The 60948-nt window shown below is 34.4% G+C and overlaps 3 protein-coding genes across 7 annotated transcripts in view; 1 reads left to right on the top strand and 2 right to left on the bottom strand.

The window, feature by feature from the left end:
- The first annotated feature begins 3368 nt into the window (after positions 1 to 3368).
- On the top strand, positions 3369 to 10239 carry LOC106059537 (uncharacterized). Its single transcript, XM_056031258.1, has 3 exons — positions 3369 to 3600; positions 6873 to 7212; positions 8205 to 10239. The coding sequence occupies exons 2-3, from the start codon at positions 6889 to 6891 to the stop codon at positions 8706 to 8708; spliced, it is 828 nt and encodes a 275-aa protein (XP_055887233.1). The 5' UTR covers positions 3369 to 3600; positions 6873 to 6888; the 3' UTR covers positions 8709 to 10239.
- A 1407-nt stretch (positions 10240 to 11646) lies between these two features.
- LOC129926172 (uncharacterized) lies at positions 11647 to 45777 on the bottom strand. The gene is made up of 9 exons (XM_056028517.1): positions 45526 to 45777; positions 43861 to 43992; positions 43548 to 43724; positions 42244 to 42435; positions 40585 to 40797; positions 36182 to 36412; positions 34760 to 34891; positions 31377 to 31490; positions 11647 to 11693 (listed from the first exon to the last, which is right to left on the bottom strand). The coding sequence occupies exons 1-9, from the start codon at positions 45614 to 45616 to the stop codon at positions 11647 to 11649; spliced, it is 1329 nt and encodes a 442-aa protein (XP_055884492.1). The 5' UTR covers positions 45617 to 45777.
- Positions 45778 to 59931: 14154 nt separating this feature from the next.
- LOC106072290 (multiple epidermal growth factor-like domains protein 10) overlaps positions 59932 to 60948 on the bottom strand; it is a 154860-nt gene continuing 153843 nt past the window's right edge. For all 5 annotated transcript variants that reach the window (XR_008778230.1, XR_008778229.1, XR_008778231.1 and 2 more), the window contains one exon: positions 59932 to 60948. This exon is cut by the window's right edge. The gene's annotated coding sequence lies outside the window, so the exon portion shown is untranslated.

Raw genomic sequence — 60948 nt, 5'->3', positions numbered from 1 at the left:
CTCAAGAAAAAGCAAGTGCCTATACGGTTTGGGAAAAGCGGCGTCCTAGACTCTGCCAGGGTATAACACTGTGTGCTTAAACTGCTTAAGTGTTGCCGGCTCCTAATTTTCCTAAGAGTTGACTCCCGAATCCTTTCCCATGTTTAGGTATAACTTCAAGAATATAAGCACTCCACTACTCTTAAATTTAATAAAAAAAAAATACATCCCAGGTCGGAGAATCGAACCTCCAACCATCGACTCTAAACTCCGATGCTGAACGACTGAGCTAACAAGCAGATACAATTTGTGGTAGATAAGGATTTAAAATAATTACTTTTAAAATTTTTTAAAATTATCAAAGAAAATTATCGATTATTATCAATATTACAAAAAAATATTTACAGATTTAACAGTCCGTCCGTCCCGCTTATATCTCGTTAACTAGAAAAGATAGTGAAAATCCGACATCATAATATTTTAGTCCATACAAAGTGCTGATGCAACGGCTAATTTTTTTTTTCTAAAAGCGAAAAATCTATTTTTTTAAAATCACTTATCCAAACAGTTTTTTCCTAAAAATACACAACATAAAATACATTTTATTGCTAAGTTATGTAAATTCTGTTATACTAACTACTACATTTACAAAAAAAACTTGTTTTACTTTTTTTAAAAAAGGAAATGTCTATTTAGTATGCATATAAGTTGGACATAATTAAAAACAACAATTAATTGGTACATTTTCATATTATCGCGTGAACTGCAATGCCACAACATAAGAAACACATGGGCGTGGCCAGGATTTTTTTTCGGGGGGGAGGGTTGGGGGGGATTTCCCCCCCCCCCCCGCGCGGAAAACAATTATATATATATTTATATATATATATATATATATGTAAGTGTGTGTGCGTACATAATTAATCTTTATTACATTCTGACCCTTTCGGAAGACGTTTATTTTGCCATAGAATAGATTCTTTCTGGAATTAGTGGAAAACTTGTAGACTCCCCGCCCTTGCTAGCAAGGGTGTCTGGGGGGGCTCGCAGCGCTCCACCATCGCGGGGCGAAGCCCCGCCGCCGAGCACTATTTCTGGTATTGAAAGCCAACAAAATGCATATTCTGAGGTATCTACAGTGCATTATCTTGCTATTAAAAATTTTTATTTCAAAAACCTATTGTGCTATTCTTACTGACTTAGACCCTCTCGCGCCGCTCGGCGCATTTTCCGACAAGCTGTTTCCGCAACTTTTATTTTGCGTAATTCATTTTTTCGGAGAACATGTCCCGCAAAACCTCATGCGACGCTCTGTCACAACCTTACTTAGGGTTCGACTCACAGTTCGGCATATGATTTCTTTGATTGAGACCCGATCTCTATAACTGACTCCTAAAATCTGTCTTAGCCATCTTTGTTGAGCCACATTTAGTGTTTTTCAATTTTGGCAGAAGACTATTCGCACTTTATTAATGGAGCCCAAGCCACTGTTAGAAATTTGTAACCTTTCTTGACTACGCTCTTGGAATTACATGCCTGTATTTCGCTTTAGATTTTATATCGAAAAGAAAGTTTTTTCGTCAAAATCATCTGTTGAGGGGTTTTAAACTAAAAAATCTCTGGAGTTTTTTTTTTTTTTTTTAAATTCAAAACCCCATTTAGCTACGATCATAGAATTTGGTGACTGTAGTTTGCTTTAAAATAATATTGAAGAGAGAGGTTTTCAACTCTAAACGCTCTGTAGGGGAATTTTAAACTCAAAACCATCTGGAGGGGTTTTAAACTTTAAAGAAAAAGCCATCTGGAAGAGGGGGATTTAATCTGATAACCCCCCTCATAGCATTTTTAGTGCGTAATTTGCTTTTTTTTTTAATATTGAAGAAGTAGTTTTCAGCTTCAAATCCCGCTGGAAGGGGGGTTTTAAACTCAAAATCCCTTTGGCTACGCTCATAGATTTTATAGTGTGTTATTTGCTTTTTTTTATATTGAATAGGTACTTTTTAGCTTCAAACCCCAACTGGAAGGGGGGGGGGTTAAACTCAAAACCCCTTTGGCTACGCTCATAGAATTTTGAGTGTGTAATTTGCTTTTTTTTTTATATTGGAGAGGGGGTTTATCGTAAATTTTGGAGGGGGTTTTAAAATCAAAATCTTCCTTAACTGTGCAAATGGAATTTGGGGATTGTTGTTTGCATTTTTTTTGTTTTGTTTTATAGAAGAGGGGGATTTAACTGCAAAACCTCTGGTAGGGGGTTTAAAACTGTAAGGGGTTTTAAAATCAAAGCCCCTGGTAGGGGGTTTTAAATTCAAAACCCCCTGGTAGAGGGATTTGTATCTCAAAACCCCGTAATAGGGTTTTTTTAATCTCAAAAAACCCTCGTAGGGGTTTTAAACTCAAAACCCCCTGGTAGGGGATTTGTATCTCAAAACCCCCTGATAGGGCTTTTTTAAATCTCAAAACCCCCTGGTAGGGGGTTTTAAACTCAAAACCCCCTGGTAGGGTTTTTTTAACTCAAAACCCTCTCGGCTGTGCTGTGGTAAGTGATGATTTAATATTAAAATCTCACCTAAAATAAACAAAATTAATCAAAAATCAGCCTGCGGGGGGGGGGGGGGGAATTTCATTTCGGGGGGGGGGGGGTTGAACCCCCCCACCCCCCCTGGTTAGGCCATGATAAGACATCAGTTAGGCCAGGTTCACATTCACTTTCACCTATCTTTTGGTCTGCTGGACTGCTGGTGCACCACACAAGATTTATCAACCTTCTTTCTCTATTCTTCCCAGTCATTTTGTCTTTGATAGAATTTCATTCTGATGTTCTTATTGAAAATATTGAAACCTGCCTTTTTACTTGCCTGGGTATGCCACATCGGGTGCCGAATTTGAGTTTGTGTTTCCACACAAACTGTTTTTGTAACCTTTTTTTTTTTTTTTGTTTGTTTTTAATTGCGAGTAGGAGTTGCATTTTTCATATTGAATGACACCCCAAAAGGACAATGTGGTCTGTTTTTAAGGAGATTTGCATACATTTTCAGAAGATTTTAATAATTTAAGGAGTTTCTGATTTAGATTAGCAATTTCAGGTAAATGTCAGGAACCCTTTAACAATAAGTTAAAATGGTTTAACTTAATAATTTCCATCTAGAATTCGCGCGGGGCCTATGAAAGTGCGGGGCCCACTGCGGCCGCATAGGTTGTAGTGGCCTAAGACCGGCCCTGGCCATAAGAAACTCTCTGAATACACTGAATAATTCCAAGCCAGTCCGCTCGGCTGGGTCCATATCGAAGGTGCCGGCTGGGTTGAACTTGAGGAAAAAAAATCATTAAAAAAAACAACAACACAAAATAACAACAAAAAAAAACACAAGTTTTGTCGCATGCAGCGCCCCCCTAGCCCGAGCAAGTCAGAAAAAAAAGTTGCAGCGGAAATGGTCATCTCTAGATAGATTTAATCAAGTCTGTTTCGCCTAGTTAGCAGGCATTGTGGTTGTCATGTCCGACGTGACATATTAGATTATTAGATCTACATTTTTAAATTATAGTGCTGATTTAGAATCTATATAGATCTTGATCTATATTTTTTTTCGTATGACCTAAGTCGGTCTTTTCAAGCATTTTGTTGTAAGTATTTTAAGTATTTACTCAATTTAGATCTAATCTAGACTCTAGATCTAGATCTTAGTAATTTATAACTTTTTTTTAAAATCCGGACATTACATGAATTTGGACAGTCGCTGTTTTTGTGGTCATTAAATATCTTTATTTTGATATTTAATATGAAACTAGCGATCTTTATTTTGATATTTAATATGAAACTAGTGCGCTGTATAATGTGCTTGTTCATTTTCCAGTGATTCTAACCCAATTTCCTTCCATTTACTGATTTAGCCATCTTATTATTATTATCATTTTATGTAAAAGAAAAATTTTAAAGAATTTCAAATTTGTAATTTATTTCGGAGTTTTGGACATCAATGTTAATGATCTTATATTATATTTGTTTGTTTGTTGTTATTTTTTAAAGAGAGAATAAATGGGCAAATGTTTGGAGTGACTCAGTGACTCACTGTGTGAGCTTGGTACATTGAATGTAGTTAAATGCCTACATCTAGATCTAGAGATTCTAGACCTACTAGATAGATCTAGAATAATCTAGATTTATATAGTCTATAGGACTATAGGGTACTATAGTCTACTATAGAGAGAATATAGTCTAATATATAGAGGATTCAGCTATTTAGGCAAGAATGGCTATCCTAACATCTACTATACTCTATACTACAAAAGATCATCTGTATTAGAAATTTATTAAACGAATAAACAAAAAAACACAAACATTCAACACACATCTAATCAATCCCAGTGACCTAATTTTGGTAGAATAAGTGTGTTCATTTTTTTTTTTTTGAGTTCGTATTTATGCATAATTTTAAAACATCCTTAGAATGATTTTATGAAATTTATGTGAGGGGCTATGCCTGGAGATCTTAAAATTTAGTTTATGTTAATATAGAATTAAAATCTGAGTTTATTGATGTCTAAATATAGAGACTGTCTGAAATAAATTTGGTGTTCGGAATCCAATAATGTAGGTCAAATTTGTCTGAATTAAATAAAACACATGGCCTCTTTGACCATAAATATAATAACAAATTATAGGTTAGGGGTACAAATATAAGTAGTCATCCTTATTCTCCTGAAACTAAAAAAGATTTTGATACTTCATTTTCTTTTCTATGTCAAACCATTATCAAATAATACGCTGTCATAGTCAAACTTTGAAATTTTGACCTATATGTGTCCGAATAGCATTTAAACTTCTCTAGAATCTAGAGTAATTTATAAGCTATTCAAACACATACTTTGATTTTGTCTTTTTATACGTAACATAGTCATAGATCTAGAATCTAGAGTAGTTTAATTAATCCGGACATTAGGTAAATTTGAACACTCGCTGTTTGTGGTCATTAAATCATTGTGATATTTAACATGAAACTAGTGTGCTGTATAATAACTAATGTGTTTGTCCATTTTCCATTGATTCTGACCCAATTTCCTTCCATTTATAAATCTAGTAGATTCTTATATAAGGCACACCATATTCAGGTACTAGGTCAAATTTTTATTTTATTTTTTTATTTGGTGACAGTTTAACTAACAAAAAAAAACTGAAAGCAGATTCTTATTCTGCAACTAAGGGACTATAAAAAATATCTGTGTTTCTTTGAATTACCACTCATAGTCAAGATTTTATTTTAAAATGAATTAGGTCACTTCATGCTCCTATACTGAATGCAGTTTTTGTGCTTTCTCCTTCAATGCACACTGAGTACCGTCAGTAAACACCACTATGTTATTGCTAATAAATTATACCTGTATTATTATTTAGATTGTATTAAAAGAAGTAGATTCATTTCTGCAATATGTATTTTTAGTATATTGCCTCTCTCTCTCTATTATATATATATATATTTATTTATATAGGCCTACCTATATAATCTATGTGTAGAAACAGACAGAAATAAATCTATATAATAATATAATCTATATATCACTATAATTTAATAAACATGATATTTTCAACCAGGCTACATGTATTCTCTTTCTTTTAATTCCCATCCAAGGACCCTCTACTTCTTTTCATAATTTGGATGTTCGTTTTGTTACACCTTAACATCCCCTCCCTCCCATAGATGCTTATAATTCTTTTCATGACTTCCCTCCCCCCCCACCCCCTTTCCCTCCTCTGCCTGTCTGATAGGTTGTGACACTACACGCTTAGTAAAGTGTATACATCTCCTCACCGCCACCTCACCTGGTTGATCACCTGCAGTGGGCATGGTCTCTAGCTTCAAATTAGCAGCCCGCAATTTTTCTTTCATTCATAAATTATATATTCTAGATATCTCGATCTATGTCATCTATTAGATCTCTAATGACTAGAATCTATTTAAATACGCTTCAGCTTCATCTAAGGTTTAAGATATAAACAGGGTGTATTTGATGTTCCTGCAGTTAATCAATTATTGTTTGCAGCACATGAATTGATTAAAACCATTTAATATTGAACTAACACTCTCATCAGATTTCCTTAATAGAAATTAAACACCACCATGTGACTCAGAAAAAATTAGAAACATTGCATAGATGCTTTTGGCAAAAAAAAGTTTAACATCATTTTAAAATACTGCAACTTTCAAGTGCAGATATTGAAACCCACCTTCTTACTTTATCCTGTTCAAATGCAGACTGACAGTTGTTAGCTGCATCTCTTTTCTCTCTTTTCTTTTTTTTTTTTTTGATACTCAAAGTTGTTGATATCACTTTATCAGAAAACAGGGATGTGCGTTTCAACCGCTAACACATTGTTAAACCAAAAGTTTTTAGCTTTTTAGTTAACTTTTGCCCATCACTAGAACTTGGCTTGGCTTCACTTGACTACCTGATCATGATAAAGATTCCAACATCTTATTCTTTAAAAGAATATTTTCTCATTTTTTTCTTTGGAATCTTGCCTAAAGTTTATATTAGTTCACATTTAGTAATTTAATAAATATCAGATCACACATTTATTTTACAATATATTCGAATATTGATTTTAAATTTTATTTTGTTATTTATCGGTCTAGAATTCTAGATGTTTTTTGGTGATGCATTTCCAGTTAGCTAAGTTGGTTAGTTCGTCATACCAATTATGCGAATGTCGTTAATTTGATCCATTGCAGGCCTTTTTTTTTAATTCTATTTTATTTTTAGATATAAATAGTGTACAAATGTTTACCTTACTATTTTTTAAACAAACTAATAAGAGTTTTTAAAAATGTCACTTGTTTTTATTTAACTTTCTTAGGAACAATGCAGTAAAATCTGTTGTTGTTTTTTTTCTTTTTCAGCTAAAAGCATTTCTAAATGGCAATTTGTGTAAGTAATCCTGCTGATCCTTACTTAAGAAATGTAACACCGCTTTTGGAGAATTACTGCAAAATGATACAAGAAATAACAGACCAACCATTAAATCTTCAGCTTCAAGAACGTGTCTTGCACGTTGAGATATCTTTTGGAACTGATTTTGTTAAAGTTGAAACATTTAATGCTATATCAAGGACACAGAGACCATCTTTCAGTTCTACTTCCACAACACAAGCTTTGTCTATACTGGAAATAGCAGCGATCTATACAGAGAAATTGGGAAATGTTCTAGAAAAATATTTCAAATTTCAAAGTGATTCGAACGTAAGTTTAAAAAAAAAATGTGTTTGTGTGTGTTCAATTGTAAATAAACAACATGGTTGCTGAGTGGTTAAGCGCTTGAAGTGAAGACTTGCGATTTTAAATTTCAGAATATTTTAGATGCCCTTAAGTCCATATAACTCAAATGAATATCTGTTTCTAGTTTGGGATAGTAAAGACGGTTGGTCATTGTGCTGGCCACATGACAGCCTGCTCTTTAGCCAAAGAAACATATAACATAATCTGCCATTTAGATTGCAAGGTCTGATAGTGGAACTTTACTATTTTACTATTACTACTATACTATTTTACTATCACTACTTTACTATTACTACTTTACTATTTTACTATTACTACTTTACTATTTTACTATTACTACTTTACTATTTTACTATTACTACTATACTATTTTACTATTACTACTTTACTATTTTACTATTACTACTATACTATTTTACTATCACTATTTTACTATTACTACTTAACTATTTTACTATTACTACTTTACTATTTTACTATTACTACTTTACTATTTTACTATTACTACTTTACTATTTTACTATTACTACTTTACTATTTTACTATTACTACTTAACTATTTTACTATTACTACTTTACTATTTTACTATTACTACTTAACTATTTTACTATTACTACTTTACTATTTTACTATTACTACTTTACTATTTTACTATTACTACTTTACTATTTGTTCCCAGGACACATATACAGCTCATACTAAATAAATAAAATGAAGACCCAATATGCTAATTTTGGCTATTAAATTCATGGTCATGTTTTTTTTTGACATAGGCTTCTGTCATTAAACTTAATATTACTACTAGTAGTTTGTCCACCTAGCTAAGAAATTTAAAATCTATTAAATCTTGTCGAATTTTTTTTTTATGTTCTTTAGTTACCGGTACGTCTTCTTTAAAATGTTAAGAAAAAAGCAAAAGCTTATTGTACTACTAAAATATTTATTGCTTTTTCAGAACACAGAGCTGTCAAGGAAAATTAAAAAGCTTAAAGAATTGAGTGATGGAATTAATGTTTTTTTAGAACTAATTGAAAAAATAATTGAGCATTACAACCTTATGTCTGTAGGATATTCTGTAAATGCAGAAGCACTCCCAAGTTTGGATGACCTTAAGAATAAAAAAGAACAGGTTTGTTCGATAAAGAAAAAGCTTGAGATAACAGAACTTCACCAAATATTTTCAGATTATAAAGATGACTTTATCGTATCAGATGCCACAATTTTATGCTCGCTTTTGAGTTTGCACAAGGACTATCATATTTTTCTTGACACTCTGAAAGATGAAAAAGAAGAGCATTGTGATGATTTTACTTTCATATTGATGCGTTTAAAAGCACGAGAACAGGATATAGAATATGATCCTACAGATAAAGGCTTTGTGGGATTGTGTACAAATTTAATCAGTCTAGGATTCACCCAAATGTGTGCTGAGGCTATAGCAAAAAAACATACCCCCTGAGTTGATTGACCTTCAGATGCCTTCATATTGGGCAGAGAGATTTTTGAAAAATGTATTAGTGTATCATCCGCTTTTATTTAATAATTCAAGATATCCCTATTCAGAAAATAGAAAGGATGAATGGTTCCAAGAAGAAATTTCAACAGACAAACGAGATGAACCCAACGAGGACATCCTGTCATTCCAAATTAAAATGCTTAATTGCACCTCAGGAAATAAAAAATTGGTCGAAGATTTTCTGAAAAACGTCAAAGACGAGGACAAAGATAGTTTATTATTATTTCATGGAACAACACATGCTGAAGCTGAGTCTATTCTGACATCAGGTATCATACTCTCAGCAGGCAAAAAAGGTCAAGACTTCTCAAGTGGGGATGGATTCTATTTGTCAGAGAACCTCGAAGATGCTGACAAATGGAGTGGAGCAGCCAGGGGAGAGCACAAAGCTGTTGTTGCATTTAAAGTTAAAAAGGAATTGCTGGATCCAAGTAAAGAACATGGACTGGACCTTACAGGAGATCAAGAAACGTGGCAGAGTGTCGTCAAGCTTTGTCGAAATCATTATAACGACAAGAAAGCAAAAGCAAAGCTCTTAAAAAATGTCTCATTTATCAGAGGTCATACGTGCTTGAATCCAATTGATTTTGCTCAAGGTAGTAAAAGCAATGCTGAGGGTTTTGGTCGAAGTGAAATACAGATCTGTATCAGAAGTGAAGATTACTCTGTTAAATTTGCAAGTTTAAAAAATATCTCTTGTGTGATTTTTTATTAGAATGATTTTCTAAATATATAAACATGCTGAAACCTTTGCTCATAGACTATATACCTATCACTAATTAGTTCACTTGTAGTTGGAATGTTACCAAAATGTATCTTAAAAAAAAAATTGTGATGTCTCATTTTCAGGATGGAAACATTATGTATACTTTTAAAAATCTATTTTTGCACTTCGTCCTTAGAACGTTGAGAAACAAATGTATGCTAAGTAATATTTTTAATCAGCGGGCAGAGATGTAATTAATGGGAAGATATAGCTCTAGTCCGTTGTATGGAGAAATAAGAGGTAACGATAGTATATATTGAAAACTATAGATGAAGATGATACAAATAAAAGGCGCTTCCAGGTTTGAAATAATATCATGCATATTTTTTTTTATCTTGTTATAAATGTATTACCGGTACTAATTTTGGATTTTTACATATATTAACAGTAAAGTAATTAATAATAATCATTAGTCTCTCAACTATTTTTTTACATATTTTGAAATGCTATACAAATATTATATTGTGATCTTAACGAGACGAATGCACCATATTTTAAAGTACATAATTGACCTTTCTTATTATTAGTAAAATGAACAACTTTAATGAACATATTCAGAGAAATTATTTTTTTTAGAAATCTTATATATGTAAATGAAATAGATCATCTTGTTTATTCATATGCTAACAACCAAATACTAAATAAATAAACAAATTGTCATGTGTAGTTTTGATCAAATGAATCAATAAAATATTTCCAAACAAATTACATATTTAATGACTGCTTTACAATTTTTAATCAATACAAATTTATTTTTTTAGTCTAGTTCAGTGTTTTCCTGTGTTCCTCAAACTACTGAAATATATAACAAATAGCCCCATAAACATGCTCATTATGGCCCTGCACCGATATTTGATTAGGGTTATCCCCCATTGCCCTAATTGCAGCCCTTAATATGTGGGCCCTAATGGGCGAAGTTATTCTTTTCACATTGGTCATGTAACAAAACTACCTTATCAAGCTGTGTTAATAATAAAAAAAAAATCTAACCATTAAGCATCAGAAGACCTTACATTCCTGTATGTGGACATTTTATTTTACAGTGTTATTTACAGCCATTGGGCTAATATAGGAAATGATACTAAAAAAATTAGGTTCCTTCTAAAGCCTGTTAAGCAACAACAAAATTAATGATATTTTAAAATTTTCCTTAAATCTTTTCCTTAAAGTAGATGTTGCAATCAAATTGGTGTCAGCAAATGTGGCAATGGTAATTGACTATGCATAAAAGTGCAATTGCAGACTAGATCTAGCTAGTCTTCACTACATTCAATGTTATATTTTGTCCAATTTATCTTTATTAATTTTAACACAGGCTATACAACTATATTGTAATTATTGTTGAAATGATAATTTAAAAAATATAAGTTGGCTGAAAAGTTATTCTACAGTTAAAATAAATGATAACTGTGAAACAAAAATAAACAACAAAAAAAACTGAAGACAATGGGCTCACGACCAGTGTTTCAAAATTAGGGTAACATTTATTTTTTTACCGGTACATTTAATTAATTCTATCTCATTAAAGCTTTTCTTTCGGGTTGCTGATCAGTAATCTAAAAGCAGAATTTAATTCTTATCGTCTTGAGCAGGCTTCTTCATAAAAAAGATGTTAAACAGCATCTGTAGTGCATACATAGATCATTCTTAATCTATAAATTTTTATGTCAATTGCCCTTTAAGAAAAATGTGATGATCTGTAAAAAAAACAAACTAAAAAATATTTTTAAAGAATTCTAACAAAATAATATTACAATAGAGGCAAAAACACAAAATGTTTATGATTGGTCTACAGGAAAGATTGTTTCTATATAATGACAGGACAAAACAATTGTATACCTTTTCATTGTATAAATGTTCATAATAATTTTTTTTTATGCAAATTAATAGAACTCAGATCTCAGTGAAAAAAAAGCTGAAGATATTGGATCAAATTTTTTTTTTTTTTTTTTAACATTTGATTAATTTGATATATATAAATCAAATTCTATTTTTTTTTTGGGGGGGGGGGGTCTTTGATCATAGAAAAATTTATTCCTCATACCTTTTTGAGCAGGTGAACATGCTTCCTCAAGAAAAGATGTTGAACATCTGTAGTGCATACTCAGATCATTCTTAATCTCTAAGATTAATGTCAGCAGCCCTTGAAGAAAACTGACATTCTATAACAAAAAGAAAAACAACTAAAAAATACAGACAAAATAAAATAACAATAAAGACAAACCATAGAATGTTTAAAGTCAAGTATACAAGAAAAACTGTTGCTATAATGATGAGACCCTTTAATTTTTCTATATCAGTATCTACACAATGAAATTTAAAAAAAAAAAACAAGTATTATACATTTTTTTATAAATATAGCATTGACATATCTTTTACAATAGCTTTCTATAATTAGTACAAATAAAAAAAAACCACCTACCAACATTATTTCCTTTGTCAGGATGATTTGCATGTACATATCTTACTTTAAGCAACTTCCTTAGAATTGGGTTGAAAATTTACTATTGACTTTTCTGTTTACTAAAAAAGATTAAGGAAATTAAAACACTCTACAGGCAGAATTAGTGATTATACTAAAAAAGTCAACAAAAAAAAAAGAAAAATAGTAAATAGAAATATTTTGTGCACATTCAGCTACCCTATACTGCTTTTAAAAATGAGGTCTAAATTTTTATAATTTTAAGATTTGGGGGAACTTAGAAGTCTTAAAATGTAGCTCATTGAAGTTAAAATCTGAGTCAGAACTTAAATGAAATTTAAAAAAAAAGCTGTTATATAACTACAACTTTAGAGCCATATTTAAAATGAATTACATTTTTGGGTGCTTTATATTAAATTAGTATGGAAATTGTTGTATTCAAAGTCATCATGGATCCAGGGTTTATTTAATTATTTACCGTCAAGGAGCGCATGCGTAGTTAGCGCAACCTAATTTACCTATATCCTAGATTCCGACCAGCAAAATGATTAGGCCAAACACAACCTCGAAAACATGAAAGCAGTGTTGAAGTCCAAGCCGCTCATAGGGCCTACATAGCAAAAAGTACGGTCTAACGTCTTGCAAATAAAAATATCAGTGGCGTAGCTAGGCATGTGCGAGTGGTGCGGGCCAAACGGGGCATTAAGCTAAGGATAAATTTTCAATAAAATCAACGCATTGTACATACATGAACAAAGACTAACTACTGAAATTGAAATGCTTACTAAAAATTAATTTACTTAATTAATTAATAAATCTCCTATGTTCTTTCTTAAATTAAACGTAAGCTGTTAACCAGGTTAAATCAAATTGACTAGATTGGTTTAAATGCCTGAAGGCAACGCACTTTTACACGCATCACGCACATTGTATTACTCCACTGTTCAGTTCGCTAGTTTCATCTAGATCTAGAGCTTATAACTTAATGGGCATCGCGAACAAGTTTAAGAAGATTGACCTAGTCAAAATCTAGGTCATTTCTAAGGGTTTGTGAAATAGCTATTCAAGTACGATCCACTCCTGAGAGAACATTTTCTTCGAACTAAAGTTCCAGACCAAACACGTACAAGTCTCCACAAAAACAAAACGAACCTATTTTAATATTGGCTGATAATGAGCCAGATATTTATCGATTTTTCAAACAATTCACCTTACATCACAAAAACTGAATCAATTTTTCCAAATATTGAGGTTACGTTGTCATGGATAATGACGGGGTACAAGTTCTGTAGTATTTTATCGACATCAATGAAATTCATTATCTGCAATACCAGGAAAAAGAGGCAGACAGAAAAATCAATGGTAAGACAACATAAACCAATGGACGGGACTGTCAAATGAAATATCAAGACGAGACGGATAGGAAAGGAGAAAGATGGTCAACGGATCTTGTGTGGTGCCCCAATGGTCCAACAGATTAAACTCAGCTTTTTTTAAAAAAGGGAGATACATCTTCTTTGTTTGTTAATGCAATTACATTTTTTGTCCCCATTCAAAGGTAAAAGCAAAAGAACTGTTTATTTTCTGATTTTAAGGGATAGTTGAATGCGAACAATTAACGAAACAAATTCATAAATATCATATTTAAGAAGAACTGGGGTGGCTGAGTGGTAAAGCGCTTGGCTTACGAAACGAGGGGTCCCGTGTTTAAGACTGGAATTTTTCATTTGGGATCTCAAGACGCCTTTGAGTCCACCCAACTTAAATTGGTACCTGACACTAGTTAGAGTAAGGAAAGCGGTTGTGCTAGCAACATGACACCCTCGTTAACCGTCGGCCATAGAAACAGATGACATATAGGGCTAAATCTGCCGTATAGGTCGCAAAACCTGAAGGGGGTCATCTACTTAACTTTGAGTTGAGCCATTGGACAATATTAGAAAGAATATGAAAAGGGCATTGTTGAATGTGTTATGTAATTGTGATATGTGATTGTAATATGAGGGTGATTGTGATATGTGGATGATTGTGAAATGTGTATGTTATATGTGGATGAAATGTAATTACAAAAAGCAATCACATATATGTGATTGTGATTTTAATATATCGTATGTGATTGTGAAACGTGGTGATTGTGATATGTGGGTGATCGTGATATGTGGATGATTGTAATTGTGATATGTGGTTCTGATTTGTGATATGTGCATGTTATATGTGATTGTGATATGTAATGTGATAGTTATTTTGGTATGTAATACGTGATGTGTCATTGTGAAATGTGGGAGATTGTGATGTGTGATTATGATATGTGGATGATCGTGATTTGTGGGTGATTGTGAAATGTGGGTGATTGTGATATGTGAGAGATTGTGATGTGTGATTATGATATGTGGATGATCGTGATTTGTGGGTGATTGTGAAATGTGGGTGATTGTGATATGTGAGAGATTGTGATGTGTGATTATGATATGTGGATGATCGTGATTTGTGGGTGATTGTGACATGTGGGTGATTGTGATATGTGAGAGATTGTGATGTGTGATTATGATATGTATATGATCGTGATATGTGGGTGATTGTGATTGTAATATGTTGTTCTGATTTATGACTGTGATATGTGGATGATTATGATATGAGGGTGATTGTGATATTTATGTGATTGTGATATGTAATTTTGAAATATGATTGTGATATGTGAGAGATTGTGATGTGTGATTATGATATGTGGATGATCGTGATTTGTGGGTGATTGTGATATGTGGGTGATTGTGATTGTAATATGTTGTTCTGATTTATGACTGTGATATGTGGATGATTGTGATATGTGGATGATTGTGATATTTATGTGATTGTGATATGTAATTTTGAAATATGATTGTGATATGTAATGTGACATTTGATTGTGAAATATGATTGTGATATATAACATGATTGTGATATGTAATTGTGATATGTGGTTGATTGTGAAATGTGGGGTGGGTGATGTGATATGCAGGTGATTGTGATATGTGGGATTGATATGTGGTTGATTTTGATATGTGGGTGATTGTGATATGAAGTGATTGTGATATGTGAGTGATTGTGATATGTGATTGTGATATGTAGTTTATTGTGATACGTGGGTGATTGCGATATGAAGGTGATTGATATTTGGGTGATTGTGATATGTGGGTGATTGTGATATGTTTGTGATTTTAGTATGTGAGTGATTGTGATATGTGAGTTATTGTGATATGAGGGTGATTGTGATATGTCGGTGATTGTGATATGAGGGTGATTGTGATATGTGGGTAATTGTGATATGAGGGTGATTGTGATATGTGAGAGATTGTGATGTGTGATTATGATATGTGGATGATCGTGATTTGTGGGTGATTGTGAAATGTGAGTGATTGTGATATGTGAGAGATTGTGATGTGTGATTATGATATGTGGAAGATCGTGATTTGTGGGTGATTGTGATATGTGGGTGAATGTGATTGTAATATGTTGTTCTGATTTATGACTGTGATATGTGGATGATTATGATATGAGGGTGATTGTGATATGTGGATGATTATTATTAAGATATGTGGATGATTGAAATATATGGATGATTGTGATATGTGGATGATTGTTATATTTATGTGATTGTGATATGTAATGTGGCATTTGATTGTGAAATATGATTGTGATATATAACATGATTGTGATATGTAATTGTGATATGTGGTTGATTGTGAAATGTGGGGTGGGTGATGTGATATGCAGGTGATTGTAATATGTGGGATTGATATGTGGTTGATTGTGATATGCAGGTGATTGTGATATGTGGATGATTGTTATATTTATGTGATTGTGATATGTAATTTTGAAATATGATTGTGATATGTAATGTGGCATTTGATTGTGAAATATGATTGTGATATATAACATGATTGTGATATGTAATTGTGATATGTGGTTGATTGTGAAATGTGGGGTGGGTGATGTGATATGCAGGTGATTGTGATATGTGGGATTGATATGTGGTTGATTGTGATATGCAGGTGATTGTGATATGTGGATGATTGTTATATTTATGTGATTGTGATATGTAATTTTGAAATATGATTGTGATATGTAATGTGGCATTTGATTGTGAAATATGATTGTGATATATAACATGATTGTGATATGTAATTGTGATATGTGGTTGATTGTGAAATGTGGGGTGGGTGATGTGATATGCAGGTGATTGTGATATATGGGATTGATATGTGGTTGATTGTGATATGCAGGTGATTGTGATATGTGGGTAATTGTGATATGAAGTGATTGTGATATGTGAGTGATTGTGATATGTGGGTTATTGTGATATGTGATTGTGATATGTAGTTTATTGTGATACATGGGTGATTGCGATATGAAGGTGATTGATATTTGGGTGATTGTGATATGTGGGTGATTGTGATATGTGTGTGATTGTGATATGTCTGTGATTTTAATATGTGAGTGATTGTGATATGTGAGTTATTGTGATATGAGGGTGTTTGTGATATGTCGGGGATTGTGATATGAGGGTGATTGTGATATGTGGGTAATTGTGATATGAGGGTGATTGTGATATGTGGGTGATTGTTATATGTGTAGCACTGTGTACTGCAAGATGCCAGCTTCTCAGAGTTAACTCACGAAGCCTATGCCATGATGTTGCATCAAGTAGTTTCCGTATGAGGGATCTTCAAAATAAAATGCATATTCCTCATCCCATATGCTAGGACAAATTGGTACAAATGCTCCTTTTTCCATAGTGCTTTTAAATCATGGAATGGGTTGCTTGAGCCAGCCAGGAAAATAAACGACTTGGCAGAATTGAAGTCATTGGTTAATACGCATGACTTGATGCCTGTTGCTTAGGACGTAATTGTCTTATTATTTAAAGTAACGTCTGTATTTTATAAGATAAGATAGATAATGGAAATGTCTCAGTTTTTGGAAACAAGAACGTTACCGGTATATGTGAAGCGGTTTTCGTTTTCCAGTGATATGTGTTATTTTTAAATTAATATTAAAAACAATGCAAAATGATGTAATTAAGTAATCAATTTAAATTAATTAAGGTGTAGTCATCATTATCATCATCTTCGAACTACATTTGAGTGAGGGCGTGAGTGGTTCTGCATAAATGTCACCATACAGGCTCCAGCAAAACTGGTCGCTCCGACCCCGTTACGTGGATGTGATAAAAAGGGATTTAAAATCAGTGAACATTGATACTAACCATTGGGAAGACATAGCCTTAAACCGAACTAGTTGGAGAGAGACGGTGACCTAGAAAGCTATGGACAGTGACCAAACATGGGCCTTAACTCTGGAAGAAAAGCGTGCCATACGAAAAATAGGCGGCTCCTGTACCACCAAAGCGAAAGCCACCTTAACCTGCGATATATGTGTCTATCGAACGTAGGGCTCTACAGTCGCATGAAAAATTGTTCGAGATGAACCATAGTCGTTCTACGACTGAAGGAGGCCAACAGGTCTACAATTTGTGGTTTTCCAGACCTGTCGAGACGGAGATCAGTGGGGGTACCATGAGTCAAAGTTTGGCCATAATATGAGCCAACAGGACAGTGATCTGTCCTGCACTGTGCTATACTAACTTGATTATGCCTGGACCGCCTTCACCACGGGGATCTGCGGTCTGGACGCCTCATATCGCTCCCAGACTTTGGGATCTGTGCTGTCCATCGTTTGTACCCATTTAGATTTTCAATAGCTTACCAGCCAAGCAACATGTTACGTAAACCTAGGCATTCACATGTTAAGTTTTCGGTACATTGTCAAACTAAAATTAGTATATAAGGTCCAGTAGACTAGGAATGGGTGACTATCATTTGTGACAAAATGTGTGGGCCGGATAGTTTAGACCTACTAATGCCGGGCCTTATTTCATCACCCAGTCCTCCCCTGCACAGTCTCAGATACACAGACCCTACCAGTTCACACAAAACACTAACACACACATCTAGCCCATTCAGCTCACAATTCTACAAATAACTAGCTTCCGTTGTTGTTTTTTTTACTGGCCGTGTTCAGATTGGTCAAAATGATGACATGATTGTATGTGTATATATATGTGTGTGTGTGTGTGTGTGAAAAACCAACGTGATTTATGGACACATGTGGTGTGTAGTTTTTTTTTAAAGATTTGTTGAACTGTGGGACATCTTTTTGATTTGGATTAGTGGAATAATAGAAGCAGATGCAGGTCTATTCATCATCGATTTTATTGTATTTTCTGAATTTTAGGGATTAGAGTGTTTTTGGTTCATTATTTCATTGGATTATCATTTCATCTATGTTCCTCTATTCTATTGGATTGAAAAAGGATATAAAGAGCTTTGCGTCCTTCGAAGGTGGTTTCTACTTGAGATAGTACTTAGTAGCGAATGAATAATTGGTGAGTTCATTTTATTATTATTATTATTATTATTGAATATATTATATATATATGGATTCCCAGTCATTTCATCCATTGGTCATTTCATCCCCGGTCACTTCATCCCTGGTCACTTCATCCCTGGTCATTTCATCCCCGGTCATTTCATCCATTGGTCATTTCATCCCCGGTCTATTCAACTCCTGGTCATTTCATCCCTTGGACATTTCATCCATTGGTCAATTCATCATCTAATCCATCAAACAATAATTGTAAAAAGTATGAACTAACAATGTTTCATTTATTTATTTTCATTTACATGACAAAAAAGAATGACAAGATAAATAATGTCATTAAAAATATTAAAATTTAACATCTATTGATGTACAGTTAATGCAAAAATTGCTAAATTGTAATCAATAAGATAGACAGGTACAAGAAGACATTGATGGTACCTCGTTTATACTTTCTTGGCTGCATATTTCTTGCAGTCAGCGTTTGCTAGAATCAATATCAGGGTTTGAAATGACATGTTCGTATTCAAGAAAGAACGATTATCAGCGGCGGGATCATAAGTATTCTAATCGTTCTCATCTCTCAAAAGATTTCCACTACTTCCACCACACCTTGGCCTTTGATCTTTACGTCATGAAATATGCGCAGGACAATAGTGACCTTCCTTACAGTAAATAGTAAGAAATATAACTAAATACACACACAAAAAACCATCTATATTTCGATTTTGAACCATTTATTATCTGCTTGTAGAGATTTAAGACTAATTAACATGCAAGACAAGATTAACACACGGAAACGCGTGGGACGTAATTATCTTCTATTTTTTTAAAGAAGCATCTGCAACTTCTAAGATAAGACCGGTACAGTCCGAAAAAGATATAGACCCGCAGTGTAACGTTACCGCACAATATTTTAACCTCTGCAAGCTCAGTAAATGAGGTATCTATTGTGGTATACCTGTATTCATAGACCTCTCGAATATTCGTTCATATAAGTAGACATAGTATACAATAATAATAATAATAATAACCCTGGATACTCATATAATGAACCCAAGAGTTGGAAAACTACTGAAAGTCTGTATGGATAATTGGAAGAAAAGTCTATACCTTAATGGTGATAAACTGGGTTCTGTGCACATACGAAGGGGTAGGCCTATATACCAGGGTGACTATCTCCGCTCTGATTCTGCCTAGCTATTAACCCACTATCTAAATTACTCCGTGGCACTACAAACGGTTTTAGGGTTGGCACTAAATGTATAAAAAGTGTGACCCACTTATTATATATGGATAATTGAAAGCTATATGCAGAGACGGAGCAAAAGTTACACACCTTAATTAAAACGATAAAATGCTTTAGTGACGATATCTGTCTTTTGGCCTGGATAAGTGTGGCATCATAAGCATTAAAAAGGGCTAGGCAGCCAACACCAACATTGCATTTGAAGGCATCGAGGAATTGAACTCTGCCTCTCTTTATAAATATTTTGGAATAAACCAGAATGACAAGATAAACTTAAAAAATTAAAAGAGGACTTTCTTGATAAATACAAGCAAAGAGTTGATAAATTCCTCAACAACAAACTGTCTGGCAGTAACCTCATCACTGGAATAAACAGCTGGGCCGTCCCAGTGCTCCTTTACGCGTTCGGTGTGATCAAATGGACTGACACCGACCTACATGACATTGATAGACTCACGAGAAAACTACTAACCAAATTTCGATATTTACAAGTCCTCCACCATAAGGTTATACCTGACTAGGAAAGATGGTGGTCGTAGATTGCAAAACATTTTCAAATTTTGTAAGATGCAAGTTAGAAAAATACGATCAAAGCTGCACGCCTCCAGCAATGAACTTGTTTCCTTCCAATGCAAATACGACTCGGAAGCAACCCCTCTGAACCTAAACAATGCTGATGTTAATGTCACATGACACCCTGCTCGTAAAGCGTTGACCAATGCAACAGAAGACCTTAACATCATCTGACCTATAGATCGCAAGGTCTGAAATTCGGAAATTCTTACTAGACCTTAACGAATTGACCAGAGGTATTGTAACAAATTTACGAAAAAAAAATGTATAACAAAGCGTTACTTTGTACAATGAAAAAGATTAACTCAATATTTGTCTATCGTGTCGTAAGTAGACGCCTGTGAATCGAATTTTGACGACGAAAATCTTTTACCATATCCTGTGTCTGTATCTGTTTTTCGAAAAAAAAAAAGAAAGAAGTTTAGAGTTAGCATTTAAACCCCTAATTTGTTTTTTTGTTTTTTACCAACACCTCTTAATTAAATAACATGACATGTACAATTAAAATAAGGACTAATTAAGCTCCACCCTGACGGTATTGAATGGTAACGAGACCAATAGATATAGAAGGCCTGAACACTGACCTACAACGTCACAACCTGTGGGTAGTTTATACTGATAGCTCGTTGACACGTCACAGGTCTGTTCGGGCTGTTGGTCTAAGCTGCCCACATGTAGTGACGTTGCGCTCTGTGTTCAGGCCCTTTATAATGAATAGTTTCGGTGGTAGTAAGAATGAAAAAAAAATCTTCCACCTATCAAGCCACAATGTGCTTGTTTTAATTTAAATTTGTGATTTCAAACGATTCAATCGGAATCTCAGAGCAGTGGACATAGATGTTGACCAGTGGGAAGACATAGCCCTGGACCGCACTGTGTGGGAAAATATGGTGACGAAGGAAGTTAAGGAAAGCGAAATGGGAAAAGTTTTTACCAGACAGACAGATTGAAATAGAAGCTCCAAAGGAACGAAACGAAACGCTATCGTTTGGTGTCAGAGGCGGATCTGCTAGAATTTAGCACTGCTAACTAACAAAGGGTTAAAGACTTTGGAATTCTCCCCAGGGTTGACTCCCATAGTCTATTAGACCTACATGTTTGGGGTCTTTAACCAGAGCGATCTATCTCTTAAGAGGGCAACCAATCAATGCTTAAGAGCCTCTCCCGCATGAAAACATGAAACGTATGCTTTAATCGTTGTGCTGTTAACACATCACCCTCCTAGAATATTTACATGATTATATATTAATTACAATTGAGAAGAAAGAAATGGAAAAAAAAAAAGAAAAAACTGTCATGCCGGTTACTTTGTAATCGTGTCGATATTCATTACTCGGATTCAATTCATTGTAATTTTGAAGTTCTTTCCCTTGACTTTGAAGTTGCGTTTCTTTATTTAGTCTTCTATTCTGTCCATTGAGTTGTGTCCCTTGGTTTGGAGCTCTCTCTTGTCTTGTGTTTGACGTTGTGCTATAATGTCTGGCTCTATATATCAACATCAACACAACCAGGATCAGAACAATGACGCCAGCACCTATAGCAATGCCTATACCAATACCAGCCTCAAATGTCATAGAGCTGGATTCACGTTCTTTTAGCGCTGTAAATAATGATGGTAATAGTATAGTACTAAGTGTCTACTTACTAGTAGAACATCTCAAAATTCATGTCTCCACCGACACCGACTAATAATATAACGAAATCTAGCTCACTACAATAACACAGCCTTTCAGTCTCACGTTCTGGAGTTGTCTGTCCTAACTCAGACCAAATGACGACAATGAAATCTATATTGCATCATTCTTATCTTATAAAATACAGACGTTACTTCAAAAAAGGAAGATGGTTACGTCCTACGCGTCATGCATGTTAACCAATGACTAAAATTCTGCCAAATTTTGTTTTTCTGGCTGGCTCAGGCAACCCATTCCAAGCTCTAATAGCACTAGGGAAGGAAAAGCATTTGTACAAATTTGTATTTGCAATTTATCATGTGTCTCCCTTGTGTCTTTCTGAGAATTTTATTAAATATTGTTTTTGTATTTGAAGATTATGGTTCAGTGCTTTATGTATAATTGCTACTTTACTTCTAAGTCCTCTCTCCTGAAGGCATTCACAACCTCTTCCCAACGTCACCATAGAAACACACCCACACAAACATATACACACACATACACACCATAACACCGACCCATTTCTATAAGCACAAGACAGCATCGGATGGGTATGTGGCTAGTGTTGAACCATCGTTACTACACCATACAGTGATTTTCTCCATCGACACTGTCAGGGGAGACTACAATGAATTGTGTTCCCCTCTAATGAAACTTAAGGACCGATTATCTGCTCTTAATAAATGATGGCTGATAGATAAATTTACCGCACTCACCCCTTTCATATTCTCATATTCTCCCACCGCTGCACAAGTAAAAACTTAAAGTTATGCGAATGTATTAATCTACTCGATGTTTATAAACCAGTCCTACGGTTATTGTATCCGGACTGGACAAGGAGATCTTCTATCACTACAAAAAATGTCTTGAAAAACTTGTTGTTTTTGTAAAGTAATTGTAAGAAGTAAGGTTGTTTTTTTAACTCTAACCTATGTAACATATAATTTAATGTTTAGATCTAGATCTAGTAATTGAAAATTGTTTGATATATATAAAAACAAAATCAATCTAGTTAAACGTACATTAGACGACTAAAATCAATAGACGTGTATTATTTCGATTTAGGATTTCGAAATAGTTTCTTACAGGAAACTGACAGGAAATGGTTTTAATTAATGAATTTGCCTGAATATATAGTGCTGTGATTAATACATAAGGCATTAGTGAGGAACGTAGCCCCAGCTGTGACCTACATACCTTGCCACATCCAGGACAAGCATAACCATTGTCCGCAGGTGGTCGACCCAGACTCTCTCTCCGCCGGCCGCGTCTGCCCTCGGCAGCAGATTTCCCCCTGGTCTCGAATGTGTATCCCGCGACCTCGTGAGCGACCAGCTCCGATGCCGCACGCAGCCACATAACAATAACATAACAATCTATATATATAGGTCTGTGAGTTGATTAATTGCGGATTAGGAATTAGTTTCCGTTTTCCAGTCTAGATATAATATATATACCATAGACATATATATATAGACTGGACGATAAAGAACAAATTATTATCGGAAATATTTGGGAAAAGATAAGTGTGTAGATCCACATCACAAACCTATATATATTTGCCTATGTCTATGATTATAAAACAAAGACAAAATATTGGGAGTATGGCAGTTTTGCACTTTTCAAAACTAAACATCAAAGGTATATATTGGCTGAAATGTTAGTCCTAAAATTTATAGCTCAATCGCCGCCATTTTTTTTCACATAGATATAGTACATAAAACATATTGACTCCCCCCAAATAAAAATAACTTCCTACTTCCAGTCTATATTTATTTATGTCTATGATATATACATAGGTCTGTGGTTTATAACATGCTAATGATGTGCCTACAGATCCAGACTAAGAGGACAGTGCGCAAAATGTTCCTGAAATTTACTAATTTATTCGTAAATGAATTGGGCCCTCATGCGGAAATAGCCGCTGATGTATATCTGATCCAGATGAAGATTGTCTACACCATAGACATAAATAGATATAGACTGGCCGATAATAGAGTTTTATGAAACGAAAATTTGTGACTTGCATTTCTGTGTACTTTATTTATGTCTAGGAGTTTTGTTTAATCTCTAAGACTGAAGATCATGCAATTTTTCAATTTTTCAGAATTCGGAAATCCGAGATATACATGTTTTCAAGTTACATGAAGTTATTTCCTTTTTCCAGTCCATATTTATTTATGTCTATGGTCTAGACCTAAAGCCAAATTTAATTTACTCTTTATTAAATTTGAATAATTATAACGATAAAACTATAGTTTTCCCAAGTGTGGCCAATTAGTTAGTAATTCTTTTCCCAAAGATAAACACCAACAGTCAAATTTCTAAAAAAAAATCATTGAAACCGTTTTCAAGAACCTATACCTTCTGTTAAAGGGCAGGGCTGATTCTCGTGACAGTATGGAATTAAAGTTTGCATTCTTGTAAGCTGGTTGAAAAAAATCCACAGAAAACCGACTTCTTCTACCCAAATTTAACTTAATTGGACATGATATCTGTACAATTAAACCTACCAATGGTACATTCTGGTGGATTACTGTCACCACCTCAAAGTTGGTGCCATAGAGTAGAAACCCTAATTCTGTATTGTGTATGTTAATTCCATATTGTGAATCTTATTCACAACCCATGTGGCACTAAGGTGAACACTTTTGACCTTAGGCGAACCAGAGAGTTAAAGGCAGTCAGTCCACATAGAGATCTTGTAGCAAGCACTTGTATTGAGTCACTTAAGATATAAGCAGTAGAGTTAGATGTTTAAAGTAGTTGGTTATAGAATAAGTACTAAGTTGTGATATTCGTATATTACTGTTGGATTAATACTGACCATTCCTGGGTCGAATTGTATGGTGTATTCACTATGTGGTGTTATATTAAACTTATTGTGTCTGCTACACCCAGCGTCATTTCATTATTCAGTGATTTGTAACAAGAACCCAATGTCACCACCACGCCTACATTGATAACCACAGCCACATTCATAACATATAAAATAAACACGGTGACATTTATTGGTGTCAGAAGTGTCCAAAGTGCAAGTCATTTATTGTCAGAAAATGACATTTTTGGTGTCAGAAGCGGCCGAAAACGACATTTATGACAGCATTGTTCAAAGTCACTTTAACATGATATGCTGAGACAACCTGCGTGGACGAAACTAGACAACCCTGATCTTACAACCTGTGTGGGTGAAACTAGACAACCCTGATCTTACAACCTGTGTGGGTGAAACTAGACAACCGTGATACTACAACCGGTGTGGGTGAAAATCTAGTACTACAAGTCGTTTGAAGACAGCTGATATATGGTCAGTCGAAGTAGCTGACATATTCAAGAATCATCTACATCGAGTGCTCGTCATAATTCTAATGACACACTCCTATTGTCGCTGTCTAACAGCACATTTAATAAGAGAGCGCTCTTACTCTTAGACCTCTCTTGTCGTCACTACCTAAGGTCATTTTTAGTTATTTATATTTGTTTCAGCAACTGTACGAAACAGTGGATTACCTATCAAGCACATGAATTATTTATTGGATTACTTGTCAACTATATGAGTTGTTTAATGGATTATCGGTCAAACATATGAAGTATCTATTGGATTACTATTGTTCAAGAACTTGAGTACCGTATCATTTAACATTGTACTGTGAATTTAACAAGTGGATTACTTATGAACTGTACCATTGTGCTGTGGATTTAGCAAGTGAATTACTTATGAACTGTACCATTGTACTGTGGATTTAACAAGTGGATTACTTATGAACTGTAACATTGTACTGTGGATTTAACAAGTGGAATACTTATGAACTGTAACATTGTACTGTGGATTTAACAAGTGGATTACTTATGAACTGTACCGTTGTGCTGCGGATTTAGCAAGTGGATTACTTATGAACTGTACTGTGGACATGTTTTATGTGGAGCATCACCGGAACTTTATGTACAAGTCAAGCATCAAGTGAATATTTAAGGGAAGTAACTTTAATTACCCTTTAGTATTAATGAATATTGATTAGTTCTCTTGAACTACACCACAATTTTTTTTCATTGTTTACATTTGTATTTATATATATACATTTGACTTTAGGGACTAAATTTAATTATCTATTGAGTCTGAGCATTTATATTTTTTTTCAAGTAAGCATCCAGGTATTGGTAGGGACTCTTTAGATAAAGTAAATACTTGATCGTATAGCTGTATTAGTTAAGTTTGTATTTCGTCAAGTATCTATCATATTGTTAAACTCTTGTATTGATATTGTCTTGTTTACATTTGTTGAATTTTCTTTTGCGTCATTGCTATTTCTCATTGTAATTCTTTTGTCTACTATTTCTACTATCTTGTAATGTCTCTTTAAAGCAGACTGTTTAGTATCTATAGTGTATTTATGTTTGTCTAATTACTTATTAATATATATATTTATTTTACTTCTTATTTCAACCTATTTTTTATTATTATCAACACTACACTACACACTTGATACACTATGGGATATATATTTTGATTGGAGATTGACAAGATTTATATTGTATATACTCTTCAAACACATTCAACTATTTTGATACTATTGATACATTGATCACTATTTATCAGACTAATAAGGCTCACATAATTGTGAATTATTTGTTGCAATAAACTTTTACATTGCAAGTGGAGATACTAAAAATACATAATCACATAATTGATCAGTAAAGTATTACATTACGAACTAGACAAAGTACCAAGAATAACTTAAGATACCTCATAACCTCAATTGTTTCGCACAAAATATATATCTACTATTACCTGTAATTACTATTTGAGCAATATAAGTATTTATTGTAAAATATTTCATTTACAAATATCTAGTATACATATCTATTACTAAACTATATTACTAATTTGAATCTTTGAAAATGGCTGAGTATGAAAAACTAATAGAGATAGTGGAAAAACTAAAGTTAAAAGAAGATGATAGAGCTGCATTCATTAAAATTGAAATAGATAGAATTAGAGTAGAAAAAGACAAGCAACGGGAAGAAAGGCTACATGAAAGAAGACTGAGAGAGAAAGAACAAGAAAACTTAGAGAAAGAAAAAGAACGCCAGCATGAAATAAAATTAAAAGAACATGAAGAAAAAATGGCCAAGCTAGCAAAAGAAAACAAAGACAATTCAGCAAGTCAAACTTCATCTGCCTACAATCATCAGTATCATAGCAAATTTAGGAACTTTGATCCAAAAGAAGACACATTAGAAAATTTCATAATTCAATTTGAATACATCTGTCAAACAGCAAATATGAATAGTGCACAAATGGCTCAACAACTTCTAGCTAACCTAAGAGGGGAACCACTAAACATCATCGACACACTAACTATGGAGCAAAGAAAAGACTACAACACAGTAAAACAAAGACTTATTGAACATTTTGGCAAAACGGAGGAGCACTATCGAAAACTTTTTAGGGAAATAAAACTAGCAAAGAATACAGATTTAAAAAGAACAATACATGACATGCGCCAGAACATGACAAAGTGGCTACAACTCGCAAACTGCAACTTAGATGACCCCAAACAGATCTTAGATTTCTTTCTCATTGAGAATGTGTTAATTAATGTTACAGATGCAGCATTCTCATTCCTGAAGGAGAGAAAAATAAAAAATGAAGCTGAATTGATATCAAACTTAACAACATACAAAGACTCACACCCAAACATCACCATTGACAAAAGGGAATTGTACAATGTAGCTGCAACAGTGACAGAAAACCATCCAAGAACTACAAATAAATTTAAATATGCCAAGAGCCTACAATGTTTTTTCTGTGGCATATTGGGTCACACCAAAGCAGAGTGCAGAAAGAGAATGGCATCAGAAAAACAGCAACATGTAAATAGAAACCATAAATATGGAAGAGATAACAGAACTTTCCAGAGCTTCAGTCCTAACTATAATAGATCCTATCAACAACAATATAACAGAAGAACATGGCAAAGCTACAGTCCAACTAACAGTAGATCACATCAAACAAACAGAAGATGGCAAAACAACAGAATGTCTAGAAGAGACCAATTTCAAGATAGACAACATACTTACCACAATAACAATCATACCAGACAAAACATAGCAGCTGTAGCAACTGAAAGACCAATAGAATATGAAACAGTAGCATATATACAGACAAAGGTAGCCAAATTAAAAGTGTATCCTGCCTATGTGGATGGCATTAAGGTATATGCATTACGTGACAGCGGCTGCACCTCAATCATTGTGAAGAAATCACTAGTAAAACCTGAACAGATCCTAAAAGACAAGGTCACACTGACTTATGGGAATAAAGACTTATGGGAAGTATGTGAAACAGCATTAGTTTTCATTGAATCACCATGGTTCACTGGTCAATACAAAGCCATAGTAATGAACAACCCAGCTGAAGAACTAATTATAGGGAACATAGAGAATATAGTTGAACTATCAGAAGAAGCCTTAGTAAAATGGGCTAATAGCGTGAATCAAGAAAACATTGAGTTAGCATCAACTACTAATTCACATGATTACAACAATGTCAGTATACATGAAGCAACTAAACATAATCAGTCAATTGCAGATACAAATAAAGTAGATGTAGAATGTCAAACAGATTCTAGCACAACACTAAAAGTAACTAGTGAGATACAAACAGAGGAAGTATGTTCCTATACAAATGCTCATAGAGATGAATTCAGACCTCAATACAGAACTACTAATGAGAAAATGGCCTTAACATTTAAAAATAGTAAACAACTAGAACTCTATAGTGCATCAGTTAATGAACGTGATGTTAAGTGCATAATAGATGAAGAATCTACCACAACCTTTGTAGATAAATATTTAGTGAAGCAAGAGAATTATCTAAATGACATAGCTATTGTTACTATGCCCAATAGTAAAATCATACACTGTAAAACTGCTATGGTAGATATTACATCACCATGGATAAATGGGAAATTTAAGGTTGTTGTTCTAGAAAACACTATCTGTTCAATAATTATTGGAGCATATCCAAATTTGGTCAAACCTTGGGAAAAGCCACAAATTAGAACTAATCTATGTTTATACAAATTGCCTGGTAATTGTTCATTGGATGATATCTTATCTAGTGTTGAAAATGTATCTAGTAATTGTACCTATAGTAGTATTGAAGAGCATCCAAAAATATGGCTATTTTATGTGGTTAGATAATAAAGATTTTGAGGAATACAAGAAGATTTTGCATGAGATGTATGAAAACACTATTCAAGGTCAAAGAATTAAAGTCACCATTGTAAATTTCAAAGATTTAAGATTCACACCTTAAAGTAAACATTGAGCATTATTCTGTAAACATTGAGCATTATTCTGTAAACATTGAGCATTATTTTGTAAACATTGAGTACTATTTGTAAACATTGAACTAGAACTAAGACTTCATTTTTTTTAAAAACTCTATTTGTAAACAAACTTTGGAATTTGATTACTTCATTGTAACCTACATTTTTTTCACATTCTTTTGTCAACAAGAATAACATTTTTGTACTCAACAATGTAAACAAACATTGAATTTTTTCCCAACTTATTCAGTACCTAGCTTAATTTTTTTCCATACAATGTAAACATTATTTTTCTCATTGTATTGAGAAAAAAAATTTTTTTCTACAGCTATTGTAAACAAGATTGGAATTTTTTTTACTATGTCATTTATCACAATTATATAACTTAGTCACATTTTTCAATACTATTGAAAAAGGAGATTGATTCATAATGTAACTTATTTATTCAATGTCAATTAGTGTAATGAAATATTGACATACACTTGTATTTTTTTGAAAACATTTTTGTCAAACTATTCTTATGGACTATATTTTTGTAACAATCATTGATGTAAACAAGAAGATTGTTGTACAAACTTTTTGATATTTCAAGTGCTGAAAGAGACACTTGATATTATTCTTTTAAATTGGACTTACACATTTTTTTCACAACAGATTAAAATGAATACAACTAAACTAGTAGGATGTTATGCTTGTATATATATGCTTGAACAAATTAATGTAAACTCAAAGATTGTATCACAACTGACACATTTTCTCAGTTGAATCCTTTTTGACTAAAGAATTTTTTGAACTTTGTACTCAATAATTATTTGATAAACAATGTAACATTAAACTTTTGCCATTACTAGCTACAAATTATTTGAACTGTTATATGGAGAAATACTTAATTGAAACATAAGGTGCATGCAACAAGCACTATGAAAGATATTTATTTTGATTTCATGTTGATACTTTTGATCCAATATTTTGATACTTGAATTATACATATTTACTTGTGTAATATTAATGCACAACAATTTTTTATGGAGATGTCAAACCTCATATTGAAGTAAATAGATATATTGAATTTGTAACAATGCTCATTAAGCAATTTAATCTTGAATTTTGACATATACTTTGAATTTTTCTATACTTATCACTTACATATTGAGACTTACTTGTAACATTTTCTACATGATTTGTACATATTGTATTATTGGTGTTAAAAATCAGACTTCTAACATTTCTATAGTGTCAAAGATTTTTTTATAAATAGATATTGTGAATAAAAAACTTGTATTAATTTTTCACATTGTGACATAGGAGATTGTCATTGAAATTTTCGTCACACTTTGCACATATTATTATGAAAAAGACTTGTAAATATTGAACACATTTGAATATTGATGTATATATTAGAACTACATGTAAAGAATTATTTGGGATGTTAAGTATTTGACTCAGAGAATTATTTGAATTGCCTTACAAGAATATGATGAATTAGAGAATTTTGCCCTTGTATGAATTTTTTTTGATTCAGCAAATATTTTGTGTAACACTTTCATATTATATATTTTATTTCAAGTTTGTAGTTCTATTTGAACTCAGCAATTGAACATTTCATAGACCCCAAGAATTCCAATTGATCCTACTTATGATAATTATGTCGTCAAGCTGAAAAAAATTTCTTCAAAATTTTTTTCAAAAGGGCGGTGATAGGTAATGTCACCACCTCAAAGTTGGTGCCATAGAGTAGAAACCCTAATTCTGTATTGTGTATGTTAATTCCATATTGTGAATCTTATTCACAACCCATGTGGCACTAAGGTGAACACTTTTGACCTTAGGCGAACCAGAGAGTTAAAGGCAGTCAGTCCACATAGAGATCTTGTAGCAAGCACTTGTATTGAGTCACTTAAGATATAAGCAGTAGAGTTAGATGTTTAAAGTAGTTGGTTATAGAATAAGTACTAAGTTGTGATATTCGTATATTACTGTTGGATTAATACTGACCATTCCTGGGTCGAATTGTATGGTGTATTCACTATGTGGTGTTATATTAAACTTATTGTGTCTGCTACACCCAGCGTCATTTCATTATTCAGTGATTTGTAACAAGAACCCAATGTCACCACCACGCCTACATTGATAACCACAGCCACATTCATAACATATAAAATAAACACGGTGACAATTACTGTACCCATTACGTCCTTTGTCACATTCACCAGTTACACTGTTACATGAATTGTTGTAACAATTGTCACTGCAATTCTGTTGACAGTTAATGCCATAAGTCCCTGAAGCACAGACTGAAATTAAATGTATATTTATTACAACACAATTTTATTACAGTTGCTCTTATTAGCTTGCTTATTCATGAATGGAACCTGCATAAAACATGGGTCCACACCTAAAACAGAAAACCGACTTCCTCCACCCTAATTTAACTTAATTGGACACACTAGCGGATCCAGAACTTTGGAGTGCGGGGGGAGGCGATTTTTTCAAAACCCTTACCCTAACGCCCAGTAAACCCTAAACCTATGCATAAACGCACACACAACATGCATATATATATATATATATATATATATATATATATATATATATATATATATATATATATATATATTATAGCTTTTATATAGCACTACTTTTATGCTTATAGCATGCTCAGAGCGCTTTGGTCCAATCTATCTAGGAGTTGCTTTTCCGTGCTGCCTTTAGGCGCTCAGTAAACACAACTCTGCCCGAGTCGGGTGTCGAATCTCGAGCCCCCTTCTAGGTAGCCAAGCCAAGCCAAGTTCAAGCGCACTTGGCCTCTTGACCAATGGTACAATATATATATTATGGGAATAAAAAAAGAAGTGTTTCTCAACCTTCGGCAAAAAAAAAAAAAGCACTCATGTTGGCGGCATTTCTCTTGACAGCTAGGGGGTCTGGGAGAGTGCTGTAAGCTCCCCCAGTGACGTCAATCGTTTCCTTGCTTTCTTTTACTGCAGAAACACATTCTCATGACATCTACTGCTCACTATTTTTCCTATTGAAAAAGTCAGATCAAATTTAGTAAAAGTAAAGTAACTTGGGAGGCGAGAGCCGATCCTGAAGTGTGACTGACAATCGAGGCACGTGTGGCGAAAATATTTCTTTATTAGGCTTATTTGTCGTAATATTATCTTTATGTTAAGTGAGACCTATTGTAGTAGGCTTATTTTTGGTCAGAATAAGATGCCAACAGAACGATGGTTAAACGCACAAAAAATATCAAATCTCCAAGAACTTTTTGAATTACGTTTTACTTATAAAATATTCTGAATATATAGGTCTTTACTACATTGGAGTTACAACCAATTTGTTCCTTGAAAAGATCAGATACTCACAGATTTACATTAAATCTATGAGGATCGCCTCGGAAATTTTTTTGTTTAAATATTTTTTAAAATTGTAAATGAATTGTAAAAGATTCAATTTGTTCAGTAGGCCTGTTTGTAACTTCGTTTCGTAGCAGTACTATAATTCAAAGCTCTGTTAACAAGCTGTGATTTCTACAAATAAATTGGACCGCCCCCACACCACTCGAAAGTATATGATTGATGCCATCCCCCCCCCCACCATACCAAATCGGTCAGCATACTAGAGGGAGGGGGGGGGGGCTAAATAATATAAAAATAGGTTGAAATATAAATAACTACTATACATTATTAACAGACGTAATAAATTCGTATACAAATTGTGTGATTTCTTTTCTAATATTCGCCTCCCACTTCCGTCGGAAGAGTGGGGGGGGGGGAGCGATCGGCCCTACCGCCTTTTCCCCTGGATCCGCCGGTGATTGGACACTATACTCTTATTAGGTTGCTTATTCATGGGTGGAACCTGCATTGAACATGGGTCGACACCGATCTAGAGATCTGCTCTAACAATATTCCCTAAAATTATATTCATGTCTTTTTGGAAATAAAAATACTACTAATTTGTTGCGAATAAAAATTCTGATTGAACTGTTACAATTTGTATTAATATCTTAATCAACTCAAAATTTATTTAGGATATTTTTAAATAAAATTTAGTGGAATTTATTCTGTAAAGAGTCAGAAAAATAAAGCCTGCCCAATCCAGCCCCATCTTCTCTTGTTATTTCTTCAGCAGCGGAAGACTATTAAACGAATATCGTTCCATGGTTTTTCAATCTAACATGCATTAGTTATAATGAGAAAAACTATGACTCTATAAGATGTATATCATATGTTATAAAAAAAGACAACTTATTTTTAATGTTTTTCGTTTTACTTTACGTATTTTGGTTGTCCCTTAGGAATTGAAGAATTACACCTTAGACTAATTTTCTTCCCACTTCCCGCTGTATATTTATAGAATCACAAAAATAAATCACCTGCTATCTAACTCACTGACTTTATTTATGACATCACACACTGTCGACAGCGCCCTAACACACTGACTTTATTCATGACATCATACAGCATCACCGGCCCTCTAAACACACTGACTTTATTCATGACATCACACAGTAGCACCTGCGCCCTAACACACTGACTTTATTTATGACATCACACAGTATCACCTGCGCCCTAACACACTGACTTTATTCATGACATCACACAGTTTCACCTGCCCTCTAAACACACTGACTTTATTCATGACATCACACACTATCAACTGCTGTCTAGCATATTGACTTTACTCATGACATCACAGTTTCACCTGCCCTCTAACACATTGACTTTATTCATGACAGCACACACTATCAACTGCTGTCTAGCATATTGACTTTATTTATGACATCACACAGTTTCACCCGCCCTCTAAACACATTGACTTTATTCATGACATCACACACTATCAACTGCTGTCTAGCATTCTGACTTTATTCATGACATCACACAGTTTCACCTGCCCTCTAAACACATTGACTTTATTCATGACATCACACACTATCAACAGCTGTCTAGCATTCTGACTTTATTCATGACATCACACAGTTTCACCTGCCCTCTAACACACTGACTTTATTCATGATATCACACACTATCAACTGCTGTCTAGCACACTGATTATTCATGACATCACACAGTTTCACCTGCCCTCTAACACAGTGAATTTATTCATGACATCACACACTATCAACTGCTGTCTAGCACACTGATTATTCATGACATCACACAGTTTCACCTGCCCTCTAACACAGTGAATTTATTCATGACATCACACACTATCAACTGCTGTCTAGCACACTGATTATTCATGACATCACACAGTTTCACCTGCCCTCTAACACAGTGAATTTATTCATGACATCACACACTATCAACTGCTGTCTAGCACACTGATTATTCATGACATCACACAGTTTCACCTGCCCTCTAACACACGTGTGGGTATTCTCCTACTCATGTCGAATAGCAGATTCTTAAAGCGTAAAGCATACTATTTAATATCAACATATTAAGTAAAATCAATGTCAACTTTAAAGCTTAAGAATATAAGCCCCCCCCCCTTCTCTTTTTAAATATTTTTTTTTAAACCAGTGTTTAAAAAGTGTATCAAAACATTTTCTAACCTGTATTACATCGGGGTGGGTCACTGTGTCCCAAACATGATAGACATTTTCCAGTGTCCTGTTGGCACCAACTAGGGCATTCTTCAGGACATTTGTGTCTGCAGTCAAGATCCCAGACTCCTGGCATACATTCTATTCAGTATTTAAGATCAAAAGAAACTTAAACATACAAAATTATTTTATTCAAAATTAAAAAAAAGTAACTTTTCTAGTCCGAATCGCCTCATCGCGTTGGAGATTTTCGTAATTAACTAGCATTGATGACAACTGAATGGTACAAAAATTAAACTAAATTAAGCTAAAATTGGAAGTGTCATTTGTTATGTCATGATTAGGAATTAGTTGTTTCGGGAATTTATTTAGTTTTCACTTAGTGACGATGACGCGATAGATCTTTAAAAAAAACAGAACGAAATAGAAGCCGACATAAACAAGACGCTTTTCTTATCAACGTAGAAACAGTAAGCTTTTTATGGACGGCTAGAAGTAGGTCACATTCGACGGTTCCCTTCATGATTATTACACGTGTTCTATGTTTAACACTAGCGTCGACTAACTCTAGTGATTGTTTTGGCTTTTCGTGGGTGTTATCTGTTCCTGCAGTTCTTCCAGAGGTACCTCCATTTGGGTTTGTTTTTAATTGAACACGCTGAACACCGCGGAAACGCCTTAACACATTTTATTTTAAAATGCACAATATTTTTGAGTTATGCCTATTTATGAAATGAAAAAAACTATCACGGTACCCCATATTGATGAAACTATTTAAAAAATCGAACACAGCATTAGGGTTTATTAAAAGAAATGTATATAAATCAAATAACAACATACAATGAGAATTTTATTTAATACTAGAATATGCATCCTCTGTTTGGGACCCCTCAACTCAAGAAAACATTAAGAAACAGACACAAAATAGAGCAGTGAGATTAATAATTGACGAATATTCACATTTGATTAGAGGAACACCTTTAGTAAATTCACTAAATTTAGGGTTCATGCCCTGCTCGCTTTGAAGGAACATCAGAAACATGTGAAACATTTTGCAGAAAAAAACAAAACAAATAAAAACATTTTTTCCACAGCATTGAATATTTCTTGCGAACACTAACATTTCTTGTTTTTAATAGCCTGTAGGATTGGAATTTTTTTTTCTATAGAAAATGAAACCCCGAAATGAAACTTTTGTCTATTTTTTTAGGATATTTTTTATGAGTTTTCAGGAGATTTTTAAAAATAATTTCAGGTGATTTCCGTTTATAATAGTTTAGTTTAATAATTTGCATCCAGAATTAGCGCGGGGCGATTTACACAACACATTATATCCAAACAAGGACACATGTCAACTTCAAAATAACTTACGTGATTTCTAACTAAATTATTCTTAATCAAAATTTTAATATAAAGCGATTATGTAATTACCTCCAAACATGAAAATTTCACATATCGTAACAATAAATTTATCTCCATCCCATTTTTGGTCTCTATCGGTAGGAATGATTCCTATCCTAGAGACTGGATAGTGCGGTCTTACTGGAAATGTGTAGATATCAGCTGCTTCAGGGCTTAGATCTTGATAAGTCAATAAAGTCTTGTTGTTGATATCAAATGTCGTCAGAATAAAGTTTTTCAAACGATTCATACAGCAGTCAACTAGTGAAAAAAAATGGTTTTTCAATTTTGAGCAACGAATGTTACTTGTGTATCTTATTGGTCTTATTGGCTCAAAATGCCAAGTTCCCTTTTCGGACCTTGCGATCTATAATGTAACGGTCATCTGTTTCTCTGTGGCCCATGGTTAACGAAGGCGTCATGTGGCCAGCACAACGACCAGCAGCCTTTACTTTTTCCCCAACTAATGGCGGGTACCTATTAGAGCTGGCTGGACTCATTGGCGCCCTAAAGATCCCAAAATAAAAAATCCCAGTCTTCACCAGGATTCGAACCCTGGACCCCCTCGGTTTGGAAGCCAAACGCTTTACCATTCCGATATCCAGCCTCCTCAAAATGAAAACCCATCGTGAAATAAGTCTATCAGTTTCGTGAAATGTTTATTGTATTTAATGTTCCACATGTTGTATTTAAAAGTAACATTAAAAAACTATATTAATTCATGTTTTTAATACTGTGTAGAACTGTTTGCATACAATATGAATTTTTACTTGTTTCAAAAAGTAAACGTTTTCTGTAATCTTTAGTAGCTAATATAAAAGAAGACATAATTTGGCATATTTTTTCTACCTTCGATTTATACATGTAATAAAATACCATATGTATTAATAATTTAGAAAATAATCTCATTTGATAACACAGCCTCCTCTTAATGTATTGTTTAAAAAGTATTAAACAACTTGCTTATTAACTCTTTCTATGGTTATATTTACGGTAAGCAGAGAGTTCTGTAACTGCACTCTTATTTAATGTGACGATGATACTACTAAACAGTCTTCAGTTATTTAGTACCATTAATCCAGTACCAGACATCTTATATCTTATCTTATATAATACAGAAAAAGAAGATGATTACGCCCTACGCGTCATGCATTTAGTCATGCATATTAACCAATGACTTAAATTCTGCCAAGTCACTGGTTTTCCTGGCTAGCTCAGGCAACCCATTCCATGCTCTAATAGCACTAGGGAAGAAGGAGTATTTGTACAAATTTGTCCTAGCATATGGGATGAGGAATGTGTCTTTGTGTCTTTTTGAGTATTTGATTAAATTTTGTTTTTGTATTTGAAGGAGTTGTATGCAGGAAAGCGCTCCCGGGGAGGTCGAAACACGCGATATAAAGGCACTCTCAAGAGCTCCTTCAAGAAGTGTGATATTGACACTCACGGCTGGGAAGCACTAGCTGTCGATCGCTCCTCATGGCGTGAAGCTGTGAGTCTCGGAGTCTCGAGATTTGAAGCAAGAAGAGTGGCCAGGGTGAAAGAGCGCCGAACTAACAAAAAGCTGAGAGCAGAAGCAGGCCTATCTGTAACTGACCAATCCCACCCATACCACTTATGCTGCCGGCTTTTTTAAAGCGAGGATTGGATTTTACAACCATCTTCGAGTCCATAGGAAATGAAAAATGTGCTCATCTTAGACTAAGAAGGAGGTGCTCTATACCATTAATACAGTACCACGTATTTTGTATTTGTCCTGTCATGACCTTTGACTCGTGATTGGCTTGGTTTTTTGTAATCATTGTAACAAAATAGACTACACTATCAGTACGCACCGGCTACGCCCGTTGATGTGTTCCTGGATGTAATATACTAAATCAACTCATAACCTTAGAAACAAGGCTTTATTTCAATAAAACACGACTGATACACACAATAACACAGTACAGACTGGCCACGATTCACAGACTACGATAATGTAAACACGATTACAAATACTAGCACGATTACAAGCACGGGTAACACACAAGTTCATTTAACGATCACTCCACTAGGCTTTATAATGTTTTTTTTTTATGGCAGGAACATCCACTTCTTCTTTTTTAATTTTTATACACGGGCCACAACTTAAAGATCAACCTAAAACTACTTTTTTCAGCCCGTGAAATCTCTAACAATGAATTTTACCCCCCCCCCTTTCACTCTCTTTCCTGAACAACCCCATTCTTGTCTTTGTTTTTAATTATATTAAAATTATTATATTATATATATATATATATATATATATATTATATTATATTAAATATTATTATAACGGGGCGTTATTTGAACAAGGATGATGCGCCCCCGACATGTTAATGGACCTCAACCAGGATGGCTGCCTGGTCGTGAGGTTTGCGCGCTGGACTGACGTTCGGATTTATCGATGGTCGAGGGTTCAAATCCTGCCCGCTCCCATCCCCCGTCGTCCTGCGGGAGGTTTGGACTAGGAAGTAAACTATCTTCAACTCTGAAGGAACATCCGAAACATGTCAAACATTTTACAAACATTCACCAATCGTAAATAAACACATTTTGCCACGTCATAATATTGATAAAACAATGAAAAAATACGTATCACGTGACAGCCACGATGGATGACATATTTTGTATAGAAGATATAGAGATTCACGTGGCTAAATGTTGTTTGTTTACGATTGGTGAATGAGGTCTATTCTAGTAGCACTTTCACTAATCCGCTCCCCCCCCCCCTCCCGGACAAAAAGAAAAATTAGTCCTTCGTACACTTTATGAACTATAGTCGACCTCTCAATTCAATCTGCCTAGTGATATATTTCGACCTTGACCCCCTTCCCCTTTTTTTTAACCTTTCATCTTGATGCACGCAATGTTCGGTATTAGACAGCGCATACATTTCTACATACCATAAGTTTTAGGCCTAGAGAAAAAAAGATTCCCTAGTGCTATTAGAGCATGGAATGGGTTGCCTGAGCTAGCCAGGAAAACCAGTGACTTGCCAGAATTTAAGTCATTGGTTAATATGCATGGCTAGATGCATGACGCGTAGGACATCTTCTTTTTTTGAAGTAACGTTTGTATTACATCAGATGCATTTTGCGAAGGCCCCAAATGAATGCCACATTCCCTTTCCCCTTTCTGCATTTATTATGCTCTTTTGTTCTCTAAATAAATATAAATATCAATTTAATGTTATGTATTTTATAGTTGATCTCATCCCTCTTGAATGTATGGTAAGAAAAATAGATCTAGCCTTAGCTCTCTCTGTCCATCTCTTTCTGTCTCTCTCGAAAAAAAAAGATAAAGACTTTACATCAATCTTATTAGCTCCTTCTTTCCTAATTAACTATATTATCGATGATTTGATCCCATTAAATAAAATTAATTTTCGGATTTTAAACTTCAAATTTGTGCTATATAAAAAGAGCATGCATTCTCGTATAATTCTATACTAAAAGTAATAATAATAATAATAATAATAATAATCTTTATTATCCGTAAGGAAATTTGTCTTACAATTTGTTCATTACACCAAACAAAAAAACATTATAACTATAAGAAACCAAAGTGTACATTCACACCAGACTCACTCATAATTTACATGTGACAAAGTTTATACCAGATTGTTCTTATTTAATGATTTGATTGCCAGGGGAACAAAAGAGTGTTTGTGTCTGTCTTTGCTATCGGTGTCTTGTATCTCTTTTGTGAAGAGACTATTGAAATTGTGCAAACCTTTAAATACCTTGGTACTATCCTAGACAATAAACTAAATTTTACTGCAAATACTGATTATATCAGCAAAAAAGGGCAGCAAAGATTACGACTACTAAGAAAACTGTCCTCGTTTAATGTTAGCGAAAAGGCCTTGGCTATGTTTTATCACGCTTACATCTGCAATATTTTAAGTTTCAATATCACTGCCTTTTATGGCAATCTGAGCATTAAAAATAAAAATAAACTTAATAGAATCCTAAATGCTGCTGGCAAAATCATTGGCAAAAAACAAACCCCATTTGGGCAGTTGTTTGAGACAAACATCTATAAAAAAGCTAACAAGATCCTCGAAATAAAGAACCACCCTTTGTGTCAGGATTTTGTGATGCCCTTTTTTTTGTCTTGCGCTATTTTGTCTTGCCCTTTTTTTTTGTCTTGCGCTATTTAGTCGGCGCCACTTTGCCGAGACGTTTTGGGCTATTTAGTTGGCGCTAATTTTATACGCGCGATAGTCGGCGCTAATTTGTCAGCGATATTTAGTCGGCGCTACTTTGTCCGCGCTATTTAATCGGCGCTAATTTGTCCACGCTATTAAATCGGTAACCCTAAAAAAGTTTACCTGCTTAGCATAACATAAACACGTGCATAAACGTAGTAAATTCTACGTATTTACATCTAATTAACACTACAAGTGATACCTCTGTTGTAAATGACAAATCTGTTGACCACTTTGGGTGTATCCAGTCTGAGACTCCAGCTTGGTTTGGGTTCTAGTAAAGTATGTGATATGCTATTATCGTTTATATTACAAGTAGTATTCCCATCCACCGCTAGTGATGCAGTAAAATAGATATTTCCCTCATTGTACGTACTTGTCTGGTCAGCTGATTGATGTAAGGCAACATTACGCCCTGGGGATGTATTGAATACAATTTTAGAATCTTTAATTAATCATTTTTTTAAGCGTTTGCTTTGAAATGTTTCTCAAATCCAATAAAGATTCTGAAGTAAACACTTTAACCCTTTAGCGTGTGGTAATTTAGACTCTAAGCACTAGCATTGTAAATCCATTTTGTATGCACTCATTGTAAAAAAAAAAAAAAGCCCAGCAGTTTAAGGGTTAAAGAAGAAAGCACGACAATTGCTCAAGGTCTAGGTCACAGAGAAAGCGCTGAAGAAAGTTGGTTTAACACAGCGGTTCTCAACCTTGTAAGCTCGGCGACCCCTCTTTACAATCCCACACTCTGCCGCGACCTCCACCCCCCCCCACCCCCCTGCTCAGACACACAGCAATGGAAGAATAGACAAAACTATTCATTTTTTTTCCATCGTCTCTGGCGACCCCTGGCAAATCGTCAATCGACCCCCAAGGGTGTCGCGATCCACAGGTTGAGAACCCCTGGTTTAGCATTTCTGATATTTGTAATTACACACCGGCTACGCCCGTTGATTTGTTACCACTCATTGTATTTGCTAATTATGGGGTTAGGCGTTGTGCCCTCTAAAAAAGAAAATATCAAATTGATCGTTTTATGAAATGTCTATAACAGCAAGTTTTGCACCAAGGATTGCTATTCAAACTTAGGCACAAAAGAGTTAATTGGAATTATAAGCAGTACCCAAAAATAAAGAATGTTTAATCCATAGACATGGAGATCTTTTAACATTTTAAAAAATGTGAAAAACTTCAAAAATAGAACTTCAAAAAAAAACGTTGAAACAAGGCGTTGTTTTGTAAAGTAATTATAAGAAGTAACGTTTTTTTTCAACCCTAACATAGAATTTAATTTTAAATCTAGATCTAGTAATGAAACATTGAAAATAAGAGCACTCTTGTCTCATAATTATTATTTTGTAATTATAAGTTACATAATCTAAAAAGACCTGGATAATTAATGTATTTCAATGTACATGACTATCAAGAAGGCAGGCTTTAACTTACTTTCTGGTATAAAATTTATTAACTAATTGGTTATTTTTATTGACTCATGTATAGTTATCGACTTAGTATACTATGCAAAATGTCAACTTGATCCTAGATTGGGATGTGGGAGAAAAAAAAAAGAGTACAAAACCTAATGAGGGAAAAAACTCCATATATACAGCACATATTTAAATAACAATTTCTTTCCCTTTTTCGATACCAAACAAAATAATGAATTAATAATTGATTAATTTGTTGTTTTATATAATTTTTGGATTGTTTAATATTTTGTTGGGAATAATAAATAATTTTGTAAAGTTTGAACTTGATTCGAGAATGGGTGTTGGAGAAATTATCGTGTATGAAAAATTGTGACAGACAGACAGACAGAGTGAGTTGATAGAAGCTTTTTAAAATACATTTATTCCTTTACCTCCACTGATGTAGAGAGAACACAGTGATTTAAGAGCAGGTCCCGTCAGCCTTAGTTGAATTATTGTTTCAGTCATTTCACATCTGTAGTCTATTCTAGTGCTATCAATGAATGAAACTTGTTTGTTGATACAAGTGGGCGTCTCTTTCTGGCTCGTTAAGAATGTCAAGTTGACATTTTTAAATTTTAATGCTATAGGAAATATAAAGTTATACTATCAATTTAAAAATATTAGGGTGCACATTTATTTTATACAGCCTACACTCTGTAATAGATCAGTCCATTGTAAGTCTAAAATAAAATGTTAAATAAAAATAGTTTTTTTTTTGCAATGTAAGACTTTATACATATATTGGAGCATTAAAGAGATATTATTGATGTCAAAACATATGTAAAATAATTTTGAAAATGAATTTGATGCCTGAAGTTTGATGTTAAGTAGCTTGATCGCATGTTCCGTAAATTCGTTTAGCTTGATCGCATGCTCCAGTGATCTCATGTAGCTTGATAGCATGCTCCTCGATCTCAAATTTGATGACGATTTGGATAAGTAGAAGTGGTCGAAAATTTGATTTCGAAAATCCAGGGATCCAAGAAAGATACAGAGTTAATATTAGGGATATAAAAAGATGATTAAGGAAGTTTGTGTATTATGCAAACTTGAAAGCTATCCCTGTGGGTCCGTTGTTTGGAACAGGTCACAGGGCAGATGTCTATAGAACGACGATAACATTAGATTTTAACATTCATTGATCTTTTATAGTAAACAAGACAGAGGCCCCAGAGCACACCTTTAGAAAGCAAATCTATGGATCTGGAAACCACTGCTCATTAATAAGACTAGTTATTAAATCAAAGGTCAAGTTGGCTTTCGCTTAATTGGTAGAGGAGACGGCAAATTTCCGTGTGGCACGCTTTTCTTCCAGAGCTGAGGCCCATGTTTTTTCACTGTTCATAGCTTTCTTGGTCTCCGTCTCTTTCTCGCTTGTGCGGTCTAGGGCTGTGTCTTCCCAATGGTCAGTATCGACGTTCACTGGTTTAAAATTCCGTTTGATCACATCCACGTAACGGAGGTGGGGCGACCAGTTTTTCTTGAGCCAGACGCGACTTGCCTGTAGATCCTCCATCCGGCGAATATGTCCGAGCCAGCGCAGGCGGCGTTGCCGGAGGACTGTTAAGATGCTGAGAAGGCACGCTCCCGCGAGGATCTCAGTATTGTACACTCTCTCTTTCCATGTTATTTAGATAATTTTTTTAAACCACCGTAAAGATATAGTTTATCTCAAAGGAAAAATAAAACTTACAAGTATTTTTGACTTTCATCCTTAACCAAGTAAATGGGTAAGATGTGCTCCAAGAAATGTGTATTGATGTAATATTTCCATCTTCGTTGCACGTTGTATCATCTCCATCTGTCAGCCATGTTGTTGTCTGTCTTGGTGCTATGGTAACATTGACTTCCGGTAATGTTGCTAGGTTGGCTGTAAACATTTACACAATGGACAGTAACTTTTGTCTATTATAATACTTCTTCTAATTTTTGTATCTATTGTATTAAGAAAAATATATTTACAGGGAAAAAATGCGAAAAGGTAATTCGCTGTTGTACCCACTTACCATATTGACATGCAGTACCAAACCAATCAATGTCACATCCTGTTACACACTCACCATTGACATCACATGCCATGTTATTCTTACAATGACATTGATATTGACATTTGCACCCAAACCAACCAACATTGCAACCTGTACAATTTAACGAAAAGTATTTTAGTATTCAAGTAACAATTTTTCTTCAAATTTGACAGTTTATGTATATGTTTATATTTATGTTTGGGAAACAAATTACTAACTAATTTACCGCACAAGAAAACCTGTTTAAAAAAAAAATATTTAAAAAAAATTTGTCATATATCTATACTACACTATATATGCCTAGTATTGTTTATTTAGACTTTGTCCTTAATTTTTATATTTTTTAAACACACGTCATTGGAAATTATTACAGTTTAAAAAAGGGATAGAGGTTCATGAATATTTTGCGCACCGTCTTACTTTAATTGGGTGTATGTACGTGTTTATGCTGTAACCACGAGGAAAAGGGCCGGGACGGTTGAATGGCTCTATAGACTTCAGGGTTGCTGATGTAACCACAAGCTAGACTGGCGTAATAGAAGTGATTCAAAGGACTGGTGTAAACATTGAACGTGAGTCTAAACGAAAGTAGTGAGACACTAAAGACTTGAATTAGTAATCATTTATATCTTGTTTTAATTATCCTTTCACTTTTTTTTTTCATATTTCTACTCTTAAATTGAATCTATGTATATTTATACGGTTATATTGAAGTAATCTTTTTTTTTTTTTAAATATATGGTTATATTACAGTAATCGCGGGTCATAGCCGGGGTTGCGTAGCCAAGGGAAATCATGCATTTCTCATCAGACTTTGGACTTGAAGACAAGCCTTATTATTATTATTATTCCAGTAATCAGTTTGTCTAAAAAGAAGTGTAAGGTTATTTCAATTAGAATAAAAAAATAATAATGGCTGTGTCTTCCATTCCAAAAATGAAGTATTATTGCCCTTTTTTACATGACCACGCAAACCCAGTTGTGATCTGCATATTTTTCCACATCTAATGCGGCGGTCTATTGAAGTCTTTTTTTCGTTGATTTCAATGTCTTCAGTAAGGGCTTTTCTTCGCGCCTCAAATATGTATCCCGCAGCCTTTGTGATAACTCTCCAACTGGCTCTTTCAGAGGGCATCTGCTGCCAGCTACTTCATGCCAGTAACAGCGAAATAACTCCTGAGTTGATCTTTATACAATTTATTTTGTTTGTTTTTTTCGAATGAATGTGCTAAAGTATAAGAGATGCGCTATACATAAATTAAAGTTAACAAGCAAATTATTTTTTTAAATATTTAACGGGGAAGGACCGCGAAATCAATGCCATCCCTCAATACTGTACTGTTTAACTCCCTTTTTCTATCTAAAACAACACTAAAATTAATTACCATTAATTGAGTAATTAAATAGTTATTTTGTTTATTGTTCCATTTAATGTCATCGACTGGAGATAATTGTAGAAAATTTTAATTTGATCCGAGACTGGGAAGTTGTGGAGAAAAAACGTGTAGCAGATTTGTACCAGATAGAGAGTGTAAATTAATGTAAGCATTATAACTTTGCCACAAATTCTCTAAATATGTCAATATTTTTCTCACTCTAGCCAGAGAAGGGTAATTCTCGAATCACTAGTTAGTTCTACATTACCTTCTGATTGTACAGGCACACAACTGAAGAGAATCAAGAGCAGTTGGAACAATGAAGATGTTCTTCCCATTGTAGAAATAAGCGTCAGCATCCTAGTCAGTGCTGAGATCAAGTTTGTATTTACTTTTGTGCATTAGGAGCACACGACCGAATCAGCCAATGGCAGGAGTGCACCCATGTAATTCTATCACCGACTATTATTATAATAACCACTTAAGGTAAATTCCAATATCGTCACCAGACATAGAGGGTAATCAGACACCTGCGCCAGCAACATCCGAGAATAGAAAAGAAGAAAGAGTTTTAAAGGGAGATAAAAAAAAAAGATATAATAAAATAGAAAAGTAAAACTAGACTCACAGTGTGTACTACATCATAGGCGAAATACTTATAGACCTATTTTAACTCTTTTTCTCCGTAATTATTTTTTTCCACGTTTTGAAGCAATTCTTCATTTTGCTCATTACTACTTCACCACCCTGTTATGATTGGGCTTCAATAGTTTTGTTGTTTGAAATCAGAAAATGTTTTATTTGGTATAGAATTAAAGGGAAATGCTTGCTCTTTTTATATAACTCAAAGTCAAGTTTAAGGAATTAGACATTAATTTAATTTAAGGAGGTCAAAATCAACGATGATATCGTCGATTAGGAGATAAAGAGTTAACATTATATTTCTGTTAAACCATTTATTGTGCAGTAGTTTTTCGGAATTGAATCGATCGACCCCCTCCCCCTTTCCCGGAGAGAGGCGGGCGGGCAAATTTATAAGAAATCGCGCAAATTTATGTACAAAATTATTTACTGATCTTAGAAATATATATGCTGTTTTTTTTATTTGAAACTCTTATTTTAATTCTATGTAGTTACGAAGTTATAATGTCAAACCATTTCTGTACGCAGATCTATTAAGTATAATCAAATGTTTTATATATACCAATTTTGTTTCTATTTTCATTTACCTACAAATCAATAATAATTTGATTAACAAATGAACATTCATAAGAATTATAGAACCGTTTGCACATTTTAGCATGTAGTGGATTATCTTTTTGAATTATGTTTTTATAAAAAAAGATGACTCTATTATTTATCTGCAATAATAAACAAAAACTTTAGTGACGCTTCTGAGTAGAAGATAACCTGTAGATAAATTGTTCGTAAAATGAACTGCTCTCTAGCAATTATGGAAAAAAAAAGAAGAAATGAGAGAAAAGAGAGAAATAGATAAAAGAAAAGAAAGTGATATCGTTTAAAAAAAATAAGAACACAGAAATAGTGAGAATTAGACATAGAAATTAACAGATATAAAGACATACATTTTTTTTTCTACACAAGACCAAAATTACAACCGACAAGTTTAACTATACAAACTCGACTATAAAGCTACATAACAGATACAACATTTATAGTATGTATATATATGATTTTGAATCTTGATATAATTTTCGTAATCTTAAAGACATTTCACAAAGCTTATATTAACTCACTCTGTCTGTCTGGTAAAAAGCTTGTACACGTTATTTCTCCCACACCGATTCTCGGCTCAGGTTGAAACTTTGCACAATTAGACAATACACGAATTTATAGAAAAAAAATATAGCTAAATAATAAATAATTTACTAATAATTAAATATTTCGTTTAATACTAAGAAGAGAAATTAATCCTTGAGTATTCATATGTATGTCTAGATATGTAGGGTATTATCACCTTAGATAATTGAAAACTTTATTTCTCCTACAGACATTCTCGGATCAAGTTAAAACTTTAAACAATTATTTATTGTACCCAACAAAACGTGAATGCATAAAAAAATAACCAATTAGTCAATTAATCATTGTTAATTATTTTTGTTGATTCATATCAAATAAGAGAAATTACTTCTATATTATTAATAGATCTAGTTGTAAGTGCGGAGTTCTTCCCCTTAAATAAGCTTTTTTTTTATTTATTTTTTTTTAAATATCGTTATTTTACAGTAATTTTCTACATATAAAATAGACTGGTAGATATCAGATACCAGGAAGTTGATAGTCACTTGTATCAAGGAAGGTTAAATTCCTATATCGGTTACACGCCACTGAAAAAAAAACACTGTTCTGACTCATGGGTTTAAGAACACCTATGATCTGGAGGGAGTCCGCCCATAGTGCGTCACCACATTTGATACGCACTAAATAGTGTTTTATAGACAGTCCGATTAGAATTCGTGACCTATGAAACCTCTTATGTTTTTTTTGTAATAGAAAGGGATGCAATAGATGGAACAAATGATGGTTGGTTGTTGGTTTCTATGTTATAAGCACAAATACCACTGACTGACTTAGGTTTTAAGAGATCTTACTATTTGTCGTAAGGATTCACGTGACATTTCGTACACATATTCATTTTACTTCTTAGGTGCTCGCTAAGACACGGTCTTCATTGATTCGCATTTGAATGCAGCAATTAGCGAATAACCTCAAGCTTTCTCATAAACCTTTGAATTGTACTCAAGTATTTTCCACACAAAACCGGCCGCCTTCTGTATATCTGTCAACTATATAAACTAATTTGTCCTTACCACTCAACGCTAGACTAGAACTATTTTCGAATTCAGTGTTTCCCAGACTGTATTTCGCCTGAATAGGTGTTCCAAGAACTACTGTAATAATTAACTAGTAGGCCGCCACGTGAATTGTTGTCTCTAAAAAAAAAATTCAAAGTGTTCCGTCAAATACTCTGTATGGACATATTGTTCCTTTAAGAAAAACTGTTTTAAGGCATTGGTGGAGGGGGAGGGGGGGATTAAAACATGCCGGTAAACGATTTGTTTGTTTTTAACATGTTTCGGATGTCCCTTCAGAGTTGAAGATAGTTTACTTCCTAGTCCAAACCTCCCGCAGGACGACGGGGGATGGGAGCGGGCAGGGTTTGAACCCTCGACCGTCGATAAATCCGAATGACAGTCCAGCGCGCAAACCGCACGACCAGGGGCGAAACGTATATGTTTGGGATGAGTAGCGTTATAATCGGGACGTAGGCCTACCAATAAGACGTAACAGATTCGCCACTGGATTATTATTATATTACATCGGATTATGCGCTCTGTTAATTAAGGCAGCTGTAATCAGAGGGAGAGTGGCTACCGGTTAATTGGTGTGTTCCTTAGAATCCAAAACGTAGCAATATGTTTCAAGTTTGTGTTTTGTTTTTCATGTCACACAAGATTGGTGACTTACTTGTCGTGTATGTGATCTGGACTGTCAGCTCGATTGTCCCGGGTTCGACCCCTATCCGTCGTTGTGCCCCCGCCTTTCTGTGGAAAGTTTGAGTAAGATTGTAATAGTTTTCAATGTTAACAGAAGGTTTGAAACATTTAAATCCATCCAACCCAGTTGGAGGCGCGGTGGCTGAGAGGTAAAGCGGTTGGCTTCCGAACCGGGGGTTCCGGGTTCAAATCCTGGTGAAGACTGGGATTTTTAATTTTTGAGGTCTTTGAGTCACTGAGTCCACCCAGTTCTAATGGGTACCTGACACTAGTTGGGGAAAAGTAGAGGCGTTTAGTCGTTGTGCTGGCCACATGACACCCTCGTTTACCGTAGGCGACAGAAACAGATGACCTTTACATCATGTGCCCTATAGATTGCAAGGACTGAAAGGGGAACTATGCAGCCCATGGAGGGCTCTGGCATGCTTCAATACATCCCTCCTATTCAAATCTCTCCTGGGCCTTTCGTCTCCACGCCCTAACCCCAAGCTGTTGTAGATCTGCCTCCACATCCTCAATCCATCTCATTCGGGGTCTGCCTTTTGGGTCGCCTGCCTTTTGTTTTTTGCCTAGATACAATTTTCGCTCCTCTGTTATCTGACATTCTTTCAAGGTGACCTGACAAACGTAGTCTGTTCTTTTTTATTTGTGTCACTATCGTTGGGTCTTCATACAATCGATATATCTCAAATCTCAGGGTTAGTGCGTGTCCGCCACCCTGCTTCATCTTGTGTCTTGAAACATTTGAAACAAAAACTATTTTCAACCCACCGATATTGTTTGTAAAAAAAAAAAAAAGAAAAATAGAAATCTATTAACTCTTTCTCTCCGTAATTATTTACCACATTCTGGTGGAATCAACGTTGGTATCGTCAGTTAGGAAAGAAAGAGTTAATCTAAACACATATTAAACTTTATAATGTTGTCCTTATTCGCCCATGAACTCAAATAAAGTAGACGGAAACTATTTAGGAGTCTTAAGAAGAGATTGAAACAATGATTTGTATAAACGCTGTTTTCAGATTTCTTAACTGTTTCTCTCCTAATCAACGATATCAGCGTTGATTTGACCCCATTAAATTAAATAAACTTTTGGTTTGTAACCGTTAATTTGTATTTAGAAAAAAAAGAATATGCATTACCCTATAATTCTATATTAAATATAACATTTGATGATTACAAACAAAAAAGTTATTAAAGTTTAATTATAACAGGATAGTGAAATACAAATAAGAAAAAAAAAGAATAATGAATAATTCTATTAGAAAATAATTACAGAGGGAAAGAGTTAATCAAATTACGGAGTTTTGCATACGTTCTTTTTGTTTTCTCTTATCAATTGCAGACGTGGCTTGCCAAAAAAAAGATAATTATGTCCTAAACGTCTCCGTGTTGTAATAAAGTCCTCTATTCATGTCACACTTTCTTAGTGGGCAAAACCTGAAACCTCATGTATTGACACGTTTCTCGTTTCTCAAAAAAAAAACGGCTCAAATATAAGCCTAGACAGATGTAGCTCGTTGGCCACATTGCGAAAACTCTAGTATGACTGTTATCATTTTTTTACAAAGTACGAAAATAATAATAATTTAAATTTGGCTAGAGGACAAGAAAATCTTTATCTTGAACAGACAGTATGTCTTCGGGTTTTTCCAGATGTAGAAAAGAGTTTAATTAATTAATGTTCAGGAACATTGTACGCATTGTCTTCTAGATCTTCTTTTTCTTGAAACTGAGTTGCACCATCGGCTCTTGGAACTCTAGGCCAGTAAAAAGTGAACAAGAGCTTCCTCTCACCGGCCTGAATGAAAACAGTCTACACTGTCTGGTGGGGGTCTGACTCGCGGCCAGGGGCTGTGTACACCGGGACCCGGCCATTTTAATTTTCTATACCAGGCTTACCGTGCATGACACGGCATTTACATAACGGCCCGTTGAGGATCTAAATGCCTATCACTAGAATATTATATAGAGTAGAAGATTAATTCATTCGCTTAATTAGGATTTTTTTCTCAGGGGCGGGGGGCGGCGGAGTGAAATGGGGCGGAGTAAAGCTTTTCCCTTTTTTTTTTTAAATCTAACATTCGTTGGTGGTTATTAAGAATAAAACAATTGCTCTATAAGTTGTATAAAAGTTGGTATTTTTTGTTGTTGTTTTTCAAATTATTTTCTAAAGCTTTTCTTGTTTTTGTGTATGAAAATGACAAGATGGATAAAAAGAGTATTTTTTTTTTGTCAAGACGAGTTGGTCTCCTTTAATACACTATTTTAGATTATAATGACTCTGTTCAATTACTACTTTCTTTGGGATGACTAGTGTACTTTATTCTCAGTGGATTCTAGGTAATGTTTATATAATTCTTTTGTTATGTGCTCTGAATGTATTACTCAAAAGGAGTGTGCCACTGTAATGAGAATGTGTTTTCTATAAATAGCTAAGTAGACTGTATTTATTTGTTATTAATCAGTTGGTTTCTGCAAATGCATGCGTAATTAGTCTCTAGTCTTCTCTTGTATATGTTGTCTATTTTACTGTATGGACCCTATAGGGGGCGAATAGTATTTTGTTTTGAGACGAGAGACTTGTATCTTTCCTACTATTTTGATATTTTGATTTTTTTTAAATTTTCTTTTGTTGGCCTTTGGTTCCATATTTCTTTATGATCTTTTCTTTTGTTGGCCTTTAGTTCCATATTTCTTTATGATATTTTTTTCTTTTGTTGGCCTTTAGTTCCATATTTCTTTATGATCTTTTCTTTTGTTGGCCTTTAGTTCCATATTTCTTTATGATATTTTTTCTTTTGTTGGCCTTTAGTTCCATATTTCTTTATGATGTTTTCTTTTGTTGGCCTTTAGTTCCATATTTCTTTATGATCTTTTCTTTTGTTGGCCTTTAGTTCCATATTTCTTTATGATATTTTTTCTTTTGTTGGCCTTTAGTTCAATATTTCTTTATGATATTTTTTCTTTTGTTGGCCTTTAGTTCCATATTTCTTTATGATCATTTTTCTTTTGTTGGCCTTTAGATCCATATTTCTTTATGATCTTTTCTTTTGTTGGCCTTTAGTTCCATATTTCTTTATTATATTTTTTTCTTTTGTTGGCCTTTAGTTCCATATTTCTTTATGATCTTTTCTTTTGTTGGCCTTTAGTTCCATATTTCTTTATGATATTTTTTTCTTTTGTTGGCCTTTAGTTCCATATTTCTTTATGATATTTTTTTTTGTTGGCCTTTAGTTCCATATTTCTTTATGATATTTTTTCTTTTGTTGGCCTTTAGTTCCATATTTCTTTAAGATATTTTTTTCTTTTGTTGGCCTTTAGTTTCATGTTTCTTTATGATCTTTTTCTTTTGTTGGCCTTTAGTTCCATATTTCTTTATGATCTTTTTATTTTGTTGGCAATTAGTTCCATATCTCTTTATGATCTTTTTCTTTTGTTGGCATTTAGTTCCATATTTCTTTATGATCTTTTTCTTTTGTTGGCCTTTAGTTCCATTATTCTTTATGATCTTTTTCTTTTGTTGGCCTTTAGTTCCATATTTCTTTATGATCTTTTTCTTTTGTTGGCCATTAGTTTAATGTTTCTTTATGATCCTTTTCTTTTGTTGGCCTTTAGTTTCATGTTTCTTTATGATCTTTTTCTTTTGTTGGCCTTTAGTTCCATTATTCTTTATGATCTTTTTCTTTTGTTGGTCTTTAGTTCCATATTTCTTTATGATCTTTTTCTTTTGTTGGCCTTTAGTTCCATTATTCTTTATGATCTTTTTTCTTTTGTTGGCCTTTAGTTCCATATTTCTTTATGATCTTTTTCTTTTGTTGGCCTTTAGTTCCATTATTCTTTATGATCTTTTTTCTTTTGTTGGCCTTTAGTTCCATATTTCTTTATGATCTTTTTTCTTTTGTTGGCCTTTAGTTCCATATTTCTTTATGATCTTTTTCTTTTGTTGGCCTTTAGCTCCATATTTCTTTATGATCTTTTTCTTTTGTTGGATTTTAGTTCCATATTTCTTTATGATCTTTTTCTTTTGTTGGCCTTTAGTTCCATTATTCTTTATGATCTTTTTCTTTTGTTGGCAATTAGTTCCATATCTCTTTATGATCTTTTTCTTTTGTTGGCATTTAGTTCCATATTTCTTTATGATCTTTTTCTTTTGTTGGCCTTTAGTTCCATTATTCTTTATGATCTTTTTCTTTTGTTGGCCTTTAGTTCCATATTTCTTTATGATCTTTTTCTTTTGTTGGCCATTAGTTTAATGTTTCTTTTTTATCTTTTTCTTTTGTTGGCCTTTAGTTCCATATTTCTTTATGATCTTTTTCTTTTGTTGGCCTTTAGTTCCATTATTCTTTATGATCTTTTTCTTTTGTTTGCCTTTAGTTTCATGTTTCTTTATGATCTTTTTCTTTTTTTGGCCTTTAGTTCCATTATTCTTTATGATCTTTTTCTTTTGCTGGCCTTTAGTTCCATATTTCTTTATGATCTTTTTCTTTTGTTGGCCTTTAGTTCCATTATTCTTTATGATCTTTTTTCTTTTGTTGGCCTTTAGTTCCATATTTCTTTATGATCTTTTTCTTGTGTTGGCCTTTAGTTCCACATTTCTTTATGATCTTTTTCTTTTGTTGGCCTTTAGTTCTATATTTCTTTATGATCTTTTTCTTTTGTTGGCCTTTAGTTCCATATTTCTTTATGATCTTTTTCTTTTGTTGGCCTTTAGTTCCATATTTCTTTATGATATTTTTTTCTTTTGTTGGCCTTTAGTTCCATATTTCTTTATGATCTTTTTTCTTTTGTTGGCCTTTAGTTCCATATTTCTTTATGATCTTTTTCTTTTGTTGACCTTTAGTTCTATATTTATTTATGATCTTTTCTTTTGTAGGCCTTTAGTTCCATATTTCTTTATGATCTTTTCTTTTGTTGGCCTTTAGTTCCATATTTCTTTATAATCTTTTTCTTTTGTTGGCCTTTAGTTCCATATTTCTTTATGATCTTTTCTTTTGTTGGCCTTTAGTTCCATATTTCTTTATAATCTTTTGCTTTTGTTGGCCTTTAGTTCCATATTTCTTTAAGATGTTTTCTTATATTTCTAAGAAAACTCATTATTTAGTTGTAACTAAATCTTTATTATTATTATTTGTATGTCTCTCAGTAAGTTGTATATCTAGCGGGCTATAGTTAAAATGTAGGTAGTATATTTTAGGTTTAAGAAGTACAACTGGAATATTTTACCCGTACAGCTGAAGTCTCTGGTCTTATGGCCTTATCATGTACAATGTCAAATGGTCCTTAAGGATTAGGGAAAAAAAAGAAGAAAGGAAGATGAAAAGAGAAAAGCAGAGAAAGAGATGAAAAGAAAGAGAACACAGAGAATGTTTAAATTTTTTTTAAAGCCTAGACACAGACAGAAAGATAAGACAGTTAATGAATTATTTATTTATTTTCTTTTACACTATTTTTACACAAATCTAAGTTAAAACAAAATACATTGAAAACTACGAAACCTTTCTTAAATACGCAGTCCTTTACTTTATAATTGAACATAGAAATCAGGAAACAAACAATGATATCGAAACAGCATGACTTTAAAAATCGATGTTATGAGTTGTGTAAAATGTACTTCAGACTAGTGTTATCAGAAACCAGGAAGTTGATTATCAAATAAGTCACTAAGCATGGGAGGGGGGGGGGCATGGACTAGGACATCAAATGTAAACCTAGCAAGTACAGTAACCGAAGACCTCTGGTTATACCTGTCCATAGGTGTAACAGATCTTTTGATGGTGTTCCTGGCCGTTATTAGCTTAGGTGATGATACATATTTTCTCCTTTCTCCTGAGTGTTGTATTCCTTTTTGCTAGTGCGAATGTCGAGTAGGTCTTATAACTTAAGGAGCTCAACAGATATTAGAAATCCCAAATCAACTCAATAGCGGACGATGCATATTTATTAATCCAGCCTTAAAGGTGCAACGAATAATGAACAATGTTTCACAAGTTACTAATCCAAAGTATTACATGTAATAGAAACTGCTTTATAAACATTCAATGTATGTTCATCCTCTCTGAGGACCAAAAATTAACTGCCGCCTGACCGAGACTTGACCGAGACTTGGCCGAGACTTGATCGATACTTGACCGAGACTTGGCCGAGACTTGACCGAGACTTGACCGAGACTTGGCCGAGACTTGACCGAGACTTGACCGAGACTTGGCCGAGACTTGACCGATACTTGACCGAGAATTGACCGAGACTTGACCGAGACTTGACCGAGACTTCGCCGAGACTTGAACGAGACTTGACCGAGACGGCCGAGACTTGACCGAGACTTGACCGAGACTTGGCCGAGACTTGACCGAGACTTGACCGAGACTTGAAAACTAAGTTTTCTTAGTGAACACTGATTATTGCATGTCATAGTGATTCTCAAACAATGCTTGTGACAATAGACCTCTAGACAGGGCCGGTCATAACAAATGCAAAACTGATTGCGCGAGGCCTCATTCTGGGTAGGGATAATGATAATTCGTGAAAATTAAGAATTAAAAAAAAAAAATTTCGTCTTTCCATTTATTAATTTTTTTACAAAATCACAATCAAATTTTAAAAAATATCGCTTTTGATTTTTTTTAAGAAAATAGACTTATATCAATATTTATATACCAGTGACTATTTAAGTACGCCTAAATTAAGTATGGCACTTCTAGCTGTAGTGATAATGCGCCCTATTATTATAGTTTTATAAAAAAGAAAGCTGACGATGCCATATTTTGTTTAATGACACCCCAAAACGACAATCTTGTCTATATTTCAGATTTCCAGGAACATGGAAAATCAGGAGGCCTCGAGAACCCTTTAATAAAGTTATAATGGTATTATTTACTAATTTACACCTAGAATTAGCGTGATGCCTATGAAAGTGCGGGGCCCACTTCGGCCGCATAGGTTGCAGTGGCCTAAGGCAGGGCTCTGCCTCTAGAATATTCATTCACATTAGTATTGCAACGATATCTCCACTATCCAGGCTCTCTTCAGACCGCACCACACGACACAACGAACATTAAGAACCTCACAACTCTGGGCTCCAAAGTAACAGTTTCATTTCAAATATGGCAAAGAAACATTACACTGACTGTCCAAAAACCTAGCCTTGCACCGGACTTCACACACCGTGCTGGTTCTGACTTCGTCTCGTACTGGTCACATTGCGAGGTAACGTGAAGTCTTGACTCTAAAAGCACTCGCTCTTTTATAGGGTCCCTGCAGGCCTTCTAGAAACGCATGGAGCGTCGTTTGACCACTCGCTTGACCACTCGCTTGATCACATTCGCCGTGACTTACGTGCGTAATATTTACAGCACGGGTCTTTGCCGAACTGGCGTGTCACTGGTCACGGGTGACCGCTCGTCTAGTGCTGGACTGGGGCGATTTGGGTAGTCAAAAATAAAACACAGCACTACCTCAATCTGTCTCACCATCAGGTTTATAACAGTATGAAATAGTCCAGTAGTAACCGGGATTCGAACTTGAGACCATCAGATCAGAAACCAACCGTTTTACCTCTTGGTAACCACGCAAAGACAATCTGGAAACAACAGAATGATAAAGTCAGGCTGATACGCGCCATGATCATGGCGAACTTCTCGTATGTTTGTGAGTCTTGGGCGCTTCTTCAGAATTAGAGGATCCTAGCTATGGAATTTAGATGCTATAAAGATCAGAGCCGGTCTATGCGGCCGCAATGGGCCCCGCACTTTCACTGGCCCCACGCTAATTTTAGGTGTATATTATTAAATTAAACCATTATAACTTATATTACACGGTTCCAGCGGCCTCATTTTCCACGGGCTCATGGAAATCTGCTGAAAAATAGTCAATTTCAAGTTCAATTCACGAAGCTAGGTTGAACTTTCTTCTTCTTCTTCTTCGTTCTCATTGTTATGTTGGAGTGTTCAGATGACTAGACCAATACATGAGATGAACTGCGCAGTGGTTTCCAAATCAGGGAGCTCTCCATATAGTTTTCTTTCTATTGGGGTGATTTGGGGCCAATGTCTTATACGGGACTCTTGGTAAAGAGAGCAGTTTTGGAGGACGTGGTCGGCATTCTCTGGTGATACTCCACATGGGCAGATTGAACAATTTGGCATTACTTTTTATTGCTATTGAGCGTGATCTATGTAGGAAACAGAATTTTGATGATATTATGTATGACTTCGCTACACACAAGGCTCGTAAAATAAATTTGATTGTGATATTGTCATTAGTAAAGTATGAATAAAATGCAACGACGAATCTATTTTCTAATACAAAGTTCTTATTTTCACTTATCATCCTTATCCCTACCCAGACCGGGCCCCGCGCAATCCTTTTCGCATAGGGCCCAGCAATTGTTAGGGCCGGCCATGATAGAAATATCTAAGTTACCACCTACATCATACAAAGACAGTATCACAAATAAGGAAATAGGACAGGGCGCAGCAATTGTTAGGGCCGGCCATGATAGAAATATCTAAGCGACCACCTACATCATACAAAGACAGTATCACAAATACGGAAATAGGACAGGGCCCAGCAATTGTTAGGGCCGGCCCTGATATAGATATCTAAGTTAACACCTACATCATACAAAGACAGTATCACAAATAAGGAAATAGGACAGGGCCCAGCAATTGTTAGGGCCGGCCATGATAGAGATATCTAAGTTACCACCTACATCATACAAAGACAGTATCACAAATAAGGAAATAGGACAGGGCGCAGCAATTGTTAGGGCCGGCCATGATAGAAATATCTAAGTTACCACCTACATCATACAAAGACAGTATCACAAATAAGGAAATAGGACAGGGCCCAGCAATTGTTAGGGCCGGCCATGATAGAAATATCTAAGCGACCACCTACATCATACAAAGACAGTATCACAAATAAGGAAATAGGACAGGGCGCAGCAATTGTTAGGGCCTGCCATGATAGAAATATCTAAGCGACCACCTACATCATACAAAGACAGTATCACAAATACGGAAATAGGACAGGGCCCAGCAATTGTTAGGGCCGGCCATGATAGAGATATCTAAGTTACCACCTACATCATACAAAGACAGTATCACAAATTAGGAAATTGGACAGGGCCCAGCAATTGTTAGGGCCGGCCATGATAGAGATATCTAAGTTACCACCTACATCATACAAAGACAGTATCACAAATAAGGAAATAGGACAGGGCCCAGCAATTGTTAGGGCCGGCCATGATAGAAATATCTAAGCGACCACCTACATCATACAAAGACAGTATCACAAATACGGAAATAGGACAGGGCCCAGCAATTTTTAGGGCCGGCTATGTTAGAGATATCTAAGTTACCACCTACATCATAAAAGACAGTATCACAAATAAGGAAATAGGACAGGGCCCAGCAATTGTTAGGGCCGGCCATGATAGAGATATCTAAGTTACCACCTACATCATACAAAGACAGTATCACAAATAAGGAAATAGGACAGGGCCCAGCAATTGTTAGGGCCGGCCCTGATAGAGATATCTAAGTTACCACCTACATCATACAAAGACAGTATCACAAATAAGGAAATTGGATAGGGCCCAGCAATTGTTAGGGCCGGCCCTGATAGAGATACCAAGACAGTATCACAAATAAGGAAATTGGAAAGTTTATCACAACGACGATTGGGCCTATGATGAGCTACTGACCATTCAGAAAATGAAAACCTTAAACCGTATGTTCATATCACCATCTTATCAGTACTAGGAGTCACAAACGAAAAATGAACAAGATGGGAAGACAACAGAAGCAATACACACACACAAAATACGTTTTTCAAACATAGCTAAAGGAAAGAACCACTAATTACTGCCATAATCTGAAAATTACAGGGTTTAGCTCCCCTTCTGCAGTATATAACACTCGTTTACAACATTCATTAACAACACCTATTGACAACACTTATTGTAAACACTTATTGTAAACACTTAGTGTAAACACATATTGTAAACACTTATTGTAAACACATATTGTAAACACTTATTGTAAACACATATTGTAAACACATATTGTAAACACTTATTGTAAACACTTATTGTAAACACTTATTGTAAACACATATTGTAAACACTTATTGTAAACACATATTGTAAACACTTATTGTAAACACTTATTGTAAACATTTATTGTAAACACATATTGTAAACACTTATTGTAAACACATATTGTAAACATTCATTGACGACACTTATTGTAAACACTTATTGTAAACACTTATTGTAAACACTTATTGTAAACATTTATTGTAAACATATATTGTAAACACTTATTGTAAACACTTATTGTAAACACATATTGTAAACATTCATTGACGACACCCATTGACAACACTTATTGTAAACACTTATTGTAAACACTTATTGGAAACACTTATTGTAAACACTTATTGTAAACACATATTGTAAACATTTATTGACAACACTTATTGTAAACACTTATTGTAAACACTTATTGTAAACACATATTGTAAACACATATTGTAAACACTTATTGTAAACACTTATTGTAAACACATATTGTAAACATTCATTGACGACACTTATTGTAAACACTTATTGTAAACACTTATTGTAAACACTTATTGTAAACACTTATTGTAAACACTTATTGTAAACATTTATTGACAACACTTATTGTAAACACTTATTGTAAACACATATTGTAAACATATATTGTAAACACTTATTGTAAACACTTATTGTAAACACATATTGTAAACATTCATTGACGACACCCATTGACAACACTTATTGTAAACACTTATTGTAAACACTTATTGGAAACACTTATTGTAAACACTTATTGTAAACACATATTGGAAACATTTATTGACAACACTTATTGTAAACACTTATTGTAAACACTTATTGTAAACACTTATTGTAAACACATATTGTAAACACATATTGTAAACACTTATTGTAAACACTTATTGTAAACACATATTGTAAACACTTATTGTAAACACATATTGTAAACACTTATTGTAAACACTTATTGTAAACACTTATTGTAAACACATATTGTAAACACTTATTGTAAACACTTATTGTAAACACTTATTGTAAACACATATTGTAAACACTTATTGTAAACACATATTGTAAACACTTATTGACAACACTTATTGTAAACACTTATTGTAAACACATATTGTAAACACTTATTGTAAACACATATTGTAAACACTTATTGTAAACACGATGTTTGCTGTTTCAATTTAATAATTTCCAGAAAACTAATACGTTTACAATGTTAGTAATTAAGTACATAAAGAATTAAGGATGGCTCTCTGATCAGGATGGCTGAGTGGTCGTGCGGTATGCGTGCTGGACTGTAGTTCGGTCGTCTCAATGGACCGGGGTTCATACCCTGCCCGCTGGCGTCCCCGGTCGTGTTTAGAAAAGAATATAGATATCTTCAGCTCTGAAAGGACATTCGAAACATTTAAAACACTAGACAACGAAACATTTTTAAATCTCATTATCATCATCAAACTCCATTAGAGTGAGGGCTTGAGAGGCTCAAATCCTCTCTTGCAAAAGCCCTGGACAGAAACCCTACTGTCTTGCGTATGTGCATAAATGTCGCCATACAGGTCGAGAATTTTGGGTTTCCCAGACCTGTCGAGACGGAGATCAGCAAGTCTGGGGCAGTCAAACAGAATATGAGGCACGGTTTCCTCTTCTTCCCCGCAGCGGGGGCACCGTGAATCAAAATTTGGCCATAGCCGCGAGAAATATGAGCCAACAGGACAGTGGCCTGTCCTGCACTGTGCTATAATAGCTTGCTCAGGCCTGGACAGCCTCCACCACGGGGAAGTGCGGTCAGGGCGCCTCATGCGCTCCCAGACTCCACGGGCTTTTTGGGACTTGTCCCAGCACTCAAACCACTTTTCCATTTCTGTTTTTTGTATTATAGCCAGGGCTTGATGAAAGCTTACAGCCTGATCAGTGGGTGGAATTCGCCATCCCTGGTGGGCCAAAGAGTCTGCGATTGTATTGCCAGTCACTCCACTTTCGTGGATTTTTACATCTAGTAAATAATAAAAGTTGACAAAGAATCAATGAGTCAAGTTAAATTTCATAAAGTCCAAATGTTGAACACAATCACTTC

The sequence above is a fragment of the Biomphalaria glabrata genome, chromosome 5 (genome assembly GCF_947242115.1).
Source record: "Biomphalaria glabrata chromosome 5, xgBioGlab47.1, whole genome shotgun sequence".
Classification (NCBI taxonomy): domain Eukaryota; kingdom Metazoa; phylum Mollusca; class Gastropoda; family Planorbidae; genus Biomphalaria; species Biomphalaria glabrata.
The sequence above is the reverse complement of the archived record's forward strand: the minus strand, read 5'-3'. Positions and strand labels throughout refer to the sequence as shown.

Excerpts from the sequence above, each read along its gene's own strand:
- LOC129926172 (XM_056028517.1), bottom strand. The coding sequence starts at position 45,616 with ATGCTGACGCTTATTTCTACAATGGGAAGAACATCTTCATTGTTCCAA. Across the intron at positions 42,436-43,547 it reads GATGAAAGTCAAAAATACTT|CATTAAAATTTAAAAATGTC; the intron begins GTAAGTTTTATT and ends TATTTCCTATAG. Across the intron at positions 11,694-31,376 it reads CAAAGGACGTAATGGGTACA|AATGTCAGTTTTCTTCAAGG; the intron begins GTAATTGTCACC and ends TTTTTGTTATAG.
- LOC106059537 (XM_056031258.1), top strand. The coding sequence starts at position 6,889 with ATGGCAATTTGTGTAAGTAATCCTGCTGATCCTTACTTAAGAAATGTA. Across the intron at positions 7,213-8,204 it reads AATTTCAAAGTGATTCGAAC|AACACAGAGCTGTCAAGGAA; the intron begins GTAAGTTTAAAA and ends TTGCTTTTTCAG.